Genomic DNA, 57,456 nt, shown 5'->3' with positions numbered 1-57,456 from the left:
CACTTGCTCATACTAAACCAGGAAACTCCACTTAGCTCAGTTTTTCCGAATTCCCCTGAAGGTATCACAGCAGCCAATGAACGGGCAAGGGGGCGCGAGTAAGGGGTGCGTGTGACGTCACAGCCTGGTGCCCCTGTCCGTGTTTGGCGGAGGAGAAGTTTGTGCGGACAGACACCACTGTGTCGTGTTACAGTGGGTAACTACTGGAGCTGAGGCGAAACAGATCATCTTTGTATATGAGTTTGTTTTTTATTTTATTTTTGAGGACTCGTTTTTCTATACGTTATTTATTGTTCTTTTCTCTTGATGAGTTAACTTAATGTGTTTTAAAAACCTAGCGTAGACCCCCATCAGGGAATTCTGGATTCGCGTCCCACTACCGTTAACGTGTACCGCTCGCCTTCTCTGACGTCATACCTATTTTGGCTGTTGGTACCCAGAGTTTCCCGCAGTCATTAAACAATATGCTTCTAATTCTTTGTGAAACATCGCATTCTCGACTGGGTTATCCCGTATGAACCGGGTCAAGGTAGCGACGAGGAGTCGGGGGCGCCGCCAGCAGAGCCGGGCTTCAGGATGAGGATGCCCAGAGGAGGACGCTTGTTTCTGGCGACGTGCCTCGGCTCGCTCCTGGTTCTGGTGCTGTACTTCCAGAGCATCACTAAGCCAGGTAGCGTAAGCATTTTTAATATTTTGTCCATAAAGTTGGCTTCTAATAACATTGAAGTGCATTTCGGGCAATGTATGGATATTATAGGTTTTGCTTTTTAAAAAATTGAGCAGAACAAAAGACGGTAATTGTCCACTTTTACAGGTATAGTTTAAAGGTTAGAAAAGTTAAAAATAGATGGCGTTACTTATGAATGCAAAGGGTTTTCAATTATGAACATCAGAAATGCATTATGATAGAGTTATACATTTATATGTATGACGTTACAATTGCACTTTATAATAACAATACAGTTTACTCTTTTATGTATACTATAGCGTTACCAGGTTTTTCTTGATACATTTTCTTGATAAATCCCAAAATCAATCATCTTCTTCGTCTATGAAATAGCTTCCATGCATTCTGCTAATAGGTTTCCTTTTTCCTCTGTATTTTGTAACTAATTAGAAAGGGATTGGCTATGGACCAGAGGACAATACGTTTTAGCAAAGCAGGGGACATTTAGCCAGATTTGTTCATTTGTGCTGTTACAGTCAAGACTGTCAGTTATAAATAATAAATAACTTAATGCAAATATAACAGCATTCTCGTCTTTTTCTTCTTTTTCCTTTTTTTGCATGTTTAGCATGTGCATTCATAGCTAATATACAAAAGCCTTTTGTATAACCACTACTTTATACTGGTAATTAGTATTACTACTAAATGTATTTCTTCATTTTGCTTACAAAAACCTACAGCAAAGTTACAGGATTAGATACATATAAAACAAAAACATATAACACAATCATCATTAAAAAGCACTTGTAGAACCAGAAGAGGTAGTCTTCTTCTAACAAGCACAAATAACTAAAATGTCCCAAAACTGTTATGTACTGTAAACTCTGTATACTCTGAGTTCTTGCAAAGGCCATACATCATTGTAATCAAGCTACACAGTTCCAGTATGTAGGTGTATATGTGCTTCTGCATGTATGGATCTGGCAACATGAGCACAGACATAATGAAATGTGAATGAAATCATGTATGAATAAGCCCACTGTGAACACTGGAATGTTTTGAAAACCCCCCTCCAACCCTGGACCTCCTGCATTCCTCCGCTTGTAGCCCTCTTTGCTCCTCCATTTACCTCTCCTCTTTCTTTGTTTTCTTGGCTCAGCTCATTTTGGACAGTGAAAGACAGATGACCCCCAGGGGACTGTGCCCCCCTCCCCAGAAAGAGATGTCAGAACTCAATCAGGGAGATCAAGTGTGAAAAGATAGGATAAGAGAGGGGATGGATTTGTAGTGACCACACATGCCTACAAGCAAAGTTTTACAATTTCATGAAAGAAGAGGCTGGTGATATTCCTTAGCATGGCATTTTTTCATAAATGGCAATAAATGTAGCTTTACTGAGAGTTTGGTCAATACTACATTATATTAATTGGAAGTATATCGAAAAATGCTCTGCACACAAGCATATACTGTATCACATATGTCCTATAGGAAATATGATCAGAAATGAGTACTAAAAGGCTTTGACACCGATTTTTTTTTTTTTTTTTTTTTGAGTTTCATCCAGGACTGACAGACTGTGATAGTGGTTCAGAACAGCAGTCGTTGCATGTGTTGAACATATGTAGAAACACAGACTTCCAGCCTTCTCATTGATCCCCTCATGCATATAGACTCACAGCCTGACCTGTTAAGGCTTGTCTTCCAGTAACCATATGAGTCACATAAGAGAGGACTAGTTCAAAACAAAAAAAGCACAGGACTTCCATAATTACTGTGTATCTAGTCAGAGTGGGTTTTAAAGCCTACACAAAATCTCTGGCTTGGTTCTGCGTTTATTCTTTTTTATTTTTCATTTCTTTCTATTCTTGCTGAGGCAGAGTCATTTGAAATGGTGCAGAGGGTTATATTTCAGCAGACATATACTGACCAGTTCTTAAAGTTTAACACTTACAGGGACCCAAAGTGTTTAAAAGCTCTGTGGATTTTAAAGCTAAGAAGCTCAGATGTAATTGTGGACTAACAGTGTGAATAAAGAGTCTAAGTTGTGTAAATAAAGCTGTAAGGACCTAACCTTTTGGAACACTGTATGTACCTTTGATAGTTAGCTTCAAACAATGGTTCTGCTATTCTGGATTTAGGTTTTAAGATACACTAAAGTAATTTCATAGGTGGTACATGTTTCCATTGTATTTTAGGCCATCTCAGATAAAAAGATGTTTGGTAAAAATGATGTACAGCCTTCCCATGCCTGACACTGTCTAAGGGACATTTGTATGATTCAGTAGCAGCAGACTGTCTTAACCAATACCAAACCAATTTCCTAAAGAAGTCTCAACCTTTTACTCGATTTCCTAAAGAAGTCTCAACCTTTTACATTATTTATCATAGCCCAGGGATGACAAACAATTCTTTTGAAAAGTTCAGCAAAAAGATGACTAAACCCCTAAAGCTCAGCCAAGACAATCTTGTTTCCCAAACCCCTAAGTAGTTCTCCCTTTCATTTAGAGACAAACAAAAAGTCATACATTATTGCATTATCATTTGCAAAATGTATTCCTAATTTTAGAAAATGTTGCATCAAAGACTAATAGGAGGAGTGCATATGAGTGAAAATAGAAGTGACCATAAAATATACAACTAAAGTTCAGTCACCAAAAATAATGTTAGGTCATAAGTCACTTTCTCATTGTTTTCTATTCTTTCTATTTTTTTTCTTTTCCAGCCCTGTCCCAGAGGAGTAAATAAAAACACTGCATTCAATGTCGATCATTTATTTTAAAAGCCCTTTTATACTTACAACCCATTTGGCAGACATAGACAAAGCTACAATTAATCCCACTGTTTAATACTAGACAACCAGCATAGTACATGCTATTGTTGTGTTTCTGCCAGCAGTGACTTCCTCTGCCAATTACCCCAAACTTGGCTCCCAGGAAACACATAAGCCGTGTGAATTGTACAGTTTTAATCTGATTAGAGCTATTATTGCCAAATTAAGGCTTTTAGATTATGGGAAATGGGATACTTTATTTAGAGTTTAAGTTAAAGATTGAGTTCCCACATTTATCCCTACTGTGTATTCAATTTCTTTTTTTTTTCTGTAATTGTAAAATGTGACATTTTGTGCCCAAAAGAAAATATGGAGTAGAAAACGATGTGGGCATTTTGTTGAACATGTTCTATTTCTACTCGGGCTCTCTTATTAGACACATCATAATTTGAGCTAAAATAGATATGCACACCCACATTATTTTTCCTCACTCTATCTCATGTGGTTCTGTTGACTCAGAAATGCTGTGGCATGGTGTCATTGTGTGTCATAGAAGTTTACGTGTGTTACTATGGCAGGCAAATTTGTGGATGGGTGTTGCCCTCGATGTGCACTTGTCAAGGATGAAGTGAAGCTGTCAGCATTTCTTGCATGTTTGCAGCTTGACAGCTTTAATTATTTTATAATCAAAAACATAATTCTCATAATTTGTGGATGTTTTATGTGAAATTTGGCCCTTTCTGTAGATCTGATTGTTCTGTGAAAAAAATGAAAACAAACACTTGCACGGAATAGACCCTTAACCTTCCACCCCATCACCGTTTTCTTTAACTGAATCTTAAAGTCATATTTTGCAAAACCCAGACTACATGCCCAATTATAGAAATGTTTCCTGCAACAACATGTGCCGTGCAACCACCAATAAAAACTATGTGTTTTGCATCTCAGTTAATCTCCGTTAACATTTAGCATCATTTTTTGAACTTAATGCACTCCATCTGCTGCCTGTTTTAGATTCATAAGCACATTCTGTATTGAACATGCTGGTTGTACTGGTTGTACTACACTTAACCCACAACAATGCTGTAGGGTCCTGTTTTGTTCCCGTCCGTAGGGACCACCAGTAATTTGTGTAATCAACTAGCGAACAGTTAAACTGAATAACATGTGACTGCGGTGGTTTTGTGTTGCACCACACAAATCTTGTTTTCTGACTTGGAATTCTTTATAATCCAAGTCAGAAGAATATATTTCGGTGACCTTTCGACAGATGACTGGCAGGTTTGGGATGTTCTGGTTTGCCTAAAATTTTGACGCCAAGCAGAAGCAATTCCAAGGATTACACAGTGTGCTGTTTCACCTTGTGACTTCCTGCATTGACTTTCTGCATGTTCCTGAACAATATCTGCTTAAGCAGAGTGTGCTAAAGTGAGTGTTGCATCAACTATGTTAAACTATGTCTTCCATACTCACAGCAAAACAGCATACAGTTACTGTCTTCTTTAATCATACTAAGTGATTTGGCTCAAACACGTGGTTATTACTCCAGATGGTCCGAATTGCATAAAGCTATATAAATGCACATGAGACAGGAATCTGTCTTTAAAATCTTGAGTTGAACTTTTCACTCAGATTCATTGGCTGTTCAGATTTTAATAAAAAAAAAGCTTCAGCCTCCTTTACCACACATTGGCACCAGCTGAATGCCTGTTCTACCTCCTGCCGGATGCATGTATTCAGATACATTTATTCTATAGCCAGTGTACTCTGTCCAATAAATCACCAAACCTCCTGGCTGACCTAACACTAAATATGTCTCCAATAAGAAAAGAAGAACCAAAGCACAAGTGAATTTATATGCTGCTGCAAGTGCGGTGGTTGGTTATAATAGAGTGGCTTCAGACCAGTATGGCTGGATCTTTTTCTTATTGTATCCCAGTTGTGATTGATCTATGACGTCTCCAATACTCACCAGTGTTCACATTGATTCAGGTATACTGTAGTCACAGATTTTTCTGCAAGATAGAGCTGACAAGGCATAGCCTCATTGGCCGTGTTGAGCTGCTATCACACATGCACTAAATCTAGCAAGTTCCTCAAATTGTTTTAAGGAAGCTGTTTTAGACATTTTTAAATGGTTGATAGTTGCAACTTTCCAGCCTACATTGCCTTCAGTCAGGAATCTTTTAGAAGAACGAGAACAGAGAATGAAGATCATTTAAAAAATGTAGGAACCTTTTTGATTCACTGACTAAATACAGGATTTCCGTTCTATGCAAAATACTAATACATACTATGCAAAAGTTGCATAGTATGTGAGTAACTATGCCTATGTTACTCACTTACGCTAACACATTGCCCACATCATAATGTAGGACATCATCAAACATCAGAAGAATCTGATTTACGCTTGGGAGCTGTAATGAAGAGAAAATAGTTCACCAAAAGACAATACAAACAAAAGAAAGTACAATTCAACGTACAGCAAACAAACGGCAAATGCATAGACAGGTGTATAGGGCCACTTCACACACATTTGTCCACTTTGCAAGACTTTCTTAATAAATCTATGTGAGATGTCTGACCAGTGTCTTTAATAATTGTAAAAATGTCAACATAATGTTTACATAACTATGGACATGGCAGACTAAATAAAGTCATTTTGATGGTGTCCATTTTAATGGCCAATTAAAGCTACACTGTCTATATTTTTTAAGAGTGGAATTAGCTGGTGAATGCTCAAAATAAGATAAATCCAAATGTGTCTTCTCTCCCTTTTAAACCCTTCAAGAAATTGCACAGAAACATCAGGAAGGCACTGGTGTCTTAATCACTACCATCTGCAGCTCCTGGGAGGTGGTTAAAGTGACCATTTAAAATTAAAGCTACCACCGCACAAAAATCACAGTGGCCTTTTCTGTCTCCCACTGCTTCTCTTTCGATGATCATGCTGTAGTCCTGTTTTCTCTTTCATCCACTTTCAGTTTTATTTCGAAGAGGTGCCTTTACATATTCCACTTAAAGCATATAAACTGCGTGGTGTTGTTTTTTATCTCATGGAAACTTCCGTCACGTGACCCTCATAAACAAAAGCTTTTCCTTTTTAAGTGCAGCTTTACAGAACTGTGGCACAGGTCTTCACCATGCTAGAGATTTTCAAAATAAGAGATCATTTTCAGACTTTTGTCAGCAGCTCTAAACAGTCAGTGTAGTACTGTCATAAACCAGACAGTTCTGTTTGTAAGGACTTAGACCAGCTCAGGGGCTTGATGGACTCTTGTTTGTCAGTGAATATAACAACAGGACAGCCTCACATGCCTTGGTGGGATGGAAATACACAGAATCAGGTTTAAATGGCCTTGTATGTGTGTGTGTGTGTGTGTGTGGCAAGACTGAGGCCCTTGTCTGTTCTACATCAACCAGCAGTTGTTGTGTCACTTCCTGCAGTCACAAAGGAAGTGGTTTTGTTACCGTGACGTACACAACAGAACACATTATGCAGACAAAAACACTGATAATGCTTTAAGAGTGTGTGCATCTACATTTTAACAGAGGTGTCAGGGAAACACATTTTTGAAGTTTGACATTTTAAAGATAATGATAATGTAAACAAAGGGAAAACACCATATAAATGTTCTCTCTTCAACAGAGAGATAAACACACACACACACACACACACACACACATACACACACCATCCCCCTCAACAAGCTCTCACTCAGTTTTGTGAGACGTGTGATGATGACACACTGCTGATTTCACAGTCTGCACAAGAGGCTACGTGTGTGTTCACACTTGTAATTGGCTTAGTTTGGTTCAAACATGGTTAAAAGAACTGGTGATTTCATTCAATTTTTTTTTATCAATTTAGTATTAACATACACTCCACCTACTTTACGGAAATGATAAAACACTTGTTTTCATCCTTATTTTCGAAACAAGGTAATAAATAAACAAGGTAAAGGTAATAGCAAAAACAGGGCCAAATAAGAAGGCATTACTAAATATAAGGCGTGCCCTGACAGTGCTGTTTTTTATATACAATACATATTCATATACATTTTGTGGAGACAGGGGTGGTGATAAACTGAGGAATTCACCTTCAAAAAGCAAGTACTTCTTTATTAGCCAACATATGGCTTGACCTTTCTGTCGGTGATATACAGATTAGTACTTCCTGCTGTACTATTCAAACACTTGAGCTCCTCAACAATGAGAGAGTGTACGCCACATTTCAGTTGGTTGTTTTCTTTGAGCTCATTCTGAATGTCCACTATTAGGATTTTGAAAGAAACAATATATTGATAAATGAACTGGTCATCTCTTTGTGTAAACGATACAGAGAATATCATCATAGTCACAATACTCTTATTGGTGATATGACCAGAGACACTTGACCTACTTCATAACTTCCTGAGGAAGCCTTTCTGTTTTTGCTGCATCTTGTTTGAACATCAGTTTCCTACAGTGACTCCTTCACAATTTTGTTTTTTTCTTTTTGCTTCTGCCACCTCTGCCACACTTCACCCCAACAGCTGCTGCGAGTCCCAAAGCTCGCTGTTGTATAAGTAGAGTTTACCTGCAGTGTGGCTTCCTCAAGACGGAGAAGTGGGCTTTAAATACATCAAGAAAAAGCTTTGAGCCTGGTCCAGCAGGGCTTAGATGTCTATCTCTGTGTGTTCAGATGATGTGGCACAGATTACCCGAGAGGAAGTCGAGGTTTTTTTTTTTGTTGATTCATGTGTACTCACCAAGAGGGGGAACAGTTTCACAGTGGTTACAGCCTTTCAGCCTTAGTTCAGATCTACAAAGTAGTCCGTGTTTGCTGATTCATCAGTGCTGTGATTGTTCTTCTTCTTCAGTTCCTTTTTTTTTTGAAAGTGGCAGGAAGCTGTCATGATTGAGAGCTTGACACACACGGTCTGTGGTGCGTAGAAGGACTTCAACTATTCTTCTTTTCTACAGTGTAGATTTATTTCTGTCCCTGACAAAATTACATATGTTGGTGTCAGTACGGGTTATTTTAAACGAGGACAGTGACTCCTTCCAAAAATCAGGTTTCAACAACTCTTGAGGTCTACATTGTGACTTGTCCATCCCAGAAACCCACACACTGAATCATAATGGCAGTAAAATCAAGGTATTTTGTAGTAATGTCTGTTTTCCACACTTTGGCTTGGGTAGTCTGCTAAAGAGCGGCATTCCACATGGAGTTATGAGCATGTAGCTATTACCAAGGGACAGGAGAATAAAGTGTCACACATTGTTATTATAGAAAAGTAGCAGATTGGAGGTTAAGTTGAAGTCTAGAAACAAGAAAATTACAGATTTTGAAAAAAAAAGAAATTATAGTTTTTCTTTGACCTAGGATGACTGCTAAGCAAAGCAACACACTCATTTACAGCAGTGTGCCGATTTTTCTGCATTTCTAGCAGAGAAATGAGAGTTAGGTGTTCTTGTTGAATTGTCAGAAGAGGATTATACTGTATATTTGGCCATTTATGACTTCTGATTTTTTTCACGTCAACTAATCTGACAATGAAGTCTAGGTCATGGAGGCAATGGATTTATGACATCATCACACTGACAGAGGAGAACCTACACAGGCACGCATGTCCAACGATGAGCAAGTAATTTCTGTCAGCTCCCATTGAGACGCTCGTATCTCAAGTCACTTTTTTCACTTTTGCTTTGTGATGGTTTCATCCTCCAGGACAGACTTTACGAGGATCCTCTGGTCATGTAGCCCAGCTCATGTTTTTCCTTCCTAAGGCCTGTCACCAATCATGGGCTGCTTGGTGTGTTCTTCCTCTCAGAGTAACATTATCGTCCATTTTATGAAGTGATAATGAATATTGGTGAGGTTGATGATAAAATATCGGCGTAAGCCAGTCAGAGTTGAAGAGTGTGTTGACACACAAGAAGAAATAGAAGTGCATTTTCAACTTTTCGACTCCTCCAAAGAGACGTTGACTTTGAAGAATTGGTTCTTCAGTTGTTGTTCTAATAATACATTCTCCGAGTGCATCACTGCTCTTTGTTGAGTCAGTGTCTATACAGCGAAGCATTTATTGCATGCGAATAAATGCTAGCTTGACAGAAAAGCAGCCCATATACAGAATCGACTTCTGGTTCCCATTCCTTTCTCTAGCGGTATGCTTTCCCTGCGATGGTGTGGCGTTTCCTTGTCCTTCCTTATGCTCCCCTTTTATAGTCTGAAGTTACCGTCATGCAAATACCTACATTAAATCACTCTCCCCATATTGCTGCTCCAGCTTTGTGTTTGGTTGTGAAGCAGGACACATGTGAAAAACAAATCACAGCTCCAGCTCTGAACGAGGAGCTGCAGACACACCGACAGGCCTGGAGAGAAGGGGGTTGGGAGTGTGCATGGGTGGAGGGGGAGAAAGGAGAAGACAAATGTGTTTGTAGAAGCAGGGGGGAAGGAAGGGGAGACAATACAGCACCCGGAGTTGAAACTTCAACCCAGCAGGAGCTGGGAGTCGTTTTTTGTTAAAAATTCATGAGCTTCTTGTTAGGAAGCAGATCTAATCAGATGCATATTTATTGTGGGTTGTTTTGTAATGAGAAGCAGTAAATGCTGTCACCAATCTGCCCACTTTAGCAGTGTGAGTTATCCTGTGGTGGCCTGTGTAAACACATGGAGTCAAAGAAAAGTTGCAGCTCCGTCAGATAGAGGATGGAAGAAGAAGAAGAATGCCTGTAACTTATATAAGTGTTTCCATAGAGTTTGGAAAGAACATATTGTTCTTATAGGGTCTATAATAAAACAAGGGGCGGGGTTTTTGTGTGTGTGTGTGTGTCAGCTCCACATCATGACAAAGGCGGACCACAGTTATCAGTCCACACCATATTGTACCCAGTGTAGTTTCGAACATTTGCCTTATACAGTATTTAGTCGACAGCAAAGTGACAGTCATTTACTCTGCACATGTCTGCATACGGGGGAAAACCTACAGTAACCATGGCAAAAATAACATGTCACAGACGTGGTACTGCAAAGTCTTTACAGCTTACATAAACCGTCTCCAGTGCAGGTCTGGTTCAGTTGGTACTTTTCTTAGTTCATCTAAGCCACAAAAAGGAATGTGTTTAATAAAGACAAGACAGGAATGCAGTTAGAAACATACAATTAGAAGCACTTCCCTGTAGAGCTACCTAAACACGTGGGTTTTAATCTAATCTCCTGTTTCACTGCAGAGCCCGGTGTGAAGAACGGCAGCCGACCGGGGAAGAGCAGGAGAAGCCCACTGCAGGCTCTCTACAATGGAGAGCAGGTGAGAGCAAACAGACACGTAGACACAAAAAATAACTGCTTCAAATCAAACGAGACCAGAGCAAACACCGGGAATTCTCATTTGACTTCCACACAAGGCACTGGGACAGCGGTGTTGTTGGTTCTCCACATTTCTCCGTAGGTCAGGGGTTCAACGCCAGCTGTGTGTCCAGCACTTGACCTGTTCATGTTTTTAATCGCCAGCCATAGACAGGGAGCAGTCATTGCATCTCCTTCCACATTAAAATCAAGATTTATGTTTTAAAAATAATTTTGTCCTCTTCCTCTTTTAAAAAAAACCCACATCATACTGTTGGTGTAGGTCCAGTTTCCTGTCATCATAATTGCTGCAGAATACTCTAATTAATGACTTTAACTTTTGAAGCGCGGCTGCTTTCCAGAATTATTCTGCTACACTGCTTAGGTATTTAGTGCTAGCAAAAATATTTTTTTCAAGCTTTGGTTCATCTCTTGTATTTCTAAATTCATAGTTGTTGCTGTAGCTCAGCAGGGAGTGGTCTTAACATTCGTCTTCAGCGGGTTGTGGGTTCAGATCCTAGTGGGATACTGTCAATAGGTATATGACAAAACCTGTAGTGATTTAAGTCTAATATGACTTACATAATTTAATATGAGGGAAGTGTACGTTTTGTGCTGCTTCTGACGAACAGACACAAACTCTAATCCTTACTTTCAAGTATTTTCATCCCAGTCTCCAAGAAAACAAACTGAAAGTTTCTGCCAGTAGCTCCTTTTCTGACATTACACCACATTATTAAATTTTCTGTGGAACAGATGGATCTGAACAGGGATTTGGCATCTCAGTCAAGGTCTCAGCTGTACGACATTAAACAGTGAGAGGAAGGGGCCAGATTAGTAGAAGTTACATAAGGATGCTCTTTGTCCATCGGTGTATCCACGTTAGGTTCATAATCTGTCAAATCGATTCAACTCCAGCGCAAAACCAATTCAATCCTGTCAAAGAGTTTCCCACCAGGCAAGTGAAGGATACAGGGCAGTGACCGTGCAAAAAAAAAGAAAATAAGGTTCAGGGAGTTTAAACAGAAAATCAACACATTAGTGGATCTGTTTTTCTCACAGCAACAATACCAGAAGTTATTTTTAGTGAATCGCCTCATTCGCATCAAATTTTGAGAGGTGTTTCTGTTTTCTTTTCTCCCTCCTGTCCTTCTTTTTCAACGCGGACGACATCATCCTCATCACAAGCAGCTGGAGCTGTTGGCAGCTCAGAGGTCCCTCCAAGGCCGCAGGGAGCTGTTGGAGCAAGCGTGTCTGAGCCACACGAGGAAGCGGCGGGTGCTCGCGCCCGAGGATCTCAAACACCTCATTGTGGATGACAAACACAGCCTCATTTACTGCTACGTACCCAAGGTTGGTTCCCATTACATGGAGAGGTGCAGCTGGAATTCTCGATAGAGTCTTTCATACTGTGTGAGGCGGGGACAGGGGACAGGGGACAGGGGACAGGGCAGGGAGGCAGCTCCAGGCCAAAGTTCTAATTAAAACTTGAACATAGTTATTCTAGTTTAAGCTGCAGTTCAGCTCTTAAACATCACTCATCGATACCAACATTTATCATTACATGACAGTTTACAAGAATCTTCGAGCCCACACACTCAGACAGAAATAGAAACTTCTGGAGAGAAAAGAAAAAAACAAAAAACTGCTTTTTATAGCAACCGTGTTCAGCTTCTAAATTATTGTGATTGGATGTTTCACTGACGTGTAACAGTCGGAATAAAAACTCTTTCATTTCTAATTGGAGCCTGGAGCTTGACTATGAAGACTTCGAGGGTGTGTCACATCCTGAGACTCAAACTACCAGATATAGACACAGCAGATCTTAAAATAACCGTCATAGGCCTGTCATAAAGAGAAAAGTTTTGATCTGGTAAAGTTGTAAACATGAAGGCAGTCAATGCTGTCTCCTGCATTCTACAGTGATAATAAGAGTAATAATAATAGTAGCAATAATAATAATTGTAATAATAATAATCTTTATTCATCCCATGATGGGGGAATTCACAGAGTCAACCGACACAGGCTGCCACAGGAGGCGCCATTAACTACATGGCTGCAACTCACAAGCCGTGAGTAGAACTGGATACTTGAAGAAGCCATGCTAACTCTACAAACACAACACTATATATATTTATATATATACTGTATATATATATAGAAAAGTGGCACAAAGCGATTAACTAAGCTGCCCATGTGTTCGGGAAAACCAGAAAAACAATTCCAATCGAAAATATATAACTCAGAAAAACTGTTCCTGGAAAATTGTTTCTTTTTTCTTCCTGTCCTTTTCTGAGTGAATGCAAACAGGTTACGATAAACATTATGCTAAGTTATGTTTGTTGTCACACTGTTCTCAATGGCCGTTATCCTTCCTCTGCTTCCTGCCAGCAGATGACTGTATCAGCCAATGAAAGTTGCACGTCACCCTGGAGCAGCTCCTCAGTTTCCTGTTTCCCTGTCACTTTGTCTCCAGATTCAGAGACCGTTCAGAGGTTGTTTAGAACTCAGGCCTAGAGACATGGCAGCGACACTGCAGCAGTGCCAGTGTTGGTCAACGAAATAGACTGTGTGGTCGGAGAGTGTATTTCTCCCTGGCTGCCACTGGCTCCTCTCTCTGTTACAAACATGAGCTTTGAAGTGATCTGGGAAATGTATGATTGGAACCGTAGAGGAAAAGACTTCTCAACTAACTGGGAGGACGGGGGCCAAATATTGGTCTGTCTGTCACACTGTATGTACAGGAAAAGAGAACCACAGGCACATGCACCGATTTAAACAGTACTAGAGTACTACTAGTACTACTACTAATCCACAGCTGTGTTAAAACAGAGGCCGTTGAATTTTCTTGTCTTTCACACACACCCACATTTCTTCTCTGACTTCCAGGTAGCCTGCACAAACTGGAAGCGTGTCCTGATGGTTCTCACCAGCGACGGCCGCTACACCGACCCACTGGCCATTCCTGCCAACGAGGCACACATCGTGGGAAACCTGCGCACGCTTTCAGAGTTTTCAGTCCCGGAGATCAACCAGCGCCTTCGCAGCTACCTCAAGTTCATCTTTGTTCGGGAGCCCTTTGAGCGCCTGGTGTCCGCCTACAGGAACAAGTTCACACGTCACTACAACACCGCTTTCCACAAGCGCTACGGAACCAAGATCATCCGCCGCCACCGGCTGAATCCGGAGCCTGAAGCCCTCCAGCGAGGCCACAACGTTTCCTTCCACGAGTTCGTCCAGTATCTGGTGGATCCTCGGACCCAGAGGGAGGAGCCTCTGAATGAGCACTGGGAGCGGGTGCACTCCCTCTGCCACCCCTGTCTCATCCACTACGATGTAGTGGGCAAGTACGAGACCCTGGAGCAGGACGCCCAGGCCGTGCTCAAACTAGCCGGAGTGGAGGGAACGCTGAAATTCCCGACGTCTGGGAAAAGCACCAGGACTGACGGGGACATGTCTGCACGTTTTTTCAAACAAATCAGTCCTCTGTACCAGAAGAAACTGTTCAACATGTACCGCATGGACTTCCTGCTCTTCAACTACTCCACGCCTGAGTACCTCAGGACGCAGTGAGAGGGTCAAAGACACAGGCTTCACGGCCCATGAGGACATTTTGCACTTTGTGATCCATCACAGAATTGTCACTACTACCCCTCCAATCCCCTGCCCCCAAAAATACCCCCTCACCTGTGGAGAATGTGATTTGATTCTCTGGTGTTAGTGAATGACAGAAATGTTTTTACGAGGAAGGAAAACAAAAAAACAAACAGTCACAATCTGTGCTGAAATCAACCAACAAAGCTTTAACTAGTGCTTCGTTCTGCTAACAGCCTGTTTCCAAAAATCAGCATCTACATGAACTCATCACACACATTTGTGTTTTCTGTCAGAACTAGAGCTTCAGTTAGAATTCTGTATTTATTTTTCCATCCACCTGTTTGCCATTTCTTGCATAGGACTTACATTGTCACGTTCATCTAACCTTCCTTTGACTCGTAGATTTTTTTGAATTTTTTTTTTTTCACGTGTCACATGTGGCTGTGGAGCTGGTGTTGGTTTAACGTGCCTTACCTTTGCTGTGGCCCGCACCACAGTTTTAAAAAGAAAAAACATAATTTCCTTTGGTTTGTTGTTTTTGTGCCTGAGTCAGAGCCCAGAGGAGCAGGCTCTCCTCTCTGTCTCACTCTCTTCTGCTCACAGGTGAATGTGTTGACTGTGAACCAAAATGCAGCATATCATCATCATCACCACCATCATCATCATCATCTCCATCACCTAACGACAGCACAATGTTTCTGTGAGGCCTTAATTTATGTGTGTCAGAGCATGAAGTATTTATTGTTTGAAACGTGTGGAGTCGGAGCTCCTGTATTGTGAAAGAATGAATTTGAAAACGAGGGAAGTTTTGTTTTTTTTAGTAAAATTCACTTGCATGGAAAATCACTTGCTGTCTCTTGATTTTTTTTTTTTTTCCTCATACAAACTGATGCCAAATGCACATTTTCGGTTCGTCAAACCCAAACTAAATCCAGACCGTATGGTATTCCTGGACACCGTCTTTAATCCTCTGTCACTTTCACTGAATTCCGCAGTCATTTCTGCAGGAACGTGTCACCGACTTCTCCTCTATCAGACTCTGTGCTCGGCTCTGCTGCAGGTAGACTGAACAAACAGCAGCATAGCTGTGGTCAGGACTGGTTCCATCGCAGAACTGACTCCTGCTCAGAGCTCTCCTTGTTACCACCGAGGCAGGAACACCAGGGGTTAATCCACATCCAGTGATCTGCTGAGCACTGAGACGGCCTGTTCACCATAGGTCAGCATATTTATGCTAATAGTCCAGTGGTTAATGAAGAAATATGTTTCATAGGGAGCTACAGCGAACAACCAACATCCTGGAAACGCATTGAAATTATTTTTAAAATCTGGAGACTGTGGTACCAAGAGGTAAGACGGGTTTGGGTCGTGTTAAAAAAAATAGTATAGAAACAGAGCCCCAGATTTAACCTCTCCAAAAGGAGCAGTGAGTTCTCTCAGCAACCAATCACAGCCGGCCGGGGGGATTCAAACCTACAACCTTTCAGTTACAATGACTGATCTCTTCCTGCTTTGGCTCCAACCACCAGCCAAACGGACTAACTTATCTATGAATGTATAATTAACTGGATTATTTACAGCAACACTGACTGAAAAAACGAAGTCAGTTTTTACAATCTGATAATGTTATTTATTACAGTTCTTGTAAATAAATTATGTTTATTTGACAGATTTCGACATGTTTTTAGGAACATGCTAAATAATAAAAGGTCATAAGTATATGAGGAATATTTACTTTTAAAGTAGTTTTTTTTAAATACATTCCATACAAAACCTGCAAAGTTAACTTGAATATTCACATTTGTGTTTTTTAACAGGTGCTATTTGATACTCAGTATAATTTGATTTTAGATTTTTTTATTCTTTTTAAACCAGCTGTCTTTGATTTTTGAGACATCATCTGGGAAATCTTCTTGCAGCTGTGTGGGGTTTTTTGGAAGCTATTTTTGCTATTCTATGCTAACCAAAGTATCCTTCAAATGTTATCTATGTTTAGTCCATTAGGAAATGTGAGAAAAATATGAGTTTAATAATGTTAGGAAAATGTTTACAGATTAAAGAAAAAAAGGGCTAAAAACAGGGAGTTTTGAACAAAATTGCTTTGTTTATAAAATAAAAGCTGTTCATAGAGCAAAACAAACATTGACTTTTATCCAGTAGTACTTTAAGAGGAAAAACTGTGAGCAGTGTGCCCCCCCCCCAAAAAAAAGAATATATATATATATACACTGTATATCAAAAAGGGAGTTCCTGATGGACTACCCATTGATCCTGGACTGTTGCATCAGCCCCTGGGAGAACAGCAGAGAACATCAGTGAGAGCCTGAACATTGTGCACAGGTGGGCCGGTGACACTGAATCATTCCAGGTGGTGTAACTGAAAGATTCTGAAGATTCTGCAATGTTAACGGCTGTATTGTGAAAATCCACAGGCACTGACATGTTTTTATCTCCCTCCTTGTCTGTCGTGGTTACATGTGGATGGGATTTCAACACCTTGACACACACGGACTCTCGCTCGGTGCCATGTATTCAGTTTCATTCCACATTAAATAAGATGAACGAAGAGCAAATGCTGCGTTGTAACATTTTCCACTCTTCACCATGTCATATGGCCCTTAAGCATTTAAGGGAGGATATTAACTCATCCTGACTGGATTAGTTAATAACATTAAGATCAGCATTAATCTATAACTGGAATGTTTTTTGTTTGTCCGATTTTGTAGAAGAAAACAAGAGAAAATCAACTCACACTAACAACAACTTTTTCCAAATCACTCTCCAGTCACGGTAAACAAATATGTTTGCACACATGGAGACGAGGTCGGCTCTGAGCCAACAGGAACCAACAGCTCCGTCTCATCCATTTTTCTGACGTTAAATATTTCATATTTGCTCGACACGTCTGCACAGGTTGACTGCAGGAAACATCGTTGTTTTCCTTCCCTGTCGTCTGGTAGAAAAGGTGCAAAACAATGTTTTATCCAAACCATATCTTCCCATAATCTATTATGGCCCCGATTGCCACAGATGGCGCCGTATTGATGATATAAAAAAAAAAACAATGGTCTCCAGCAGAGCAGGGCGTGATCTGCAGGAAGCTGGGACTCGCCAAAAAAAAAGCCCCCAGTGTGTTTTGTTCTTTCTGCCTCAGTGACAAGCTGCACAAAAGATGTATTTTGACGTTTACATTTTTTTTTTCATTTCATTTTTGGAAAAGACAGAAAACAATAAGTCAGCGGCTCTTGTTTTCGAAACGGGATTGTTTTTCCAGCTCAGATGCCCAGACTGTGCTCTGCTAAAAGTGAATTAGTCAGAACTCTCCTCCCTAGCTTCTAAAAAATGAAAAACAAAACATAAAAGTGTCATTTTGTGGCCGGGATCAAAATTGCACATCCATTTCTCCTTTAGCATTCAGAGCATTACTAGCATTTATTAAAGATGTTATTGTACACCGGCCAGCTCCACAAAATACTTCAACATATTTGATAAACAAAAATAAATATCATTTTCAAACAGATTTTAATACCAAAACATGGTAGGAACTGTTTTTTAAATTTACATTTCTGCCAGGAGTTGATCAGGTTTGTTTGTACGGTGGAAAAATAAAGAATTTAGAGGAAAGAAAACCAACCACAGAAACCTGTCAAAACAAATTAAGAGCTTTGCTAAAGGTTTGTTCTTTTTTTCCTAAAAATTATTTAACATTATTTGACAGTACAAGAAACATGACATCAGATTTTATATGAGGTAAAGTAGCGGGGCGCGGCCTGGTGCTATAGCCATTCTTTATAATTCCAAAAAGAAGTTCTTTTCTGATGGAAAAACCTTTTACAAAAGTGTTTGGATTTAAAATATAAACTTCAGTATAGCTATTTCTGGGTTAGCTGTTCGCTATTTCTTTGCTCGTTGTTCGACATCGCAGACAATTCTTGGCTAATTTGTTATAATTCTTCGATATAACCTGGAATGATCTGAAACACCATTTAGTGCGAGTGCATTGATGTGGCTAATAATTAGCACAGACACTGAACATGAATTAGTCACTTATTTCTGTTCAGTGTCTGGAAAAACTAAACACAAAGAAATATTTTAGGGTAATCTGAATACATTTTTGACGTACTAAAGTATGCACTTGTTTATCTACTATTGAAAAAAAAGAACATTTTCAGTTTTTATTAAAATATATTTCACTGTACTCCCAAAGATCATATACCAGCTCAACAAACATCAGTGTTTCATGGGTTCTTTTTCACTTCTTCATTCATTACACAGTAAAGACCAAAGTGTCAGTGTGGAAGCACAGGTGACAGTAAACACGTGAGTACTAGAAAATAAAAAACTCTTCCATGTGGCATTTTTTAACACTGGAGCAGAGATTACTAATGAGCCTGACTTTCACGAATATTTACTTCAGACAGTGTTTTCAAGGCAACCATGAGATCCAAAGTGCAGGTTTCCAACAAGTCATTTAAGTCATTTACCAACTGAATTCTCCTGTTGACCAATCACAAACCTTTAGCTAGCACGCTACAAGCCATGGATAGCAACATACAAATCGGACTGTTATTAAAAAAAGAAAAAGAAAAATCAAAACTGGATCAAAGAAGTTTTCACTGTTATAATTCAAAATAATAATTTGCTCAAAAAATCTATAAAGAATATTTCTGGACAGTTTGTGCCATACATGTTAACCTAATGTGGGCAAATAAACGGAACTGCTTACAGGAAGTTCCACAACGGTTTCCCTTTTAGTGAGAATCAAATGGAGGTAGAAACTCAGAGAAAACCCGTGTATTTCCCATTTCCTGTTTCCTTTGAACAAACAAATATGTTCATGAAAATGGACTAAAATACATAAAGATATTTGGCCAAATTTGAAATATTAATGTATTTTTGGGGATGGGCATTTTCATATAACATAAATTCCTTTTATAATTTGACATTTCTTTCTGGTGAGACTGTATTTATTAACTGTGAACACGAATGAGTAATATCACTAAACAACAAATGGCTTCATCCACTGAAGTGAACTGTAACTTTGTATGTGAAAAGTCAACAATTGGAAATGTAGTGGACTCATGGAGTTAATGTGGGTGTGTGTGTGTGTGTGTGTGTGTGTGTGTGTGAGGTGAGCCCAACAGACACATTTCCACGGGCTCTAGTTACACACTCTCTCTATCAAAGCTCCATTTCAACAGTGTCACGGCTGCTGCTTCTCCACATACACAGTCCACTAGAATCTACTCCTTTGTTACTTTGTGTAGTGCAGGAACTACTGCGTCACAGTACGACGATAAAAACTCGGCGCAAAGTAACAGTCGTATAAAAACAAAAAACATCTCAGGTTCCGGCGTCTGCGGTGGTGTTGTTCAGTGTGAGGTTCTGATCAGTACAGAGATGTGGCGCGAAAAATAAACGTGTTGCAGCCAACTGGATGTGAGCGACGGAAGACTTCAGGTCCAGAAAAATGTTTCTGACTTTTACAGTGTTTAAATCAATGAGATCAAAATGAGGCCAAAATATTAAAACATGCGCATGTGTACCAAGTATTTGTGCTATATCACGAAAATACGATAATGCATTAGTGACGGCGTCTGCAGCAACGCGGCTAAAATGGATGGATGGTCCGTCTGCTGCTTTTTATAGAAATAAAATTCCATATATTCATGGATATCATCATGCAAATTAGGGACTAGTATAAATTATAACAAACAATATTGGTATAAAACACAAGAAAATCATTAATTTTACACATTTATTTGCAAATGGTTTTTGCTTTATCAGGGCAGAAAGTCTAAAAACGTAAACTGAAGTAGTTAAAACCTATATTTATTTTGTTTTATTACCGTGACCCTGGTCTCTGGATCCAGCTGTTCATGTTTTTCAAACGGTTAAATGTTTTATATATTTAATATATATTCTGATTGTGCTTTCCTGTGTCGAGTGGTTCTTGCTGTTTTGGTTTGTTGTGGAGACCACAGAAACTAACATCTGTGGTTCTTTTACATCACGTATCACCTCAGAATATATATGTCTACCACCTGTACGACCCACATGACAACACAGCAGCACAGGCCTAATCATGTTTGACTGGACAGCATATTCCTAATAAGATAATAAGCCCTGTCATTAGCGAAAGCCACCAGTGTCCAATAAAGAAGTATTAAGAATTAATTAGAAAAAACCAAACAAAAGAACAACCCCATTCCCTTCATGTCGCTAAAGGGATATGTGTACCACCAGTGGTATGTGTACCGTATTTTGAGAACCACCCATTTTAGTAATTGTATGTGACACAACAGCTACCAAAGCAGAGATTGTTACTTTGAACTAAAAAGAGAAGTAAATTTATCTTTAAGAGATAAGAGAATAAAATAAGACTGAAAAAACGTGACATTTCAAACAAACCAAATCTGTGTGATTTTTTTTTTCATTGATATACAGTGACTGCAGAGTGGATGATGACAGACTTTCTTTAACCACTGCTCTGAGCCAGGCTATTGGTTTCCCCTGCTGCAGCCAATGGGGGCTCTGATGTCGTCTCCTCTAATGACCGCCGCACATTCAACTGTTGTAAATCAATTATTCACCACTGGTTCGTCCAAAAGCAAACACACACACCTAGTTAACAGCTCTCCTCCTAATGACATCATTTCCACCGTGCAGCTGAGTCATTAGGGTTTGGGCCACGATGATGTCCCAAACCCTGACTGCAAACAGAAAATAGGAGTTTGAAAACAAAGCCAAAGCCTGAGGGAGAAGTGACTTTTTTCCTGGTGAAGTGTCTCCTCCTACTGTATCTGTTTCTCCTTCTTCCTCTGTAGTAATACACTCATACCAGCTCCTTCAACTGCCTGTTTGAATCCAGCCCTGTGTAGAGTTAGAATTAGATTTTTGATTTGAGGATATGGTACTGCAGTGTAAACCCAGTCTGTGCAGCACCAATTCAGTGTGAGGTTGAAGGTCTCTATTCTCTAAGAGCAGAGAACACAGGCAAAGCCAAATGTTTTCTCCTTTCTGTTCCACCACAAAAAGTCACGATCGACCTCCTGCTCGGCGCTGTTTCAAAACTAATATACAATGCGACTACGGAGCTTCAGGATGTGCAGCGTTCACATGGAGCCATTGCTGGAAAATTCACCATTTAAATGAAGCATCTATATACAACTGTGGTCACTGTAGTACATATGCCAGGTCTGTATGTGGCGCTGTCTCACCCCCGTTCTAACATACTAACACCGGATGAATGGCGTTCCTTATAAACCTTTGGAATAATTAGCTGTAGCACACCAAGTAGCCTAATTAGCCTCTCTAGCAAGGTCAGAAGTAGCCTGGCATCCACCATTGTTGTTTTTGTGTGCCGCTGAGCAGAGGTGACTGGGGTTAAAGGTTGTGACCCACATCATCTCACCTTGCTTTGTTCACATGGAGACACAGAACCAGAGTTTTCAAACGTCTCTACTATGGGACCTGTAGAGTTCACCGCCCTAAAACCTCGGATTCTCCTAAATGTAAAGCCAAATCTGCGCCACTGCTCTGTGATCGATAGTCGTATCTTCAGCATGTTAACAACCCTGTTTCCTCTGAAGTACATAATAGGTGGAGTAACTGCAACTATAATGCAGGGTTTGAGGTGAAGCCAATAGTGTAGCTCATTAAAAACCACACCCCCTGGCCTCCAGAGTAAATGTGCTATCATTACATCCAGCTGCCGTCATGTCAAGATTAATATTAACGTAATAAAACTTAACGACTTGTACGTGACGCCATGAACTGTCATCCAGGTGTGAGCTGTTCAGAAGCTGGAGACAATAAACCCAGAGTAAATGTTTTAATGTGTGACTAAGTGACCCCATGTGGGCTCTCCACTCATCACTACACCTTTGAAAATGTCTGACAAAAACAAATCCCTAGACTGGCCTTGAGATGAAGGTGGACAAATGATTTATTGACAAAACTTCCATCAACACGTCAGAGTCTAGCAATCAGAGTCTGTTCAACTCCAAAAGGAAGAGCCAAATCACAGAGCCAGGCTGTGAATTAATGACACACAGTGGAAGCACAGAGCCAGGAAACCCGTGCCCAGCAGGTCGCCCAGGGCGGTCAGGTAGGGGATGGAGAAGTTGTCAGGGTCCAGACTCTTCCTCCACATGAACCTGACAATGAGGTCGGCAACATATAGGAGGATGGCCACCTATGATGGAGAAGAGGTTTTACTTTTCTGAACGTGGTGCAATGAGGTCAAGCTGAAGACAAAGGCTGACAGAAGCAGGGATTAAACAGTTGTATCCAGGGTCCTGGGCACAGACATGAAGGCAAGCTTTCCAAACAATGTGGTCTGAATGGAAAAAGTCTGTTCAGGAAACTAAAGATGAAGCAAAGAAATAAAAGCAATCAAATTAATGAGAGGTTACAAGTCTGACCATGTGACCATTCACATTCACTTCAGTTTCTGATCACAGACAGAAAAGGCACAGCTCGATGTCTCCCTGCCTCTATCCATTTAGAAATCGGTGCTCTGATGAACACATTTGTATCCACTTCAAGAAGGAAAAAGGGAAGAAAGGGAGGAAGGGAGGAAGAAAGGGAGGCAGGAAGGAAGGGTTTACTTAAGGTCATCTGATAAAGCCACAAGAGTCTGATCCACCCTGCTCCTTACATGCCTATTATGAAATAAACCTTTTATAGAGCGAGTGATGTTAACTTAGGTTTTCAATCACATGTTAAAATGTTTGTGAAAACTGCTGCAGCTAAGTCTGGTTTAAACTTCTCTGGACACGGTGGAATCAGGAAACGTTGTCCTACATTACTTTACCACAAAAACAGTCGCAGACGGGAGACTTAAGATCAGAAAGTCTTCTGGGAATGTCTGGCCGAGTCATTTTTACAAACACATAGTAGCTGAACGACAGCATGTTGTTAAGGTCAGCGAGGTCACGAGGTCAGGAGTGAAGAGAACTTTCACCTTTGCCCTGGTACAAATCGCACCGAGCTGCTGACTCATCAACATCTGTCACGGCTCATTTCACAGGCAGGTTACAGTGGGCCGCAGACCTTTTTTACTCCAGTAGATTGTGCTAAAGCACCGTAACGTCACTTGCGTGATTCGATTTCATTCGAAGTCAATTCAACTCGCCATTCGAGGTCATGAGAGTGCAGTGCTTTTACTAAGGTTCGGAACATCTCACCTGGAGCAGAGCAGCACAGATGTAGCAGATGGTGAAGGACACAGAGATCGGCGCCTCATCTCCCTGCAGCAGAGAGATGGCGTAGAGGAAGACCAGGTGACCGGGGACCACCAGCATCATCAGCACCCGAGCCGACTTGGAGTTCACACCTGCCACAGTCACGGAGAGAAGATAAAAATGAGGAGTCGGAAATTAAAGATTGCATCTTTGATTTCATTTCCATTTCTAATTAATGGCGCCTCTTGTGGTCGCCTCTGAGTGTTCCAAGACTCACACTGTGAATTTCCCTATTATTGGATGAATAAGGGACTTCAAGTCTTGGGAATGGAACCAAGACCCTTATAATGGGCCCACCCTGAGCTGGACCTATTACCAATAGAAAACCTTGTTAAATACCAATGCTACTTTGGTCTGATTGCGGTTGTGTTACCTGCAGAGAAGAAGGTGATGCAGGGATTGGGCCAGTGTTGCCTCATCTTGTACGGCAGAACTCCTGGGATGCTCCAGAAGTGAAGGTAGGTGGAGATCCTACTGGCCTGGATGGCCACCAAGTTACCACCCACTCCTACAGAGAGAGAAAGAAAATATGAATGAAAAAAAAAAGAAAAGAACATCAGAGCCCACCACATTGTGTCAATGTATTGTTTTTGTAGTTTTGTTTTTTTTTCTTTGTTCTTTTCCAGTATATTTATTAAGGAAAATAGGAGTTGATTTAAAAGTCATGATGGGAAAATTCTTCTCAGCTTTAACAATTAAGTCAAATAGTGACACACAATTGGCTTCCTTCAGACTGACTGGATATTTAGTTTAGTTTTGTTTTTGAAACCATTTTTACTAGCTTAAAAGATTCAGAAAAATATTGCTTGATTAAAAAAGTTTAATTTTTAATATTTAAATGTAGTGAAGTGTTACACTTTGGGCATCTAACATTGCAATACCTAACCACCCCACAAGAGGGCCGTGTCTGCTAGTTTACCATTATGTCACCATTTGAAACTGAAATGAAAGCGCTGCTGTCAGAAATGTACTTTGTTATTCAACAATAGACTGAAAATTACATTTTCTTCGTTTCAGTTCTGATCCAGTTCTACTGACTACAGTCAGCAGGGGCCGGGTCGGTTTGGACATGTTCAACAGTCAAGATGATTTCAAAATCGAATTCATATTTTCTCTTTGTAATGCAGGGAAAACCCAGGCTTAAAATGTCTGGCCGCAACCAAAACCTGTTTTCAGACAGAAGAAAAGGTAAACAGTGTATTTAAAATAGGAGTTTCTTTTCATACTCCTCATGTTAACCATAACCTGCCCTCTGCTGCAGAGCCAGGTTTCTTCTCATTTCAGATCAACAGTTCGAGATCCCATAAGACTTTAGAAGTCCGGTGTAATTGTGTGTCAACAGAACAATCTGTTTCTCATTCTCTTACATTAAACATCTTCTCAAGTTATTTATCCCTGCGCAAATGTGCGCAGATGTTCTTTAGGACGGATGAAAAAGGCTTAAAGAGAGAGACAACTTTGAATAGAACATATTTTTTCATTATTACTGTGGGCCAGTGAAGGATGAGGGGAAACACAAACCAGATTGGTCTAAGGTTTGGGATTTCATCGCAAGAGGAAAAAACAGAACAAATGAGAAACAGTGACAGGGAGAGATGATGGTTATTAAAGGCCAGTCAGCTGTTCCTGGATACTGACTCGGCACCATTAGTGGTTTAAATGGGCTCCTTCACATACTAAGTCACAGTACACGTCTCCTCAAGGCCAAACTATTAATTTTAAAGCAAGACGTTTCTTTTTTTGCTCCCATTTTTCTTTCTGACAGAATTAGTGAGTGAACTTTATTGCTGCATCCAAATGAGGCATATTTCATTTTCTGCTTCTACACTAGATTTTTATTTTTATTTTCCTGATGAGAAAAAAAACAAGACTCTGCAAGCTGTGAAAGGCTGAAAATTGTATTCATACATTTGTCACTATCAAAGATGCTACATCATCATTTCCAAACTGATATGTTTACGCTTGTAAGAACAAAACTTTATAGAGAAACTATTAAAAACTCTCCCTTTAAAGCTTTGCAATGCAATTTTCAGAGTCACCAAAACGACTTGATGCTCCATGTGTTGGCCTTGGTAAGTCTCAAACGGCCGCTGCTTCTGTAAATGTTCCAGTGGGTTTGAAGCTCCATTTACCAAAGTCCTGGGCAGATGTACCCATGTTTTCTCTTTCTTTCAGATTCTGGGCCCATTGGCTTTAAACGATGTGCACTTTCAAATTAGAGCCAAATATTTTCCACAGTTTTAAAGCAGATTATCTTCACGTCTGCCACCGGTTTTACTCCATCGTGCAGAGTCCATTTGCAGCTACTCTCACAAGAGACTACAAAAGAATGAAATGAGGAATAAAGCTAACCACACGACTGTGCATAATAATCTTAATAACAATAATAATAATAATATTAAAAATAATAAACCTAATAAAATAAAGATAATAATAATAATAATGAAATTGAATGCTTTTCATTTTTATCATTGATTTGCATCCCAGTAGGAACAATTACAACAATAGGCTGATATTTGAAGTCAGTGTTATTATGTAACTGTTGTTACCACAGGAGGATAAATGAGTCATTCAATTTTAAAATTCTGGATAATCAAAAAATATTTTTTTAGTTCTTACAGCAGGAAGATTTTATCACATTTATGGGTTTTCTGAATTAAGTTGTATGTTTTTCCTGTAGATGTGATTTACTGTGGGTTTAAGCAGGAAGAGATGAAATAATAATTGAGAAACAAAACCGCAGGCATAACGGAACAGCCAATGACAATAAACACACCAGTGTTCCCACACAAAATTATAGCATGGCTTCTCCTTTGCATGACATACGTTTTCAGGAGTGTTGCCAGTGAAGTTGAAGATGAGACAATGATGTCCTGAAATAGTCCAATACAGACATGCTTCTGTCCACCAACCCAGTCTGGCTGTTCCTACTGTAATACACCTATCTACCTACAGCCTGAAGGCCATTCACATTCTGCAGCAGTTTCTCTTGTCGGCCTCTCTCTGCTGCTACACCAATCATCTCCATCTCCTAGTTACTCCATCCATAAATCTTCTCTGGGCCCGTTCTTCTTTCCTCCTGCCTGGCAGCTCCATCTCCATGTCATGTCCAAACCACTCCACCCTCGTCTTTCTAACTTTGCCTCCAAACTGCTCCACCTTAACTGTCCCTCTGATCTGCTCATTTCTAATCCTGTCCATCCTGGTCACTCCCAGAGAAAATCTCAGCATCTTCATCTCTGCCTCCTCCAACACAGCCTGTTCTGTTAGACAGAGCCATTGTCTCTATACCCTACATCATAGCAGGTCTCACTACTGTCTTCTAAACCTGACCTTTCGACGTTGCTGCCATTCTTTTGACAAATCACCCAACACTTCATCTAGTCCACCCTGTCTGCAAACCTTACTTCACCTCTTCTGTGTACTATCCGTTATCCACCTTTACTGCCTCCACATCCACTTTCATCAGTTTTCTTAATGTATATTAATATGAGGTTTTTAAGGCTTCCATGATGCACTGTATTTCAAGTTATTCTGCAGGCAAGAAAGAATTTGATTGGTTAATTGAGTTTGTTTGTTTCAGAAGTTAATACTGAGGTATAAAAAAAACACCATTTTGAGATACATACTTTCCTTAATGATAAAAAATGTTTATTATTTTCTGTTACGCTTTAATTCGAGTTCTGTTGTTTTAGGGAAATGAACCCTAACCACACATAACTTTTAAGACATATCTGACAGGGAACTTTAGTGTGTGCGTCGCTTTAAAATCCACTGATTTTTTTTTTTTTTTTTCAGACTCAAAGCAGAATATACATCAGTAAGTGGCTACATATATATGAACGTTTGCTTACAATTTCCATATACACCGCTCTGAAGAGCTTCCTCCCAAAGAGCTACAAGACAAACTCATCACTCAGTGATGACATCAGCTCACCATTAATGACGGGGGTGAAGACGGCCATTCCCTCAAAGTTCGGATCACTCACTGTCTTGTCCAGAATGAGGCCTCCGAAACTGTGACATCACAAAGAAACACACACAGTGTGAGTTAGAGACGTGGCCCTTTTTTTTTCTTCCTTTAACTAGCCTGGTGTCAGACCAGCGGAAACCACTCACATTACGAGTCCCAAGAGACGGGCGCATGCACACACACACACAGACACACACGCACTTCATTATTTATCCTTTTCACCTCATTAATCTGTTTGTGAACTTGGTGGAGACTCAGCACTTTCTAACTATATACAGCTCACAGCATTATGTAGATGTTTATACACAGGGCTGTGCAGTAAAAAGAAAGTCAGCGTCCACATGTCCACATGATGGACGTACAGCTATGTTCATATTCCAGTTGAGAGTCCTTAAACATCTTACATTTTTAAATAAGCAGTATTTTTATGTTCAAATAATAACTTAAAGGATGGAAATTGAAAGTCAAGATGGATATACCTGCTGATGGACATGGCAACTATAACAGGCTGCCACCCCGAGCGAAGAACCTCCTTTGTCTGAGGACTCTGTTGGGCCACGACCACCCAGAGTGGGATCAGAGCCAGGAAGAGCAAACACACCAGCGGTGACAGGTACCACATGTCTGCAGGACGAGGGGAAACCAGAGACTTCTTTATAATAAACATCCTTTATTTACCCAAACACAAGTGGATGGTGATTACAATGGTTCACAGCAGAAAGATTTTCTCAGAGTCTAGAAAAGTTTCTTTTTTTTTTTGTCTGTAGAGTCAAATTTTTTCGTGGGACTTTTGCAGAGAGAAGTGAAAATAGTGACCTGTGTGGGATTTTTTCTGCAGATTCCATGTTGTCTTGTAAAAAGTACCAGAACTACTCCTAACCATAAATATCATTAAAATGTACATTTGTTTTCCCCTCATGTAACAAAGAGAGCTAATTTAAATTTGAAGACTTACTACAGCCTCTAATGATCTTAACCGACACTTAACTTACTCTTTTATCTCCAGTATGACGGACTGGACATAAGAAATGTTATTGTTTAGGTTTTTTGTCTATCTGCCAGCATTAATGTTGCAGCAGGACCGTCACGTTGCATGACATGCATGAAGATAAATACACAAGATGATTTGTCTTAGTTGTGTGTTTTGCAGTCATTTTATGGTTATGAGTAGCTTATGTGTTCCCTGAAAGAGCTGAGAAGAGATTTTGCTGTTTAGGCTAAATGAAACCATTCACACATTTAGGAAAAACACACAAACACAGACAAGTAGTTAACTGGTAGGTGAGAGGAAATGCCACGTTTATTTAAAAGATGTTCCCAAGTTGTTGTTTGTTTTAAAGCAGGATTTGCACAGGTCACTGTCTCAGGGCCTGATCGAATGCTGCCTCGTCATTAAGACAATTTGAACTTTGTGAATCGCTAGGGTCACATGTGTTCACTCTTTACTGGTGGCGTGTGTGTCAGTTACTGTAACACCAACAACACACCCTGTTCCAGCAAACAGACAGTTCGCTGGAACAAGCTGACAGTTGCATGACAGGTACTGGGATTCATGGGAAATAAAAACAGCTTCACCTACGGGCACCAAGTCTGATATGTTCAGTTTGGTCTTGTCTCTTCTGATCTACTCTGACATTTAACCCTTGACAGGATATGAGTTGAGTGTCTGTGTAAAGTTACGCAACAAAAAGTGGACACACAGATGGTTTCTGTTCTCCTTTTCCCGTGACAATTCGATTCTTCCTCTGCCTACTTAGTAGTTCTTAGTCACATCACCACAAGACTGCACTGATAGTTCAAAAAGATCTAATGCATAAAATCAATACCATGTGTACCTAATGAAATGGTGTCTAATGCATAAAATCAGACAATACCATGTGTACCTAATGAAATGGTGCATTGATTCTTCTAAATTGTATGTGTTGTGCTCTCAAATAAACTTGTTATTAGAGTTATTGACTTCCTGTCAGCTCCAGTCTGTCTCCTCTGACCTTGGGAATATTTACTAACTACTTCCTACTTTTGGAGTATTGTGTGTAATTCCTGAAAAGAGTAAATGCCCATATTCCTGCAGAATTCAAAATACTACAACACTTTTGTCTGGCACTAACAAAACTGACCTTTCAATCTGTATTCTGAAGCTCAGTTTGAGCCTTGACCATGTTTTTATACCAAAATGTACATAGTTGCAGCTACGTGAGCATTAGTTAAGTTAAACGGGTTAGCTGTTCCTTTATAAAGCAACGGACAAAGCACATGATGGAAAGACGTCTAGGAAAATATATCTGAACTTTGCTGCCACCTTGTGTTGTAAGTAAGCATATCCATAAATCTAGACATGACACGTTTATTTAGTTAGTTAGATTAAGGCTGTCAATCTATTCAAATATTTATTCGCTGTTAATCAAATTATTAGCAACAGTTAACATACATTAAATTGCAAATAAATCGCACATTTCTACTGGTGTTAATTGTATCTTTAGAAGGTTACTTTTTCAATATTATAATACTTTGATAAACATGGAGTCAAACAAATATTTATTCTATTCACATTTTTTCATTATGCTAGGACACAAATGGAAGAAAGTATGTTCCAGAATCTTCTGCAGAATCATTCCAGAACACATTAACTACCGTACAATGAATATTGAAGCATGTAATGGAGGGAGAATCCCTGAGTAATACTTTGTGGTTTATTAGAATTGTTTCACCTGAAACAGGATGGAAGCATTGTTTATTTCCACTTTGTAGTTTGTTTGTAAAAGAATGTATGTGAAAAACCCCGTGTTGTTATGTCAACTCACTTCTCTCGTCACATTAACTCTCTTTAACATTCACAGCAGGATTTTAAATATTTTGTATTCACATCACTGTTGTCAGTAATGACACCAAAACACATAAACAAGTGTTACATTGTACTATATCCTAACCGTATTTGCTACCCCCAAACCCCATTCTGTGTACTATATATACTCACCTCTGTAGGAGAAGAGTGTACTACTGACCCCAGCCAGCAGGGACAGCGTGATCAAATCCCCCAGACTGGCAGCTATCGGGGTGGCCACATTATCAGGGTTGATGCCCACTTTTCTGGAACCAATGATGACTCCAACCATCACCAGGCCTAAGGAGGTGAAGAGAAGTGAAGAGGAATTTATGCAGAGAAACTGTAGAGGAACGCAGGACCAGAAAAACTGCAAACAGTGTTCCTTCTCATTTAGATGAAAGCAAAACATAATGGGAACAGAGAGTCAAGTCTTTTGACAGAACAACTCAACACAGAGCTTCCACCTGACAGAGTTGGTTTTTCAGTGACAGACTACTGCCAATTCAACACAGAGCTTCCACCTGAGAGCGTTGGTTTTTCAGTGACAGACTACTGCCAGAGTGAGCATTAGTTTTTAAACCAGCTGCTTGTGGAAGTGAAGACAATAAAACCATGTATAATTTATCAGAAAATTCAGAAACAGAGTAAGATGAGAGAATCTAGAGAATGTTATTTTCTATACAATACAATAATATAATTATTACTATTTTACTTTTGGAAGTTTTCCAACTGCATGCTATATACAGTACTAAAAGTATACAGTAACTTGGGCATCTGTACATACATTATTAATTAGCATTAACCACCAAGACTTTAAACACTGCAGTAATGCTGTAAAAACTGGTTAATATAAATATTTAAAGCTACTTTTCTATTAAATTAACATCATCATCATGTAGTAATAGACCGGATTTTTAGTACAGCCTGTATGAAAAACAAAACAAACACCCAGATCACGTACCTAAGGACAGAGCAGCTACAAATGCTGTGGTGATGCTGCTGGCACACAGAACAGCAGCCTGGTCCAGTTCAACACCTCCTCTAGAAATGGCACCTAAACAAATAGCTGCCACTGCAGCCAGGAAGCCCACCACTGTTGCCTGGACCTGCAGAAAACAGCAAAACAAAAATGAAGCAGTGGAGACGTCAAGTATTGAGTTGGTTATCTAATGGTAAAGTTTTAGAAATAAACCAGACTCTAAATTTGGCCATGGGACAAAACATAATTTTCCTCCTTCTTTTTCCTTTTGCCTTCTCTTTTCAGAGGGCATGATAACAGATCATCACCCTCTGTCCCACCTAATCTTCTGCCTCGTCTATTTTTACACAAACAATCTGTACTGTATGTCCCCTTTGAACGCATCCATAAATCTCCAAACTGCTCCACCCTAAACACCCTAGCAAAATAGATTCACCTAGGCACCAGGATAGATACAAGTTAGCCAAAAGATGACATGATGGATTTGCTGCCAACATGGTTTAAAATTCCTCACAAAGGATTTTTCAAGACAGCATTTGATGTATTAGTATATTTTCCTAGACTAGAATATATTCTGTGTTACCTGTATTAGTGCCAGATTGCTGCAGGCCATAATCCACTGTTTTTTCGGGTCATCCAGTTGTCCTGTGTTGGCCTAAAAACACACATACAACATACATATCAGATGTTGTTTTAGATCAGCGGTTCTTGATCTTTTTACACTGTGTACAATCTTAAATAATTCATTTCGGCAACTACAACCATTATGACTAACAGTACAGAGAAAAGGCACCAGTCTACCCAGTTCATTTAATCATGTTCAAATAAGGATAATGAAGCATTACAACTGGTTCTGAAACCACACACATATAGCAAGTCGGTATATCTGTATAACAGTCGTATTTAGTAAAGTGATTCACAAACTACAACCCTTATCAGAACGACATCCAGGGTGTTCCACTAAGGGGCGCCCAAGCATCACCACTAGTACACATACCATAGATTGAAAGGCACTGTCTTAGATAAAAAGGTCGCCTTTATATATAAATATAAACAATCGGTACAACTTGTTAAGTTAAAGACCTGTGTACTCTTCCGTTTATATTTTAAATTCAAAATACTTTCACATTTTGAAATCTATTTTTTGGGTAAATCTTTACATCTTTATCTTTAAATTATATGTTTTCGTATGCCGAGAACAACAATAAAATTACAGTTAAACCTCACGTTTAGAGACAACATAACACATATTGAGACATTTTAAATAAATACAAATAAAGTCAGAACCAAAACTGAAGAGAAAATCAGCTTTATTTCCATTACTTATTTATTGTTTTTGCTGCATTTTGCAGCTAGAAATAGAAACTGTATAATTCTCTTCACAGACCTTAATTTTCTGACATGTAATAAGTTAGCGCTACCTACTTTTTGACCAACACATAGTGGCGCTACAGTAATGAATGTTGGACTTTTGAGGAGGACCTGTCTTTAATACTATATAAAATGACTCAGTCATTTCTTACAGCAGTAGAGAGTCGAGCTGCCAGAGTCATCTCCAGATTTCCTTTGAGTCCAACGAGAGCTGGAACCAGGATGAAGACCTCTGTTATCACCTTGAACACCTCCCAGTGCTGAAAAGAACATGAAACACAGGGAACACAAGTCAATTATATGTACTTTAAACACAAGAAGTACCGCCACCACCACTGAACTCCATGACTCTTCAAGGTGAAGTAAGAACAAGCTCATAACATATTCCAGACCCAGACTAACCCAGTGGCCTACTTCCCCTCTGTTTCTGTTTCCCTGAGCATCATGAAATGCTGCGGACATAATGCAGCCACTGGTTCACTGGGTTTGGAGGATGTTCAATTTACAGAATCTGCTGCCCTCTTATCTTTTTCTGACTACAACGGCAGCGGGCAGGTCCAAGAAGGTTTAGATCTTTAAATAGAAGCAGGTTTAAGAGAAAGGAAATGCTTCTATGAGCTGTAGAGAGACAGGAGGTAAAGAGGAGAAAGTCCAGCTAAGGTTAGTGACACAGTTGGACTGAAGACAATGAACTATCAGTGCAAATGTTTGAAAAAAGAAATTTCAGACCACTGTGTGTCTAACACTGCCTCCAGCCACTTGACAAAATCAATTATTTAAAGATAAAGAGATAAAAACGAGTTACTTTTTCTGCAAAGGAGAATCTCTCCACACTGTGTCCTCATGTGAACTTTTGATAATTGACTTTTGTGATATTCTTTTGTTGCAGTCAAAATGAACCCTTCGACAAAACTATTTCTGTATGGTTCACATAGAGCAAATAATAAAAAACCTAAAATGCAAAGCTAACAGCCAAGGTAAAAATATGAAGGTGCTGCTGACCTTTACATGATCAGAACGTATGTGCTGTGTGTAGCATTAATAAACCTAATTAGATAAGTGCATCAATCTGTCTCCATTCATCTCCGCGTGTGTGTCTATTTATACACACACACACCACTCTCAGGTTCTAGACTAGTGGGTCAGCTGACCTACTGTCATAGTTACTCCTGTCATCTATCTTGGGACATGGCCTGATCCTGCTGCTGCTTGTCTGTGAACACACTGCTTCATTTAAAATCCCAGGGGGAAAAACCATCTAAAATCCAGGATTATTACATACTTTTTATAATTAATAACTGTATTGAAATCATCAGGGAGTCTTAATTTCTTCCAGCTCTTGTTGACAGAATTCTTTATGGATTAAGCATTTCTTGATTTGTTTTTGTCCAATTTTTCTTCAACATCTCAATCAGGTTTGGAGCTTAACAGCTGAATGTTGCTGAAAGCACAATACGGTGAACAGATGGCAGCACCAACAACAACAACAACACCACAGGAAAGTTAAAAGTATCGTAAGTATTCATATGTCTAAATCTCTTCTACTGATTTCACATGAATGGTAGCCGCAAAAAAATCCAGTCCAGCATGGACTTTACTCAGACTCCATCAAATCCTGCCTTTTATCACTGTCAATCAACACAAGTCATTTTAGCAACCATAGTAAAACTGTCCTGATGACAATCTGTGCATAGACATACTGCAACTGTATTCTTCTTATATTATGATGGATTTCCATACTTGTATCACGTCCATAATGATTCCAGCTGAAACCATTCCCAGCCCCGACACCAGGTAGGGCACTATGACCTGCAGAGCGATCAGCCAGGAGCTCTCTGGTAGGAAACCATGTTCGGATCGAGTCAATTTCCAGGTCACTCCACGTAATTTCTTGCCCTGGTAGCAGAGCTCCACCTCCAAACGAGTGACCACCATGATCAAAGCGACGAGTTACTAATTCACTTAGTCCCACAAGCAGTGCGCTCTTTGTACGTGAAGATGGAGACCAGACGTGAAGGACAGTGTTGAGTCAAGACAAGAAACATTATTGTTAAAAGCCGGTGGTTTGGCAGTAAAAGGATTTCCTCCTCAACTTATCAGACACCTGTAGAAGATAAGCCTCTTTCTGCAAGTCTTCAGATTACCACTTGAAAGAAATATTCTTTCTTCAGTTTGTTCTTTAAGGCTTGTGGAGTGTGATACCCTTGGCCGTCTGGTGAGTCAGCAGTGATGAGGTGTCCATTTCCTCAGCATCACTGAGAAAGGCAAGTCATTAACACCAGTTCTGACTCACAAGTCACGACACAGCCTGGCATCGTCAAGAGTAATCTCTGTTTGTTATGTAAAGTTCAGTTTGATGTCCAAGACAAGAAAAGGACAGTTCTTCTGGTCCAGGAATAGTGGACTTCTTGAGAATCCATCAAGTTTTGTTCAAAGTTCTTTTCAATGATTCCTGGAAGATCTGATTTGACAGACATGTATCCATGTAGTTTCTCTGATTGCACCAAAAAGATGACAACATTTCTGAGGAGTTTCTGGTCAGAATCTCTGTGTCATTTTATCCCATTTCCATCTTCTGGGAAACAAAAAAGACAAACGTGTTCCTTAATCTCAGAGAGTAGTTAGAGATGGAGGACTGATGAAACAAACACAGCAGCCGGCAGCTCTGAGCTGACTAACGTGTTTCTGTCCTCCTGTCAGCATCCCTGTAGTCCTGTTTCCTCCACCAGGCTCTGCTGTGACGTAGCAGAGAAAGAGGCAGGACTGTCTGCACCGTCCGACACGCTGCGAACACACGAGGCAAACAACCGACTCTTCCACTCTCTCTCTCTCTCTGTATCTCTCTCTCTGTATCTCTTGCTGATGGTCTGCTTCTCACCCCACCTCCCTCTCACCACTGTGTGACATCGTTCACTCTATGCCAGCATCCCTCGTCTCTCATTCCACTCGTTCTAGACTCCCCCCCCTCTCTCTCTCTCCTCCATTGTGACTCATTCTCTGTGTCTCTTTGTTCCCCCTCCAGCTCTACCTCTGTGTTAACCTGCAGCAGAACATCTGCACTGTGATCCACGCTGTTTTATCTCTTCTCGCTCAAGTCTTTAGAATCAAATCTCAATTATTACTCCTACAACAGTTTAATAAAATGTTTGACACATTTACTACTACAGCTAAAAATAATTTAATGTAATTAAATCTGTTATGAGTGGTGTTCCTAGATATGAGTGACAGACATATCTGATTTATAAAAGTAAAGCAATGGAAATAAACACTGGTTTAGAAATAAGTCTGAAATCAGAAGTACAATCTTTAGTAGATCTATTTATAAATATATATTTTACTTTCTGTATGCATGTATGTATGTGTGTGGTTCATGAAATGAATTGCAGTAAGAGTTGTAGTACTACTTCATCATGCAGTGTAGCACTGGCTATTAGTCTAATAATGTTAAAGGAAATAGTTTTTCCTCTTCATATGGTCTTTTGTGAACTGGGTAGACATGTGGTGCTTTATCTTGTATACTCCATGTATGAATGTTTCATCACAATCTAGAAAATAAAAACAGAAGACTTATGACTTATACTTGGGAGCTATAATGAAAGGCGAAAACCGATGAATTTAAATAAGCCTGTCTTCTGTGTATAACACCACATGACAATGTATTTGTCCACCTAGTTCCTCTGTTTGGTAAGTTCTAATGCCCTATGCTAGAATGAAGACACAAGACTGTTTTAATAAATGTATGACTGTATGATGATAAACCGAGAATCCCCTGAAGTAACGTTAACACAAATATGTTCTGAGGCCTTGCTTTTTCTTCTCTTGTTACAAAAATATACAAAAATAAAATGTAAAATTAATTGAAAGACAATACACTGCTTCACAATCTGCCACACATTTGTTCCTGTGAGAAACAAAACATAATAGGAGACAGAACAGACTACTGGACCCCAACTGAACCATCCAGTACGATACTGGTGGGAGGTAATGCTAGTATGCTAGTCACATCACTGGAAATACCTAGAGAATAGACTGCAGTAAAAACACTAAAAGCTGACTTTAAAATATTTTCTCCTTCATTTCTCTCTAATTTAAAACAGTCTCATCTCCATGTCCTTTGCTGCCCCCTATGCTTTCACACACACAGCACTCAGCCAAAACCCTCCATCAAATCCAGCACAGTGACTGTCAGAGGAGAAAGTAGAACGGAGGAAGTATAGATGAGCAGTGGATGAGGTGAATGAGTTTAAGGTGAATAAAAGTGGACTTATGTTTCACAGTGGAGGACAGAGAGGAGGGAACAGGTACAGTATCAACTCATCATAAATCAGACAGCATCGTGTCTGACTTCTCAGAGGCCAGATGGCTGCCGACCAAAAATGCCCAAGTGTCTGGCAGGGAATAAAGACACAACAAGCCCACAGACCAACACACAGATGTGTACACTCAGCATTCCTTATAGACCGTCGGCAAGTTTGTCTTTAAAAATAAAAAGGTTTTTGTGACAAAAACAAGAAAAATGTAACATGTATTTTCTATACAACATTAAATACTTTTTGGACTAAAGCTGATGAAGACCTACTGTATGCCATGACATTTTGAGGTTCTGAAGCTGCAGGACTCACCTGTACACTGTCCAGCACCATGCCAGCCATCACCATACCCATTCCAGCCAGCAGGTATGGGAAAAGCACCTGGAGACAAATAGATTTGGACGACTCTTCCTCCAACTTGGTGACTGATATTTTGGGTCTGACATCAGCTGGCTTTTTGGGGAGCACATGTTGAGAAGATGTAGGTAGGGTAGGGTCTTCCTGGCCATTAACTGTTGTGGTGGTGGGACCGCCGCCTGCACCTGCTGCCTTCAGGCGCAATTTTTTGTTCTTTTTCCTGTGCCGGGTCTGCTGCGATACCTTCTCTTCACCAGGCATTTTGGAGTTTCTGGTTATTCTAGGAATCAAAAGTGACAGAAATATTTTATGTTCTACCTTTTCCTGAGTTGGTCATCCTAAGCACACGGTTAAGTTTTGAAAATAATAATGTAAGTAATGGAAACCAGAAAAAAAAAAAGCAATCTAGTTAGATGTTAAGCACCTTAAACAGTGTTTGTCTTGTAAAGGTGGAGGTACATTTTGCATGGTTCCATTAGAATATTTGCAACTTGTTTTTGTCCTCGTGTCTGTCTGAACTAACATATTTACATGCATCATCTTCGTGGAACAGAAATATACAAATACCTTAACAACCTTAAATGGGTTAAAAAGGCAAGTCTTTAATCAGGTTGAATGCTTTGATTCTTTGAAGTGCTCAACTTTGAGCTTCTTTGAAGTAAAACAGTAAAAAGTGGCATTAAATCTTTGGAAAAAAAATACATAGACAAGAATAAAAGTTAAGTTAATATAAAGAAACACACTTAACAGGAATGCACTGCTGGGATACTGTGCCCTACATTTAGCTACTATTCTTCTATGGACTTCCAGGATGGCTTGAACTTAGAGTTAACAATATCCTACTTTTATGCAAATTAATATGGTTCTCTGGCCTAATGTAACGTTAGTAACATGTTTTGATTATAAATAAATAAATAAGACTGCCAGCTCAAAAAGCATCTTCAGTGGGAACAAAACCTAGGAAAGGCTTCAGATAATAACCATGACAATGGTTGAGTTGTGAGAGTGAAGTGGCTGCTGGGAAATTGGCAGGTTTAACCGTCAAACACACAATCTAGTGTTTTTCTCTTGTTAGCTTGTGCAGTAGAGTTTGACAAGCTAGCAGGTATGGTAAAATGTCAGGGCAATGGACAAAAAAAAGCAGTTCAACTGTATATGTCTGTGAGTCGAATGTATGTAGAACAAGAAAGTTAGTGTTTTTTTGTGTCTCACTTTTGTTGAAGGTGTACGTCACCAGAGACTAGCATTAACTCAGTAACAGGACCCTGACCGTAATAAACAAACACCAACGACAGCATGCCAGTGGTGAATACGAGATTACTCTCACTTTTCTGTCACAAAATAAAACAATCATTTTAATAAGCAAATGCTAATTACCGAAGCTAAGTGTATTACTTAGCTTCGGAAAGTAGCATTTGCATTTTTGTAGTTCAACCAGGTTGTACCTTTGATGCATATATTTACATATATAAGTGCCGTTGAGTATATTGTGCCAATACTATAACAAACTAAATATGAAGGAAAAGGAGTACGACATTTGTTTTACATGCAAAGATATGTTTAACAATGTACGTAATCTTTCTGTCGTTGCATATTTCAAACACGAAATGTTTTGTGTAGTTAATGTCAGCAGTATATTTACTTCTTATTCATCTGTTTACAAGTCATGGGTGAAGGCTCAAACAATAAAGAAAAACATTTATACACACTATATTGAAGCCCGAGTCCAAGAATACTCGGGAAGCGTCAACATCCGGTGGCATACCCGAGAGAAAGGCAGTTGCAGAAACGAAGAATTTAACCCACAACAGATAAAACGACTCAATTGATCCTTATACTGTACTGCCATTCGAACATTCCTCCACTGAAGGCTGCCATGTCTATCCCATAATACTGCTACTCCGGTAACTTATGGTTACATAACCAAGAAGCAATCTGATTGGACAGAATATGTGGATAAACGACAAACAGCGTGTAGCTCCGCCCCCCACTGGAGAAAGTGAGTAAAAGTTTTTTTTAGTGGGAGAAGTTGAGACGAAATCCTTAGCTGTGTGTCACTGTTTGAATGAGTCCAAATTTAGATATTTCGATTTTTGGGCTAAAGTAGTGCCAAAGTAGAATGGGTGACTTTTATTCCTTTCGTATTTCCCGTTCACGTGCATGTTGTGGAATGGAATTTGAGTACATGTCACATCCACAGAGGTGTCCAAATGTTCTTCATGGAAAAGGAAAGAGTTGGACTATGTGACAACTAGCCCCCACAACAAAATAATTACCTTTCATAAAAAGCATATCATAACTGAAGCTATATATATGCCTTGTCTGAATCTGATCTGATAATACAAATATAAGAGGTTATAATTGTTCTTTCAGTGTGAGTGGAGTAGGTAAGTACCTACAGTAGTTGCATGAAGTGTAAGGGATATTACAGTATATGGCTCAGTACCACGTGTATCACACACCTACACAGAAGAAGAACCTAGACCAGTGAGAATGAATGAATGACATCATCTCCTCAATCAATGTAAGGCCTAAAATCTATAACAGCCTAATACTGCTTACTGTACATGTATATAATAAATAATATCATGAAACTCGTGCAGTGCATTTGTAAAGTCATGAACACGTTGAGAGACAAAGAATCATGATCTCTCTTACCTTTTTGTCTGGAGCTTCAAGGCCAAAAAGTATGAACAGCTGAGGTGAGGCCAAGCAGTGTGTAAATGTCTAAGTTATAACTATTAGTGCATATCTGAACTGCTTTCCGTTTGTCCCTGGATTTCTTTAGCACAAGTCTCTGCACTAAGCTGTATGTGTGTGTTTGTGTGTGTGTGTGTGTGTGTGTGTCAGCGTCTTGAATTTCATAGCATTGGCAGATAAGGATATCCTCCTCCTGTCACTTTCCATCTGTGGTAAACTGGTGACAGCAGCACCGAGCTGCTATAACAGTTCCCACCCCTTCATTCATGGAAAGAAAACCACAGTAGTTTAACATCCAGTGCTTTATTTGATCAGCAGAACCTCCACACTACTTTTTTTTTCAAATACACACTTACTGTACAGTCTTCTAGGTTCCCTCACACTTAAGTACAAAAATGTCAAAATTCTGTTTTAAAAGTTACAGTTCACTTCTGCAAAACAGACAGTTCACTAGATTTTGTGAAGAAATTTAACAGTCCACATCAGTGTAGGCTCTTAAAAAGTCATAGTCTGAACAATTTAGTTAGTTATTTGTTTATCTAATTTTACAGCAGAAATTGTTGAGAAGCCTCAGCCCAAATGAACCATGTTAAATATAGTAACTGTAACATGCTTCACACTATAGCTGTTACCAGCTTCCTTGTGGCAGAATATCATCATTATAAAAGTATCATTATAAAATCTTGCAGCTCAAAAACCCATCTGCAAAGGAAAAGAGGCTCAGACCCCTGTCGTAGTTAGCCAGTTACCTGATTGTCAAGCTCTGCTTTAAAACTCCACTAAACTTTAATAACCAAACAACACATGACTTCTGATTTCTACAGTGTGGCAGAAATAGAGAAAATATTTTAAACTTTTTCACTCCTCTGTGCTCCCCCTGCAGTTATTTGATGCCCCTTTAGAGGGGGCCACCCCCCACTTTGGGAACTACTGTAACAGACTCTTTGTTTCTGGTTCTGTTTTTTTTCCAGGGCGTAAGTTTTGTTTGATAAGCAGCAAAAGCATTATCTGTACTAGTTGACCAACAAGCAGTTCTGCATTGTACCACTAGGTGGTAGCATAGATTAAAGAGAAACACATGGTGTTTTTTTTTTTTTTTTAGGTTTCCTTTTAATTTTACCTGCCAATTCTCGTCTTTCTCAAAACTACATATCGAGGCTAAAAACAGTCGTGTCGAAAGACTTTATTTTTATAAGTTCACTAGTACACTTTGGGCTTGATCATAACTGCTGTAATCCAAATAATGGAGCTTGTTTAATATATTGGAGTTGACGTTGAATGAGTAGCAATTTTCCAGGATCCTAAAGTAGTTAAAAATTTCAGGTGCAGTGAGTCTTGGTGGTCTACAAGGATGATCCGTCTGTCACAGGCTTTAAGTCCTGGTCTTATGAGTTTATGGTAACGTGATCCATGTTATAGTTGTGGGGTTTCTCTCTCCTACTACGTATGCAGAGGGTGAAAACCCCCCGGAGGTTATGGAAATCTGGTTTACAGGCCCCTCTCTGTTTATCTTCCACATATATTAACTCTAATCAAAACCAGGAAAGACGGCAATTGCGTTCCCATGTGTAGTGTGTGCGTGTTTTGTGGTGCTATTTTTCTTCGCCTTATAAGATCGCCGTGGCTGTGTGAGCCTTGGCATTTTTAGCACCTCATTAACGCCTGTGTGCAGATGTTGTGCACATGCCTGCATGGACAGAACTCCATGTATGAGGTACATCTTTTAAAACAATGTCATCAAGTGTATATTATGTCTATACGTTTAGTTTCCTGTGAGCCAAAGCTGCATTGGATTTGATGGATTTGATTTAAGAACTAATTATGGAAACCCCTGTTTTATTTTGGTTAGCCTTTTCTTTATAAAACATTTGTTAAATTTTTTCTCTTAATCAAAATGAATACAAACAAGAGTAGGACACGTGTCTGAGGACCTAATCCCTGTGCAGTAAACATGACCAAATAACAGTCGGACGACGCAGTGCACTTGGCTGGCGTTACCGTGCCCCCTGATCATGGCGTCACAGCATGTGACCAGACTCAATAAATAACACTGACGCAACAACAGGAGTCAGAGTTTAGCAAGGGGAGTCGTACGAAGAGTGACAAGAAAAGTGCAACCAAACTTCACAGGTCCTTTACAGACTTCCTGTGTTTTAGGTGATGAGGTGTTGACAGCACGAAAACATTGTGATTGTTTAAGTCATTATATAGTATAAAAAAAAAAAATGTGGTCTCAGAGTGATGTTGTAAAGTCAGGTGTGAATGCTTTCCAGGTGCAGTGTCGTGGTTGACCTATAGGGGACTTTTAGTTTTTTTGTTAGTAGTTCCAGGCCACCAGAGCCAATACCATTAGGTACTTCCTGGACAGTTAATTAGTCCGTCACAGGGCCCAAACGGGGAGAAACAACCATTAACCAACCAATTAACCAGTTGATTAACCTAATATTGCAAAGACCGGGGATCAATCCAATAAGCCATGCTCTAATGTGAGAGCACTAACCTCTCTGTCCTCCTGTACTTCATTTTAATTACATTTAATTATATTTATATATTAATCTTAATTATATTTGGAGTTGAGTTAATTAAACACCGCACGTGTTTTAAATAGATCGATTTTCTTTAATGAGATAACATAGTGAGGTGTGTGTAGGAGGAAGATATTTTCCTAAAATATTTTACAGATTAAAAAGAAAGACATTAAAAGAGTAGTTGGCAGCCTCAGTTTAAAGAATAGGAATGACTTTTTAACCAGAATTCCTGCTTTTGAATCTGGATCTGCAGTCTAAATGGTGCTAAAAAGATCAGAACGATATGCCAGATCGACACAGTGCTGCCAGTGCACGTCTGTGCAAACCACAGAAATGTGTGAGCTCACGTTCCTGAACCAAAACTACGCTACATTTCTGTCCTTCTACAAATGTCCATGATAACAAGGCATTGTAACCACTTATATCAGTGTTTCCCTAACTTTTTTTCTGGGGACCCATATTTTAAAAGTCACATACTTTCGCGACCCAAGTCAATAGACATTATTCATAAACTGCTGGGAAACATGATGCAAGACGACCCCCCCAAAAAAACTCTTGCGACCCACCTGAGGGTCGCGACCCAGTCTTTGGGAAACAATGACCTATAGTATGTAAGGCAAAAATGATTGACAGTACGGATGGTACACAGACCCCTGATATGAATGTGTTATGTCAGGGGTTCTGAGCTTTTCCATGCCAAGCCCCCCCAAACAGCATTAGCTTCTGGCCAGTGACCCTTTTTGCAAACTTTGCAAAATTTGTTTAGCATAAGAATCTCATTAACAAGCACTGTATTTTCCCACTGAATAATAAACCGCTGTGTCTACCCAGAAACTGCAGCTGTCACACGAGGTGCATTCAGATACCATTGGAAACTTGAGAATCTGACGATTATGGCAGTACATGTGTTGTATGGTTCAGTGTCTATAAAAAGAAAATAAATATATATACTATGTATTTTTTGCATTTTTATCACATCTTCTATCCAATGTTCTGGCGCCCCTCCTAGGACTTCCAAAGTAGCCGTGGCCCCCACGCCTTATGATTGTCTCACCTTTTTCCCATTTGAAAAACAGAACCGAGTGTCACCACAACACCATGATGTCCATAAAAACACATAAACACAGAGTGTGACTTTGGAGTTAAAGTGTTCACTCACTCATTACACTGAACCCTTAGCTTCAGGCCTTACCAACACTTACATAACACACACACACACACAGAGTACAGCTGATACTCTAGGCTCCCAGCCAAAGATACAACATGTCGAGCAGGTGCTGAAGCAACTGATGAACTGTCAGTTGAGGCGATGTTGGTCTTTAATGTACTGTAATACTGTATACTGTATATACTGCATGAACATTTACTGTACCTCAACACACAGCTGGTTTCTTCTCATTTGGACAAATGTGAGGATAACCTTTCCAAACTTTGTGACTGTTATCTATTAAATCACTTGTTGCTGTTTCTGTGCCAACATTCAATGTTCATCTATGCTATTACCATTTTTTTTTCTGCTAACTTTTAGCTCTTTCTAGATAACATTTCTGTCTTTTTTTTTTAGTTTTTGCGCCATTTTTGGCAGGCGTTTTAAAAGAAATTTACTTAAAAATCATTAAACGTCTTCTCTATCAAAACCAACCAGGACACCCTGGGTCGGCAGCAAGAGTTCTTTTGAGAGTCTACTGCAGTGAGTTAGACCTTAAGCCTTTGGGATTCCAGTTCAAAACATTAACCTCAAATATACAGGAAAGGCTTATGTTTTGTTGATACCAAAACCTAATCAAAACTGTAATAAATTCATGAATGTATTTAAATTGTAACCATGACACGTTAGACAAAGACACAGATAAATACCAATAGAAACCAAGGGAAAAAATCAAGAGGATTTTTTTTATTGCTGAAAAGAGAGATTGAATTCATCAAAACCCTAAGGTGCCACATGTAGAGGCTGAGCCTGAAGGGGTTTATTAATGGGCTCGGCTCCAGATTGATGGAAGTGTGTGAAGATTGTGTCGTGTTTTAGAAGCTGCCGCTGACCGAGCAGCTCTGGGACCGCTGTGATGATAAGCCCAGTCGTTGAACGACAGTCATGTGCACAGTCTCTGGCCTGTGTTGTGGAAACTAACGTGGACAACTTCTAATGTAGCTATAAATAAATACCCCAGTCTACTGTTGCCAACCACACTGTGGACTCTCCAGTCAGTCGGTGCACTGACTCTCTTTGGCTAACAGTATTATTATTATTATTATTATTATTATTATTATTAGACAAAAAAATCTTATTTTGAAGACTTTGGACTGGATTGTGTATTTTTTACAAACTGAAAACATCAACATTCACACCACTCACTTGGGATGTTTTGCATTACAGCTCCTTATGATCCATGTGCACCATGTGCACCTCAGCTGCACTAACGTACTAATGTAGACGCTGTGAGTTACCTCTGGTTTACCTTGGAGCACCTGTTGCTGGTCACACCAGCAGCTGGTGCCCTTGGGATAAAACCTCCACCCTGTGACACACACACACTCACACTCTCTCTCTCTCTCTCTCTCACACACACACACACACACACACACACACTCAAACACACACACGGCGGAAGAACAATCATGATATTTCGCCAAAACATAACATTTAGTTCAAACTAAAACCAATTACTTGATTTCTGATCTATTTATCTATTGGATAACTAAAGTCTGCCCTTGTCTTTGTACTAACTGTTAGCTATTTTCAAATAGAATGTAACAGATTGTAAACACAGCCATTAATAGTGGGGATTACTCTAATTCAACTGCTGTAATAGTGGGCACCACATAATATTTTCACAATTTTTGAATCATGTAACAGACCGGATTGGATGGTGTGGTGGGCCAGGTTCGGCCCGCATGCCGCTAGTTGATAATCACAGTTTTAGTGCTTTTTTTTTATCTTAAAGTAAAATAAACAGTAAATATGAGTAACTATTGCAACATGAGTTTGATCATGTCCTAGCCTATCCCTCCTCAAAAGTAAAATGTTTTTTGATCCTGAAAGAACATATTCATCGTATTTCTGTTTATGTTAAAATACACACAAAAAAAAGCTGAAATATTTTCTCAAATATCTCTCACAGCTTATGGTTTTGGTATCTGTCCGTCTGTCTGTTAAAAATGAAATGTATTAGTTCACAGCGAGTGTGAGAAGAAGATTCAATGTCTTCATTTTCTCAGTTAAATCATTGGGGTCAGGGTCAGAGTATTTTGGGAGCAGGTGGTAGAGATTGGCATTTCAGTGTCGGTGTCTCACGTTGTTTCCGGTTGTACTGCAGTTTTTGTGTTGGGAACAGTGTCAGAGTAAATGTAAAATTAGCTTTTGATTCCAAATCATCCATTTAAATTATTAAAATTTTTATCATCAGAGGCTGGAACAGATTCACTTGTAAAATTATGAATCCACAAATCACCTGATCTGTTGTATTGTCAGGTATACATTTTTAATGTGTATGTGTGTGTATGTGTGTGTGTGTGTGTGATACATGTCTTCATGCTGACTCTGCAGATCTCAGCAGTTTAACCAGTTGTTAATTCTTCCATGGAGCTCACAGGTGTTTGTGCTGACATGTCACTGTGCACTGCTGTCAGTACAACTGCTCTGACAGACCACTCTCACTGCTACTGCAGTTATAACACATAATCAACACTGTTTACCTGCTTTGTTTCTTTTTTACATTTATCAACCAATTGAGTAAAGTGATGGAGAAATCAAATCAGAAAAACTTCAACTGCATTTTTTTTTCTCGTCGGTTTTCCTTGACTCGACTTATCAGAATGTTTTGGCTTGCCTTTAAACCACAGTCTAAACTAAAGAGAGGAATTTATCAGGACTGCAGCTGTGTGAACAACCTTCTGCTCAGTATGGGATTCCATTTCAAATGTTTTAAGACGATTTTAGTTTAGTTTTTCTTGAGGGTACATTTTGTGCATTTTTAAGGTCAGAATTTGCTGACCCTAATACACTAACATGTAGAATTGATTTCCATATGTAGGCTTCTAACTGCCCACAGTGATGTTGTTGCCAGAATATTCTGGCTGTTTGCATATTTAAAAAAGAAAAAAGAAAAAGGTATTTACATGGTTAATGCACTGGTCTACTTGACTCCATGCTCTCTCTCCTCTGTATAATAGTGGTGTCACTCCTTCTCAGCCTCAGGGACAGATTCACTTACGAAATTTTGCAAACGCACGCTGCAATTTTCAGTGAGCATTTGTGTACCGTCTGTGTGCATTCAGCTTCTGATTTACTGTGACAGCAGCTCATTACACACTTGGCTCTGTGACAAGTCTGGACAGCTCTGAGGTCATCATGTGTAAAAATGGTATCTCCATTGAAACCTGTTGATGCTCAAACATTAGGGTCTCCAGTTAAGACTACTAGGTCAAAAACCTCCTAATATAAAACATCTCATCTTCTTCTCAACTTAGCAACATAATAATGCACAGGGAATAGTATTAGAAAGCTAAACAGTTCTGATAATGACATCCTGGTTTGGTATCATGTGAAAATAGAATGAATGCTCTGGGCTCTATACAGAATATTACAGTATAGTATAGTATTACACGTCAGTCTGGTTGTTTGATAAAGTCAAAATGTCAAACCTCTCAGTTTAATCACCCGTCATTAAAAGACATGTTACCTGTTCTTAACCAACAGAACAGCCATTTTACTTCAAAGTTAAAATACCATGATAGACATATGGAGAAGGAACATAATAATTAGTACCTAATACCGTTTGCATGGGGGACTCCGGTGGATACAAACACACGTGAGCTTGTTTTGCTTCTCAAATCTCCCTGCCCAAGCCCCACAACCATCTGCTGACGCTGCCATAATTATATTAGAACTGATATTACGACCACCTTGAGGAAGTTAAAAGCCTGAGAGTCAGTTCAGAAAGGGGCTGCAGCAGCTCTTTCTTATATAACGTGTGGTGCGCAGACGCTTTGATTGCTCCCCGTGAGCCTGTAGCCTGCTGAGAGCAAAGGGAACAGGCCATAGTTCAGGAAAGGTTGTAAAACACAGCACAGGAAAAGGGAGAAGCCATCAATGAGTGGCCCTGTGCGACTTATAGCCCATAAACCACCACAAAAAAAGAGCAGAGAAACAGCTGATCATCAGTTTGGATTAATAATTTTTTATGTTTAGTCAGTACTTCTAAATCAATACCCAGCCCTAATACCTTTGGGTGCCTTTAACTTCCTCCTTGTTTATAAACCTGGAATCACTTCCTCATCATTTCACCATAACGTTCTGTTCTGTTTTAGCTCATGAAACGTTTCCTTCTCCCACATTTATCCCAAACACAAAGTACAAATCAGGGAGAAAATAAATAAATGTGGTCTGTTTGCTGGTTTTGTACGTTAGTTTGTTTCCTCCCCACGTCACTGTGCACAATAAACAGAGGAAAAGCGAAGTGGTGCATTAACCTCAGCTCTCCTCAGGGAGTTAACCCACTGGTCTCTCAGGTCTCCTACCTTTGCCAAGTAAACTGCATCATGTACACACACACACACACAGGCCACCAGGAAATAAGGTAGAGCTTTCCACCAAGTAAGATAAATGTGTTTGTGTGTGTGTGTGTGTGTGTATTTGAAGGAGAAAGTGCTCCACGGGACGAGGTTTTGCCGTCGACCACATGAGCTGTTTCTGTTTAAAGATCCGCTGCTTGTTGGAGTCCAAGTGTTAAACACAGAATAATGCTGAAGAATGAAGCGCTCCTTTTTTTTCTTTTTTTTTTCTGTCTGCGCTGACTCACTCACACAGGCTGGAGCAGCATCAAACACAGCCAGAGAGACAGAGAGCCGCAGTTACACAGAACAGTAATCAAACCACTTCCTTTGTCCAAAGGCAAACTTGGAGTTAGTGTGGTGAATTCCACAGAACAGAGGAACAGGGCTTCAAAGTCACCTCAGTCCAAACACTGTGACATAACTGTCAGGATGCTGAGAGATGTTGCATTCAAAGCAACATGGAAACACGTGTTGTGTTGACAAAGATCATTAAGATGATCTGGACCGAATTAATCCCAGTTATTTTGAAGATACGTGAGTTAGGCAATGTGTTTTTTAAAAGAATACAAAACTAAGATTGAAGCAGATGTCCAAAAGTGACGCCCAGACGACACCTCACAGAAACTGAAAAATCCAAATGCGGTGACTGCAGCTTTAAAAACGTTGAATAATTATATTTCGCCACAGTAAATAGCTCTGTGGTCAGTGCTGCAGTGGTTTGGGAATCATCGTGGTCTTGTTTGATACATTCAGAAACATTACTTGACTTCACTTTTTCCCCAACCTTAACTGAAGGGAATTTGTTGTTAAAATCCAACCGCTGGTTGTAAAGTGTCGGTGTTCTGTGCCTTGTCAATCACCGTACAAACACCTGTGACCTCACACACTGTCAGTGCAGTGGCTCCGATCCATTCACTGGTTTGAAAAACCAGAGGGGAAAAAAAAATCAACATAACGTCAAAACATTATTCATGTCCACATTCATGTAACACATCCACGGCTGAAAACAGTGAAGTTGAATATAAACACAATTTCTAGGCGACACAGCAGCTCTACGGCCATTTAAGTCAATGTTTTTTTTAATGTAGATAGATTGAACCTCTGAATGTTATCCCTGTCCATTTAGTCAAATGATAAATGACCTGCACTGGTACAAGTGTTTTCTTTTCCAGGCTTGATGGCCACTCAGAGTCAGTTCTTTCACTCGTTTACAGCATTGCTTCTATCAAACATCTTTCATTCTTACTCACTGACTGAAGAAGTGTGAAAGACGCCAGGACTTTGGATTGATTCCACGTCCACATCACTCCTCCGTATTTTTCCTCTGTTTCGCTACAAGCTGAAACAGCAAGTCTGTTGGTTCAATAAAAAGCCTTAAGGCTCCATGCATGTTCGGCAGCAGTTTCCATCTTTGTGCTTTAGACGCAAATATTTCTCCTGTCATCCAGAACATTGTCAACATATTTTTCACATTATTAACCCATTGGATTGGGTCAAATGTCATGATATTTTATTATTGACTGCACATTTAACAACAACAAAAAACGTCATGCTAGACGGTTCTTCTGTAAACTAAATGTGGACCAGGATTCATTCTATATACATATTATATACTAGTACACCCACAGTGAAATAAATTGCAACAAGCACCCCGCTGTGAAGTGAGCTTAGCTTAGAGGTAATAAAATAAATAAAAATGAATTAATTATAATAAAATAGCAAAGTAGAACAATAAGGGGAAAAAAAAAACAGCAGCAATGTATAATGTAGAACTAAATTGAAGATATAAGACTGGTTTAAATTTAACATTTAAAGGAGTAGTTTTAATGTAAGATGCTCCTCAAAAATAGCATGTATTTGCTGCATAAAAAAATAAATTGAACCTTAAGCAGCCAAACACAGGCAGAACACACAAAGCTGCAAACATATTTAAATATAATATGACTGAACAGTTGTGGATTAATCTAATCTGTGTTGATTTTACAGTCTGAGGAGAGTGTGCCAGGCTTTACGTCCAACATCATTCCCTCTGCAGCAGGACAGAGTTGTCCTTGTTGTGAGCCTTAGATCTAATGAAGCCTGTCTTCAGCTATTTTTAATGAGAGATTCGTTAAGTGTCAAAGGCGACACTTTGTGGATCGTGCGTTTCCCCAAATAGCCAGGAGATGCTTCGTCCTTTTAACCACATTTACTGGCAGGATTTTATTCAACTGACTCCCACCGGTTCAAATCAGCCTGGGAGATGAGCTGGATGGGATTTTCTCATCTCACTGTGGCTTTGGGAGCGTGATGTGGTGGGATCACTTAACTGGATGAATGGGTCCTCTTGGAAATGTCCAAACTCTGCTCTGACAGTGCTGTAAGATGTTGAAAAAGGACACACACACAAAGCAGGGAAAGTATTTTGACGTTAACCAGTAAATGTTGGACGACTGACGTTTTCTGGAAAATACATTTTCGTAGCAGGCCTGCATCTTCTTACATAATGTTGACACAGCCCTGTTGTTCATTACAATAAGATTTCTTTAAATGTGCATGTGTTGAACAACACTTAACGACGTTTCTGCCCATGTGTTTTGGTGACGTTACACAGACATAAAGAAACTGATGGTTTTCTGCCAAGTTCACTGTCTAATCAGTCTTCAGCTGTAGATAATAAAAGTACAGTTGGAACTCAATGCACTTTTTCTTCATGTTCACGTTCACTGATGAGTGAAAAAGAAGAGAGGAAGTGAAGGAGTTCAAAGCAAACAACAAAAAAATAAAAAATAAAACAAAAAAAAGCCAACGGTTATTCAAGAATAGAACCAGTAGACTTCCTTCACAAAAATGTTGGGTTGAGAACCTCCATATTCAAATATTTATATTCAAATCAAAACTGGTGAAATATGTTTTCAAATGGCAAAATTATAGCAAAATTTCTAAAGCCCTTTTATGGCCTTTAAAAAAAAGTCATTTAAATTATTTTTAATAAAAATCGTCATGTGGGTCTACATAAAACCCATGAGTGCCAGGATTGGCCCGAGGGCCGAAGTTTGGACTCGTCTGGTGTCTGTGCACAAATGCACGAAACCATGTGTGTTTGCCAGCGTTAGCAGAGCAGCAGAAAAGACAGAGTCCGAGTCTCTCTCTGTGTTCTTGAGTCACAGCATGTGGGAACATTTAAAGATCAGTCTTTAGGACAACACTCAGGAACACTTCAGCTCCACACAACACTCTCTTTCTTCTCCTGCCTCTGTGTGTGTGCGTCTCTGCCTCTGTCTTCTCTCTTTCATGCTCAACCCTTAAAATCTGCGCAAGGTCTCAATTTCTGTACATTCCAGCATAACAGAGAAAGCAGATATCCCAGGAGAGATACTGTTTTATAACAAAAACTGATCCCGGGCCTCAACACTGAAAGCAACTCTTTTCAGCAAAAAACGTACACAGTGTAGAGCCAGATGCAAGAAGCGTCCACATGTCAGTCAATATTTATACAGAGTAACAAACACAGAGGAAAAATACTGCTGGGAACAGTTAGACAACATTTAAACAATACACGGTTGATACAGCTTGATTTCATGAGATCATTTACTCTTTGCCCAAGAGAAGTCTCGTCCCTACGGTCCACAAATACAACCTTCTGTTTAATTAGCAGCAAAATGTTGAACGTGAACACACCGGGAATCTTTCTCGTTTCGTCAGAAAGACTTCAGGGTTCAGGTGCTTCTCATCTGGTCAGCAGACCCCTGTGGTTGTCATTTAATCTTTGAAGCACATAGACCAATATTTTTATTGGCCATTTAAACAAAAGCTTTAAAAAAATGTAAAAAAAATGATATACATTAGATTAACAGGTAGGACGTATTCTACCATTTGAAGGCATGCCAAAACAGAAAAAAAGAAAAGAAAAGAAAAAACAAAGACGTTAACACTTAGTCTTATACAGGTAACAATAGTCAAGTTAAATCCCTGAAAGTTAGCTATTGCACCTGAAGAAACTGAAGTGTAGCTAAAAAAGCAAAGAGAACATTAAACAAAGCATCAGCCTGTAAGTATGTCATAGTAAATCTGTCACATTACCGACAAATATTTGTCATAGCATGAAACCATCAATGCTAATTCAGACCAAAAACCCTTGTCCAACCTTCTTAACATGTTGTCAAAACCCTCATGAAGCCGTTAAGACATTGTTTCCCAAAAACTGGGTCGCGACCCTCAGGTGGGTCGCAAAAGATTTGTTTTGGGTTGTCTTGCATCATGTTTCCCAGGAGTTTACGAATAATGTCTATTAACTTGGGTCGTGAAGGTTTGGGAAACCCTGCCTTAAGGTATGGCTATAGTTTAAGTCAACGTCCAATGGACTACTGCTGCCTGACCCAGTCCTTCACAGATCCTCTCAGTACTACACCTTCACACACTCTATTCAGCAGGGGGAGTCGTACCTTACGCTCCTGTCTCCTCTCTGCACACGAAGCCTGTTAAGAAGAGCCGTTTATTCTGGCATAGGAACAGTGACTGTAGGCAGCACAGCCATTATCCTCAATGGTTCTTTCAAAGTTTAAATGTCAGGAGCCGTATTAAAATGAATTAGAACATAACAGAACACCTATCCTCTCGTATCATGGTCTCTGGACCCACGTCTGACTTTCCTCTGTGTCACCTGTGGAACATGACATGGCATTCTTTCGTAGGAAATCGTCCGCAGGCCAGTTTTTCCTCTCACTGGTGGCAATTCAAGTTATATTTTACGCAAAGGAGATAAATGGCCCGCTCTGAGATTGTTTTAATGCTACAGTCCAAAAATAATCAGTCAAACAATCCCTCCCTCTCTGAGAGGTCCTGCTCAACGTTTCCACCGAAGCAGGGCTGGCATCTCTCAGGTTTGTCTCATGAAGAGCACAGTGGTCCTGGTGTGCCTCCTGCCCCCAACTCCCAGTTGTGACTTCACTTCTGACTTTTTCGTGGCAGAAAACTTTGATTAATAGTGGGAAACGATCTGTTGTTACTAATAACATGTTCTATTCTCTACTCTGTATAATGTGTGACAGAGGGACGGGTGGGTCTGTAATATTGGTTCCAGGAGCCCAACACGTGGCGCTTTGGCCCAGAGGCAATGTCTCTGTCATTGGTGTAACCTCCTGGGCAAGACTGAATCCTGGTTAGGGCGGTTGGTAGCTTCCAGTGGACTCACCACCTGCAGGAAGGTTCAGGGGGGTTGGTACGGTGCAGTGTGATTTGGGTGGCAGTCATGGAGACTGTTACCCCCATGACCCAGTAACGGATTAGCGGATGGATGGATGGATGGATGGATGGATGGATGGATGGATGGATGGAGCCCTTCACTGAGGTAGATAAAGACCATTGGCAGAACCTAGTTCTGAGTGACTGATATACAGACCGTGAAAGTGGGGTGCATACAGAATGAAACCCAAAAATGACAGCTGGACTAACCAAGTTTGAACCCCATTTCTAATTAAAGGTAAGTATGTTTTTTAAATTCTAAATATTGGACCAGTTGACTTGATGGAGGGTTCGGGTTGGACATAAAGATGTTTATGTGGGTTTTTTGGACCACAATTTAAAATCTTGACCTTAATTGACTCCAACACAGTAAAGTGACACTGTTCCTTTGCGGAATGGCAGTAGCAGCACTGAGTTCACAAATATAATTAAAGGCCCACAGACCGAACCTCCTTCAAAGACGTCCCTTGTTCCTTTGATACACAGATAAAGTGCAGGAAGACTTGTTGAACAGTTAAACTTTAATATCCAGCTTGGAATTACACATAGAAACTGTCTTTTGGGATTAATTGCACAGATTTAGTCCGGTTAGCGAAGCAATATCCTACTGATGTCGAGGTTATAAAAGTAGGATTTACAGTGAATTCGTCATTGTACCTTTTAAGAGATACGCCTCCTTAAACACGCTCTGTTTATAAACTCTGTGGTGTCACGTCTTATTTACTTTCCTTCAATTTGGCGTCCGAGCATAAGAGTGGGAGCTTTGAATTTCAAACTGGGTTTCACTTATTTGGACTTCAGCAGAGAGAATGTTTGCTGACACCGTGGACCAAGTCCAGCTTCACTCTTTAACTGACAGCCTGCCTGCGCAGCTGACAACCTTGTTGCTGATGCCCAGGGTGGGATTTAGGCTACCGAGCTGCTGAATAACCCAGCTGAATAACTGCAGGATAATCCATAGCCTGCAAACAAAAACAAATAAAAACCTGTTGGATCACTCAGTTCATGACCTTTAAGAAATTCAGAATACCTTAAACTTTGAAAGTATTTTAATTTAAGAGACTTTTAGCCGTGGAGTTCAGTGAGTTCATTATATCTAGAGATAAAGACACAAATCCAAAAACACCAGGGCTGAGGCTACGCTAGCTCCCCTCTCTATCAAGTAGTTTTCCTTTTGATGCTTTTGTAAATATGAATCAATAAAGAGTGTGTTGTAAAGCTAATGTTATTGATCTCTGTGAAGTGTTAGCAGCTTTAGCTTTGTAGGCATAGCAAATAGCTGTGGTGGAGAATACATGTAATAAATCTCTACATTTTAGCCACAACTACTATTAGTATAATTTTTGTCTTTATTTTGTTAAATGGCAGTTCTTAGATATACAAAAGAACAAATGTGACAGATTTTTGTTGCTATGTTGCTAAGGTAGCAGTGTTATTTATACACCAGACTCTTAGACTTAAGTTTAGACAATTGTGATGTAGATGAAAGTTGCCCAAAGACATAAAACAAAAATGAGAAAAATACCACCCCTGTTGGTGAACCCACACACACTCCTAAGACAGTTGATATCTCAGACATCATTTCCAGAGTCGTGCTGTGTGGTTGCCAGGTTTCTGACTTTGTGTGCGATATTCCACATGTTCGTTTCCGATCTGGACAACATGCCGGGAATCAAACCCTACTGACAGGAGCAAGTTTGACACCAACGCTAAAACCAACAAATCTCAAAAGTGATTTATTAGATTAGGAGACCATTTTAAAATCTCAAAAGTGATTTATTAGATTAGACTTTACAGTATGTATGTAGCTGAGCGGTTACAAGCTCGTTCGTGATTTAAGAGCAGAAGAAATATTTTATAGCAGGAAAATGAATGACCTGCTTCAGAATATATGCTACGAAACAGAAAAGAAGAAAACACCATTTAAAATCTCCACCGGTGGCTTATAAATGCTGCTATATACGTAAAACTGCTTCAGGTGGAGGGATTTAGTTTCCAGGCCCTTCCTGCCAACAGCATTAATAATGAATCGGTCCAGAGTTTGTTAGTCGAGCGGGCACTGAGGCGCTGGCACGGTCAGCTGGAAAAGTGACGGAGAAGGTCACAGGTTCATATCTCAGGTTAATGAGAAACTTGTATGATGGAGAACACACACAGTTGTTCAGTCAGTAGTGGTGTTTCGCTGCCAGGATTTTCAAGTTATGAAACGTGAGAAAACTGCACAGGCTCTTTCTCAGACTTAAAGCTGGGGTAAATGTTGGACATTTGCTTCTTTGCACCTGAGAAACCAACTGATATTTTTACATTTATGCATTTAGCAGACGCTTTTATCCGAAGCGACTTACAGAGGATGAGTAACATTATCAAACATGTGGTTCCTCTGGGAATCAAACCCAGCACTCTCTGCTACTGAGGCAGGCGTGCTAACCGCTACACTATGCAACCACATTTTTATTGCCACTTTGCAAACAAAAAACAACTGAAGCTTGGATTGAAATTTAATGTTACCATGCTCATATATTTTTCTTCACCAGAGGGCACCAAAAATACAGGAACCCCCCACAGAGGCTTCTTGTAATTAATAACAAGGTCACCATTATCCCCACACACAGCATTAAGAATAAATGAGGCTATAAGACAGGCAAGAGCTTTCATCACAGCATCAGTATGGCTGAACTTAAAAAGGGTCTCTACATGTCCTCAAAGATTCTTCTATGATTCAGACTTTAATCTGTCACCACAATGGGAATATGCAAAGAATGAATGAACAATGTCCAATTAAACTTCCCCGACTTTCAACACATTTTCCTCCATTTCACACAATTTCTTCAGTTCTGTGAAATGTGAGGCAATAGGAAGAGTTAAACATTTACCCAACTCTAGCTGTTGGCTGAATACCATAAGTCATGCGTTAATGTCATTGAGAGTATTAGTCATTAAGTGGTGAAAAATCACAACTAATGCAGTAATTATATAAATCTGTATTTGAAAGTGCAGGCTACAAAACCAGACTGCCAGCAGAAACGTTTACCATGTATATGTAGATACTACATTATAATAAAATATAAAAACATTGACATTTGGGAAAAGACAGAAGCAGTGTGTTAGCAACCTAACAGTAAATCAAGCAAAAATACTTAAATTTAAAAAAAAACAAAAAACTAAAATAAGCCTAAAGCTAAATATTGTCCATAAATGAATGGGTTTTGATGATTTTAAATGTCTATATAGACCAACTGTTAACCTTGGCTGAATATACTGTATGCAATCCTGTGATCCACAGTGACCTAGTGTAGCTGTTATCGCGCCTGCACAGAAGGTCCTGGGCTCGAGCCCCAGAGAAACCACGCACTTAATGGCGCCCCTTGTGGCAGGTCTGTGTGGGTTCGCCACTGTGGGACTAATAAGGGACTTCAATTAAATTTAAGTGGGGAAAAACTCACTGCAGACCCATCAGTGCTTTAAACAAAGTAGACATGAAGTAAGTATTAGTATTTACTTTTACTGTACGAGTCCATTCAATTTTGAGTGCGGACTTCAGAACTGAAGCGTTACCAGGTTCTTTAAACTACTACAGTAGATTAAATTTCGGCAACATGTTACTTTTAGTGTCCCATTGCTGTATAAAAATGAAACTCATGTGTCTTACTCACATTCTGGCAGACATATTTGCAGCCAACACAGAATCTAAACCCTGGGGGAATTGTTTATTAACACAACAGGGACATAATGTGTTGGTGAAGGATGGTTTGCTGCCCAATGAAGTGGTGAGTGCTGAGAAGGTTACTGTGATGTCACGCGGACCAGCCGAAAGAAGTCTGACAACGGACTGGTTTGACTTTTAGACAAATGACCTCATGGAGGAAAACCAGGGTTTCTACAGTGCATTGCTGAAGGAGGAACGCTTACTGGGAGAAAACTGGTCTCACCTGTGATGCAGTCAGTCATCCAAACCTAGTCATGCAGACAGAGAAGACTTGTCTATTCATTTGGTTTATTTAAAAATGAAAAGAAAGA

At 39.7% G+C, this 57,456-nt stretch overlaps 2 protein-coding genes across 6 annotated transcripts; one reads left to right on the top strand and one right to left on the bottom strand.

Moving 5' to 3' along the window:
• Positions 1 to 72: 72 nt before the first annotated feature.
• LOC103384816 (carbohydrate sulfotransferase 11-like) lies at positions 73 to 15,214 on the top strand. 2 transcript variants are annotated; one of them, XM_017036087.2, is made up of 4 exons: positions 73 to 670; positions 10,659 to 10,735; positions 11,962 to 12,126; positions 13,663 to 15,214. In XM_017036087.2, the coding sequence occupies exons 1-4, from the start codon at positions 577 to 579 to the stop codon at positions 14,344 to 14,346; spliced, it is 1,020 nt and encodes a 339-aa protein (XP_016891576.1). In that variant the 5' UTR covers positions 73 to 576; the 3' UTR covers positions 14,347 to 15,214. The 2 variants fall into 2 exon arrangements, with proteins under 2 accessions (XP_016891576.1, XP_008316711.1); XM_008318489.3 differs by having other exon boundaries at positions 74 to 670; positions 11,965 to 12,126.
• Positions 15,215 to 22,294: 7,080 nt separating this feature from the next.
• LOC103384817 (solute carrier family 41 member 1) lies at positions 22,295 to 40,259 on the bottom strand. Of its 4 annotated transcripts, none has more exons than XM_008318490.3 (11): positions 37,860 to 37,994; positions 37,391 to 37,715; positions 32,921 to 33,028; positions 31,981 to 32,052; positions 31,380 to 31,524; positions 30,569 to 30,715; positions 28,071 to 28,215; positions 27,556 to 27,635; positions 23,992 to 24,126; positions 23,562 to 23,710; positions 22,295 to 22,567 (listed from the first exon to the last, which is right to left on the bottom strand). In XM_008318490.3, the coding sequence occupies exons 1-11, from the start codon at positions 37,973 to 37,975 to the stop codon at positions 22,394 to 22,396; spliced, it is 1,596 nt and encodes a 531-aa protein (XP_008316712.1). In that variant the 5' UTR covers positions 37,976 to 37,994; the 3' UTR covers positions 22,295 to 22,393. The 4 variants fall into 4 exon arrangements, with proteins under 4 accessions (XP_008316712.1, XP_008316715.1, XP_008316716.1 ...); XM_008318493.3 differs by lacking the exon at positions 37,860 to 37,994 and adding an exon at positions 40,094 to 40,259 and having other exon boundaries at positions 22,308 to 22,567; XM_008318494.3 differs by lacking the exon at positions 37,860 to 37,994 and adding an exon at positions 39,201 to 39,358 and having other exon boundaries at positions 22,308 to 22,567.
• Positions 40,260 to 57,456: the final 17,197 nt, after the last annotated feature.

Source organism: Cynoglossus semilaevis, chromosome 10 (genome assembly GCF_000523025.1).
Source record: "Cynoglossus semilaevis isolate Cse_v1.0 chromosome 10, Cse_v1.0, whole genome shotgun sequence".
NCBI classification, from domain to species: domain Eukaryota; kingdom Metazoa; phylum Chordata; class Actinopteri; order Pleuronectiformes; family Cynoglossidae; genus Cynoglossus; species Cynoglossus semilaevis.
This window is presented reverse-complemented; position numbering and strand designations above follow the sequence as displayed.

Coding starts and splice junctions, on each gene's coding strand:
- LOC103384816 (XM_017036087.2), top strand. CDS start 577: ATGAGGATGCCCAGAGGAGGACGCTTGTTTCTGGCGACGTGCCTCGGC. Junction 10,736..11,961: donor CTCTCTACAATGGAGAGCAG/GTGAGAGCAAAC, acceptor CCTCATCACAAG/CAGCTGGAGCTGTTGGCAGC. Junction 12,127..13,662: donor TTTACTGCTACGTACCCAAG/GTTGGTTCCCAT, acceptor TCTGACTTCCAG/GTAGCCTGCACAAACTGGAA.
- LOC103384817 (XM_008318490.3), bottom strand. CDS start 37,975: ATGATGCATGTAAATATGTTAGTTCAGACAGACACGAGGACAAAAACA. Junction 30,716..31,379: donor TGTAGCTGCTCTGTCCTTAG/GTACGTGATCTG, acceptor TCACCTCCTTAG/GCCTGGTGATGGTTGGAGTC. Junction 28,216..30,568: donor TACACTCTTCTCCTACAGAG/GTGAGTATATAT, acceptor CTCGTCCTGCAG/ACATGTGGTACCTGTCACCG.